General features: G+C 39.6%; 1 protein-coding gene across 1 annotated transcript; it reads right to left on the minus strand.

Moving 5' to 3' along the window:
• Nucleotides 1–6,229: 6,229 nt before the first annotated feature.
• On the minus strand, nucleotides 6,230–54,808 carry PLPP4 (phospholipid phosphatase 4). The gene is made up of 8 exons (XM_039554067.1): nucleotides 54,666–54,808; nucleotides 37,740–37,848; nucleotides 33,374–33,464; nucleotides 30,016–30,079; nucleotides 28,642–28,766; nucleotides 13,386–13,556; nucleotides 9,010–9,198; nucleotides 6,230–7,679 (listed from the first exon to the last, which is right to left on the minus strand). Exons 1-8 carry the CDS (start codon nucleotides 54,719–54,721, stop codon nucleotides 7,669–7,671), a joined length of 816 nt encoding a protein of 271 aa, XP_039410001.1. The 5' UTR covers nucleotides 54,722–54,808; the 3' UTR covers nucleotides 6,230–7,668.
• Nucleotides 54,809–72,089: the final 17,281 nt, after the last annotated feature.

Consider the following 72,089-nt stretch of genomic DNA (forward strand, 5'->3'; position numbering starts at 1 on the left):
GAATACTTTTCTTAGAGCGCCCCATGTGAGGGAGGAAGGCATTTTCACTGGACTCATTTAAACAAATGATTGAACAAACCAAAAACCAGCTCCTGCCTGTTGGAGTTTAGTGCCAGAAGAATGAAAGGAAAGATGAGAGCTACTTTTGTCCCTCAAGCCCTTTCATGTCCTTTGGATGGTATCAGAAATTAATTAAAATCAGAAAAAATAATCCTCGTAGGTAGTAAGAGGTGATTCAAGCCATGTTCAACCCAGATGAATGTCCATTCCCCACCTGCATTTACTGTGTAGCAGCGAAGAGTGAAAGCCTGTATCAGACCTTGAGTATCAGTTTGAATAATTAAGATTTGGTGAAATGGAACAATTTGACTGACCCACTTTTGGACTTCACGCAGTTTCATCTCCCTTAAGGAACTACTTAGTGTTGATGATGACATTTTCAGGAGCTCTATCATGCCTGCCAGCTCACCTTCGCACAGACAAATTCACAGACAATAATGCACAGTATTAATGCCAGGGTCCCCCAGCTTGATTCAGCCTCCACTGATTTCAACAGCAATCAAAGGAAGTTCTTTTTCCTAATCACCATGTTAATTGTAGTACAAACTTTCCATTATCAGGTTTGTAGGCAGATATCTGTGTTTGTTCTAATCAGGGATTCACTTGCAGCTAGAGTTTACAACTTCTAGAGTAGTCCAAGTTCAGAGTTGTCTTTTGGCTGTAAAAAAGCCCAAAGCCCTTAAACATCATTTAAGGGCCTGGTGTTGAGTGAAACCTGGCTCAGACCTCACCTACATGAGCCAGTTCAGCCTTGTCTGGATAGAGCCTTAACTGCTCAGCTGTGTGCCCTGCGCTGCTGAGAGCAAAAAAGAAATCATTTAACTGAGACGGTGAGAGCCACTGCTTTGCAGGAGAATCTCAAATAATCACCCTGGGGGATCACTGCTTAATAACAGAGAGCAATCACTGCACACTACAGATACTGAGAGACCATTAAAAAAAGCCTCACACCTAAAAGCTCAGCTTCTAGACTTTTTTCCTGTGTCATAGCCCTAGCTCAAGAAAGTTGCTGGGGGCATTAGTGCAAGGGTTTAGAAATGACCCAAAACATAAACACACAATTTATCCTGAAGAAAAGCACGGCATTTTTCCTGAAAGCACATCCCTGGACCATAAAATATGAGTTGAGATGCTACACTGAGGGCAGGGATAGAAGAGAAAAGTGTCTGTGAATCTTTCTCTACTTCCCTGAACATTGTGTGATTAGCTGCCCCCTTTGAACCTAACCTTTATTTCTTTAACGACCCCAGAGAGTCAATTATACCTCTTGCCTCCCTTTGAAAATAAGTGAAAATTCACCAGGATGGGGAAGTGACAGAAGAGCTTTTAGCCTACATCAGCTGACAACAAGATGTATTTTTGTCCCACTCTCTCTCAGCAAAGCCATTGAAATTCATGTCACGGGATTGTTTTGGATCCTATTGCACCTGTTGGCTCTGGTGTTTAAACAAATTCTTCACAATGCTGATGTACCTGGGTGAATATCACCAAAGACAGTGCAGAGGAAAGCAAACTCACAGCCCCCAACACATGGATTTGCTTCCCCAGGTTTGGAGGGGGTTGCAGATCATGTAAAATTCTGAACAGAATTATTAATTATAGCACTGGCTCCGGCTATTTAGTGCATTATCACAACCTAACGAAGCACTCCTTCCATTATTTACCTTGTAAGCACCTTTCTTCATAGCTGCATTTACTGCTTTATAAATGCTTCTTATTGCACAGCCATTACCAGTGCCATTAAACTCATTTAACCATGCTCTCACAACTGTAGCTTTACAGAAAGATTGCAGAAGAAGTAGGGTAACTTTTCCTCTTTATTTTTGCAAGGACAACATTATGGCAGAACATGAATTTACTTGCAGAACAGTTCTCTATAACCCCTGAGAAATGACTGTAAGTATTAAATAGATACACATTCAAAAAACCAGATGGCTTCTTCAGTATAATCCCTCCATAAAGGTAAGGATGGGAGAGATTAATGGTATTGATTGGTTATAAGCCAGCACACCTTGAGTTAAAGGCTACCCTTCATTTAGTGGCAAATAGGAGAACACAAACACTGGTTTGAAGAGAAAAACAAAGCTGATAATGTTTCTTAGGTGATAATTCTGCTTCACCCTGCTGCAGAAGCCTTCCACAAAGGACCATAAAGAAACAAGGTCAATATTTCTGCTCCCCCCTTTATCCTTAGCACATAAGCTGCTCCACACTTTCTCTGCATTAAACCATGCAGTGCTTAAACTTCACAAATTCCCAGCTGGAATGCACTCGCAGCTGATTTATTTCCATTTACTTTGGGAAATCCCAAATACAGCAGAGGCTGTTCTCATTGCTTCATGGAAAATGTAAATCCACTTACTGATAATGAATTCCTGTAGCACTCTTCCTGCACCAGCCACCAGATCTCTGTGCCTCCCCTGCCAGCTCTTACTCAAAATATTGATGGAGGAGCTGGGTTTTTCTGTGACAATCCTTGTTCCCCATTAGCCTGAGCTGAATACTTAGCTCAGCTGTGCTCATCCCTTTTGGGGTCAGTAGCACAGGAGTTTTCTTTCAGTATTTAAGAAGAGAAGACTCCAGCTGATGCTGAAAATAAACTGGTCAAAAATTAAAATGAAACTATTTCCCATCAGGATAATTCACAGAAACAGAGGAGTTGCACTGAAATTCCAGGGGAGGTTATAGAGCCCAGGATGGAATTAGGAATGGAGCAAACTAGGAAGGAACAATTCACCTACTCAAGGATAACCCTGTTACTCTGGGCATTTCTTGACATGAGAAGGTTGGAAGCCTCAAAAGAGCAGGGGTGGAAATCATTCTCCCACAGGTTGGTGGAAGTCTTTAGGCACTGAGATGTAATGAGAGATTATATTTTTTCCATTAACATATTTGTAAAATTATGCATTTTGTTAACACATGAAATTAAAAATATTTCCCAACCCTTATGAGATGGAATTTCTGTTTCCCAGACAAGCCTCAGGAATATGATTTCTGTCTGCTTGCTTCGTGCAATGACTTGTTTGAAGAAGCCAGCTCCAGCCTTTTCCACGCTCACTGATATAGAGGATGTTTAAGGTGCATTATATTTGTCGAACAATGCTGCAGATATGAGTTCCATCACATTCACTCCCTAGACAAGTTTACACCTCTTAGATTAGAGTGACATTGTGACACTGCTGTAATGTTCTTTCCCCCTTCCTTTTTTTGCAGTGTTATATTGCTTTCAGCAAGAACCCACATCTGAAACTTTCATTGTGGCTTCAATCCGTTGGACTGGAAATGAAGATGAAATGGGTTTTTGTGTACACAAACACTCTGTAATGCTGATAAGGGGCGATGTGAACAGAATACAGACAAATACAACAGAATTGTGTATTCAGCCTGACTGGTAAAGGAGATATTTTCTCAACAGCCTTTTAAGCAGCAATAAATGATTTGTAAATATCACTCTCAACAGAGTGGGACCTCCTTTCTCCTAATAACCCAGACACACACAAAAATATTAATAAAAAGGAGATTTTTGGCAATAATCTGACTCTTGGGAGCCTTCAGAGTCACCTACCCTCTGTGTCCAGCAAGGAGCACTGGGCAAGCCAGTTGGGACTAATAAATCAAACTTTCCCTTGCTTAGATCTCTTCCAACAATTATGTGATGGGCTTGGATCTTAATTAGCAGATCTTCTCTCTTAATCTGAATGGTGTCAGGTCACTTTGAGAGTGATGCTACTTAGAGTGTTTTGAATTGTTGTTTCCAAAGCAGGTGTGTGACACTGCACTCACCAGACCCCCACAGCATCTCCCAAAGCAGGTGTGAGTTTCCTCAACCTATAACCTGAGAAATGGGAAAAACAGAAATCTGCTTTTGCTCCAGCTGTGAACCAGGGGGAGAATTCACTTGAATTTGAGAGTGGAAGTGCATTTGGAAACTTCCCTTTACTTACTACCCTTTCTCACTGCAGTGCTAGGAATTGTAAGAGCCTAAAAATTCTTAAAAATGCACTTTGGCTTAAGAGGGAGAAGTTCTGTGTATTAGACAATGGCAACGCGAGTCCTGTTGGAGCTTGTCTGGATTCAGTCAGGCAATTCTGCAATGACATCTGGTCCTTTTTAGAGCTGCATTCTGTGTTGTGGGTGAATGTTGCTTACACAGAAGTGCATTAATTAGACTTGCAAAGTCTAATTAAGATGAAACAGAGGGAGACAGACACCATCCAGGAGAAGGTGTGTGCATGTCACCATCAATTCTCTTCCTCATCACCAGGAGAGAGGCTGCTCTGGAGATGGAAAGAACCAGGGACCAAAGGAGCTCTGAGAACACAGTGGTGGGTGTGAGTGTAATTAAAAGACACAATTACATCTGTGAACAAGAGGCCAAATAATCACAAGCCGTAGAGAACCACTGGAATAAAAACCGGAGCCTCCTTGTGCCCAGCCCCATCTACTCCTAGAAATAAACTTGTTTCAGACCATGTTAAAATCTAGTAGCTTGACAGAATAATGCATGGCTGCCATAAAGCTGCCAGTGAAATTAAGAGCTTTTTTGGCAAACTAGCAAAGAGACTTAGTCCAAAGGTTTAAGGTTTATGGAGCTGCTTCAATGGTGTTTCATGCTTGACTTTGTGCAGTCCTCCTGAACTGGCTGAATGCATCCCTGCGTTGTTTTTATCAAGTCAAAGCACAGAGACTTTTCTATTTCACGCCCCATTCATACCTTGCTACACAGACTACATAATGTGGGTTATCCCAAATGCCTCTTGCTTTTCCCTTGGGAAAGTTTTTTTTTAGAAAATAATAATGGGCAGATCTTCAATTCTGTAACTTCAGCATACAACTGTTGCAGCTCAGATGCCTTATTATAGTTATCTGGGTTCAAACAAGGTCCAAAGTTGGCCTGAACAGTCTGAATGCTGATTTTTTTGGTTATTTCTGCAAGTTTAAGCAAAAATCCTGTAGCATCTGCAAAAAGAATCTCAGTTCAATTCAGCGCATCAGGACTTACCCGCTCAGTCTTGTCATTTTAATTTTATACATGTTGAGCAAATTTTAATTTAATGGCAAAATGATAATGATTTTCCTCTGTTCAGAGCAAGTTCCTGAGCAGGGAGTAATTTGCACACCTGTAGAACAGGAGTTCTCTAAATAATAAACTTAATTAAACTGGGTGCATCCTAGTGGAAACTTCTAATTTAGTTTCAGCCTCTTAGGACAGCAATGTAGGCATTATGTTTATCAGGTGAGTATGGAGTGTACTCTTAGATATCAGGTGAGACTCTATATCTTGTAAAGATGGGTAAGAGTTATAAGAAATATGTTTTCAGATAATGCTTGTGGGTGCTACTCCTGACTGTCCAACAACATGATCCTGCTTAGTAATTTTAAGAAAAATTAAAAATTTAAGACTGTGAGCAAAACCCGTGTGAAGACTTTATTCCACCTGTGAAATGTGTGATGTGCTCGGTGATCCAGAGCAGTTCTCCCAAAGTCATTAGAATTTTAGTACCATAAAACAAAAGTGCAGCTTTTTCAATAGCGTTGGGGCTTTTTCTGCCCCCAATCCATAGCAAAGTATTTTTTGCCATGGATAGAAAGAAGGAAAATGAAGTTCTCTTTTCACATTCAATAGAAATAATTTGTTCTATGCACAGGGAAAAAAAAATAGAGGGCCAAATTAGAAAAAGCAACAAAATCTGAATGAATCAGCATAAACTCTCTGTTCCTAACCCAATGCCTGAGATTTGCATTCACCATGGGGATGTTTTACTGGTTCCCAGTCTCATGGTTTCAGGATATCCCTGCATTGTTTGATTTGATATTGTTCTCCTGTTCTAGTCTAACCACTTTTGTTATTAAATACAGCACTTCCAGTGTTATTTGAGATATGGAATGGGACCAGGAAAGGGACCCAGTTTAGCTGGGTAACAATTACAAAATTTCAGCCTTTTAGACTTAGACTGTACCTTTTCCTGGAGGAAAGCCAAAGAGCATTATTTTGGTTAAAGGAGGGAGACTGTTCCATTTTAATGGCATCAGTAATGACTGTTTATCAGTAACACAGTTGCTTCAGGGCTTTTTAATTTTTTTGTGTGTGATGCTCTACGTGGTTTATTAATGAGAATAACTTGCTAAATTTCATCCTTCCCAAAAAAAAAATGATAACACGCAGATGTACAAACCCACATTCATGTGTTGTTTTATTGGTGCATTACAACATTACATTTCCTTCACATTGAGAAAGCATGAGATTAAAGTACATTGATCCACAAAAATGCCTTCCCTACACTGGCTTCGCACTGGTGATTTCGGCACCTACAGATCCCTCCACAAGTCTCATTCCATTAAGTCTTTCGTAATTTTACTTACATTTTAACCAAACCCTTTACATTGTCTGCTTTATGACTTTCCATTTAATTATTCCCATTAAAATGTGTTATTCCTTACTGCTTTTCCAAGCTCACCAGTTACTCTCATGGTTTCAGTTTTTATGCTGTATTACGCTTCATGTTCCAATCCTTTAACAGCCACTACTCTCTTGAGGGCTCTATGAGCTTTCCCCATCCCAAAGAAGACAGCTTGTTTGTATCAAAAGCCATTAAAATACTGGGAATGTGTACAGCACAGTTAGGAGGCCCCACTCAATTTTGAGAATAAGCCAGATCTATATAAAAACATGCAAAATGCTCTATGCATCAGTATTAAACTCCTAATTTTGATTGAAGTTTTGTTTTTTTTTTTAACATTTGCATATAACCTGGAAGACTAGGGTTCCTGCTGAAAGAAAGAGCTAATGGCTAAGCCTTATCCTGACTCTAGGGCTTTCAGTAATCCTCCCACATGAAGTAATAGAAAACTATATTTGTTACAGAATTCTGTAGGATGGTTTAAAAACTTTGTAGGAGGATTAAACCTCCATTAAACTCTGTGGATTTCTAGAATAAGATCTCAATCACACCAGAGGACTGTTCTGTCAAATCCAGTGCAAATGCCAAATAATTTTGCTTTGCTGATGCTGGTATTGGGAATTACTGTATATTCACCAGGAAAACCACAGCTAAGTTCAACTGCCTCTGTTGCAGAGCTCAGTATTCTGTAACTGCCAGTGAAACATCTTCTCTGACACAGCTAAACTGGTACCAGCTTTACAAGGCCTGATTTCTACAGAACCTCTGGGGCTCACGCCTGTTACATTCTGTTCCTTGATCTCATTTCCTATTTATAGACATTTTCAAATACCATATAAGTTTATACACAGCAAAGTTGCATCGTCTCGTACACACTTATTAGGTTTATTTTTAATGGGATCCTAATTTACTTGCTTTTTATAAAAATTCAAGTGTTGCCAATCAGGAAGCAGCTCTTCTCAAAAAAAATCTACAAAGCTTAGCTTTGAGGAAAGTAAATGACAAGCCTTACATAAAGACATTGAGCTGTTTGAATCACAAAATGTCTACAAGGCCAATGCATATTCCAACAGGAACACAGAAATTATAATCATGGCAGCAGTCTCCTCCAGTCTGAAGCACCGTAATTGTGGTCGTTGATCAACGTTATCTTGATTGCTCCAAGAAATGTTCAACTGCCAGGGTGTGGAATATTTTGCCTGAATTTTCACAGGAAACCTAAGGAGAAAAAACCTGGAATCTGACATTCTGCCATCCAAATGTACATCATTTCACAGGAATGGGATGTATACTGCATAGTGCATACATAACAAACAGAATTCTACTGATAATAGATTAACTAAGGTCACACCTATTAATCTTCTCCATACCAACAGTGGTTTGATTCAGGTGAGTTCCAATTCAGGTACCAAGCCAATCTTGGCAAACACCATGGCCAGGAGCATGGTGAGCTGAAAATGTGGGATGGGATTAGTGGAAAACTGTCTCCAGCCTTCCTCTGGATAGGTTACAGTGCTGGAAACCACCACAAGCATTCGTAGTTGTGCCCAAAGTCACAAATGAGAACATTTGCATTTCTTTAGATCACCAATGCTGCAGTGAGTCACTACACAAGAATGAACACGGCACACCGAGATCCACAGAAAACTTTGTGTTTCTTTATCCTCCCAGTTTTAGGGGTTTTAAACATTTGTTTGAAAGACTTCAGCTTGCTAAATGCAATGGCTGTTCTTTTCTTTCGATTTGTCTTGATGGTAAATGCTGCAAGAGCTCTCAAAAATTGCTGATGATGTAATATCAAGTTTCTAATCCATCCTGTGAACATAACATGTTGTTCTAAGTTGATAATTTTAACAGCATGGAATTTCTTGAATGTGAGAATCATCCTGTGGAACTACTAATGCATGAGGCTTGGCTCTTACAAGCACTTCACCATCCACGCCTTTCACCTCCTTAGTCATTCGTAGCTCAGAATGATCTTGGCAAAACTTGACAATTAATGCAAAGTTCCACCAGACTGTGGAGATTTTTGTTAATGTCAGAATGCAGCAAGATAAATATAAGGATGACGCCCTAAATTATCAAGTTACAGATGTTGAACACCTGATGAAAAGTGCTCTGTGTACTCACTACCCATCAAAATCAATGAGTGCTGAAGATGACCAGAACTTTGCAGAAGATACTCAGTACTTCAGAAAATCTGTTTCCAGATCTATTATATCCTCAACCACATCTCAAAATTACTCTCTTAACCATTCTCCACATGGGATTGGTTTTAATAATGTTCTTTCCCCTTCCCTCAAGTAGTTCTACCTGTTTGCAGTAGACTGAAAACAGATAATTCAGCAAGTCAATACGAACTGAAAATTTAACTTTAGAAGTATGATGGTATAATGGCATTAAAAATAAAATATTTAACTTCCCTTTATAAAAAGGAAAGAAACAAAAGAAAAAATGTACAGTAAGGACCACCATTAAGAGACCAGTTTGGAGGAAATGTCAGAAGAATAAAAGTTCATTCTGCACATTTCTCAAAGTCATACGGGACCTTCAGTTATTCCCTCCAGAGGCAGCCCAGTAGCATTGTCTGCTGTAGGTCTCTCTTCTTTCTTCACTGAGTTCTGATCCAGCAGGCTGACGTAAGATTTGTGACAGGCTGTATTGCCCAAAGGAGGGTAGTGCTGTCTGTAGCAAATATAAGCAAAAATGAGGCCAATGATCCCTCCCACGAAAGCATCTGGAGGAAAAAAGCAACAAAACCAGAAGCATGTTAGCAGGGAAAGGGCGGCCAGTAGTGACAACTGCAAATGAAAGACATTTGGTTGACGTGAAAGTGTTTCACACAGGAAGCGTGAATTTTGAATTTTCCTAAAGAATGTGGAGCCAAATACCACAATCACAGGGGGTACACAAAATCAGTCCTTTGTTGGGGACATCTCCAGCATTCTGAACACCCAAAATTTAGATGGTTGGCTATGTTTTGGGAGATGAACACTGGGAATAGAATGGCCTCCACGGGGTATCAAACACTCCTGATGTTCCAGATCACAGCTGACCATGGGTAGGCAACCCTTGGAACTTCTCCCACTTACAAGAGCAGACTGCCAAGAACAATTTCAAGCTGGATGAATTCTTACCAAAACCACCTGAAAGGTCGAAGACAAAGCATGTCTGTTAACTAATTAACACCTTTTGAGTATCTTTCTTTGATGTCTTTTACTATCCCATACTCCTACCAGAAAATAAAGTAAGATAAAATAAGGCTATTGATGAGATAGTTGCACTCTCACATGGGTGATTTTAAGTTTTCTATAGAACACTGAGGGGATTCCTTCTATTTCTAGTTCTGCCTCCTCCTAAAATACTCACCTGATCTTGTATTTCATTTACAATCAACAAGAGAAAAATTTCACTGAAAATGCACACTCTTTAAAAGCCTCAGATTTAGATGAAGAATAATGAAGTGAGGATAAAGGCACTGGTTAAAGTATGACCTGACAACACATTTTATTTTAACGAGGCTTACTCAGCACCATATCACCCGTGTATACCAGTGTTTCCATTCTTTCAATTACTGAGAAACCACAGTGTAATAAAAATGGTGAATCATTGAGTTTACTGGCAAAGAAGGGTAAATCAATACAAATTAATTTTGTCCAAAGTCCTTAAATACGGATTAAATGCCTTACTTGGCCAGTTTGATATATATTAGAAGAAAGGGGCTGTGGTTCAATTTTCAATGGGTAATAGATGGTTTGTAATCATCAGAGGAGTGAGAGTCCTTTCATCAGGAATGGCTAGGGCAAGAAAACCTGAAAAAATTAATACTGAGGTTATAAATTTAAGAAATGTGATTATAAGCCACAGTTGAGGAACAGGACTAGATGAAATTACCTAGGAGATGTCTTCTAATCCTATGTTCTCTTCCTCCACATGAAAGAACATAATGAGTCTATCACAAATTAATGTAACAGAGGCTCAAACAAGAATCTAAAAGGTGATTGTGTGCAGACAGTATTTGCAAGCAGACAGAAGCTTATTCTACCCACACTGGAAGCTGACTGATTTCATCAGCCTGTGCCTATCAGACTATAATGGTATTAAAGGTACTGAGGACAAGAATTTCACTGTACAGCATCAATCAACTTGTAAAAACTTAGTTATTGTGACAAGATTAATTTTCTATAATCCTGTGCTGGGTGCAATTCTCAGATTACCCTACTTTAACTGTGGTTGACTGAATATTGTTCCAGCTGCTTTTTTATTTTGCTTAACAATCAGGTCAAGCCTATAATTACTATTTTTAATTATGGAGAAACACCAGATTTTTGCCAGACTTTTATAAGTTCCCTGGTATTTTAAGATTTGCTGAGAACTTGCCCAGATAATTTTTTTCAAAACCTTTACACAAATTATGCAACTCTGGGCCTCAGCTTGGGCACCACAGTAGCAGAAATTCCCTACATGATTTATGCCAAAGATTTCTAACTTACTGACCTTAACTGGGGGTAATAAGCAAAAACTCAGGTAGCTATTTTAACTCCTGTTATTGAAAAAAGCAATTCTGTCTTATGTTTGATATCATGGTAGAAATAACTTTCCTCTTTTTTTTTTTTATTTTTTTCCTTTGTCCATAAAGGAAAAAGAATGTTCTTTCAGCCTCAGTACTTAACTTTACTTTTTTCCATACAAAGTTTTCCCTTATTCCATGAGTAAATTAACATTTTCAGAATTATAGGACTACACAGGGACATAGGAACTTAAAAGCAGTTTATATATTTAGGATTCACAGTGAAATATCCTAATATTCACCAATACCAATACTAAGGCCTTGAATATTACTCTCTGCAGCCAAATTGAAGGGAGCTCATAAAGTTCTCACAATATTAATGTTCTGAGCACACTCGATGGATTTTTAATATAGGGGTACTCCACTCCATCTTTCACCAGCACTGTGCTGAGTCTTGGACTCAAAACTGATGGTCCTTTTTCATTTCCCACAGCATAGTTAAAACTCCATCACAAAGCCACCATAAATAATTTACCACAATTAGCTGACTCTGCTGAGCATGAAAGCCAAGGCCTGAGGTTCTGTGCTGTGTACAGAGTGAACAAGTCTCTCCCTTGGGAGCACAGTTCTTTCAGGGGAAAGCAGAGGTCACCTGCAGGATAACGTCTGCCAGCACTGTTCTTGGGAAGAGATAAATTTGCAGCTCCATCTCCTTAAAATTCAAAGGCAGAATAGGAGCAGCTGTGATGAACCGAGTCACAACCCCTTGGGTGCAGTTTTCCTCCACCAAGTATAAAACACCCCATCATAACCTGCCTCATAACACACGTTTCAGTCCATAAATAATTCCTACTCCTGGCAGGAGATAGTACACACTGTAAACACGTGTTCCAAACTTGAGAGTAAACCGCTACTCTCCACATTTTTTTCAGACTCCTCCTTTTCTCTTCAACAGAGAGCTCAAGCCAGCCAAGTGTCAAGTGTTTTCTCTCCCTCCTGCCAGCCTGGTGAGGCAGCACCTTGTGCTCAGCAGTTTCATGCTGGAGGTTCTCTCTCCAACTCCAGTGCCACTGAGAAAAGGAGAGTAATGAGTCCTGAAACAAGACAAGGCTCTGCTGGAAACCAGGAGACTCCTTAGAGAACATGTCAAGGCTAATGGCTGGTGATTAAGCAGCTGCAGGAGAACAGCAGGAGCACAAGAGAGAAAGAGAAAGCGTAGCTGAGCCAGGCTCTGGTGTGCTGGCTGCTGGGTGAGAGGGGGATGCAGCCACGCAGCACTTGATTGAAACTACGTAAAGGAACCAACAGAATGCTGTGACTTTGTACTGGGACTCGGGGCCAGGTTTTGGTAGCAGAGGGAGCTGCAGGGGTGGCTTCTGTGAGAATCTCCAGAAGCTTCTCCATGTCCAACAGAGCCAACCCCAGCCAGCTTCAGGATGGACCTGTCGCTGGCCAAGGCTGAGCCCAGCAGGGATGTGGGAGCACATCTTGGATAACAGATTTAAAAAATGGGAAAAAAAATCTGGACAACTGCAATGGCAGCTGGAGAGAGGAGTGAGAGTATGTGAGAGAAACAGTCCTGCTGATGACATGCACGTCAGTGAGGAAGGAGGGGAGGAGGTGCTCCAGGCACTGTGACAACAACTGCTGAGTTATCTTTCCCTCAACTCGTCTCGACTCATGAACCTTTCACTGCATTTTCTCTCACCCATCCAGCTGAGGAGGGGAGTGACAGACCTGGTGTCCAGCCAGGGTCAACCCAGCACAGTGCTGGAAAACAGGAAACAGCAGGTAACCAGAATGAACCAGGTAATTGAAAGGAGCAGAGAGGACCTTGAGGAGAGCTCAATTTGCAAAGGCAGCAGTGCTGTACCAGCAATGCCACAGAAAGCCAAGATGACCTACATAACAGCATCAGAAATTCTGTGCATGGTATTTCTTATAGGAATGTAGGCTGGTTTACTTAGCAGAAGACAAGAGTAAAGCAAGGAAGCTACAAAGGTGGTCAAGAGGGTCAAGAAATGGTAAAAGAAATGATTGATGGCAGGGTTTTCTGAACTGTAACTCAGCAATATGAGTGTGTAATTAATAAATAGCACAGCCTTCTACAGCAGTTACGTCTCACACCTGAATTTTAAAGCACTCTGAGACAACAGTGACAGATGCAGCTGATTTGATGGGTGTTGCACTCCAAAAGTGCCTGCTGTGAGGCAGGAGGATGCTGCGGCAGAGACCTGAAGCTCTGAAGGTCAGTGCTAGCTATTTCAACCTTGCATCAATCCAGGAGCAAGGAAAATCTATAGCACACCATTGTGTTGTAACTCACATGATGTAACAAAAAAAAAAATCAAAGAAATACATGTCTAAATAAGAAAAAAAAAAAAGTAGGGAAGAAGGGTACCTCCATGTCTCACCTTGCCAGTGATGTTTGTAGTCACACATCCGAGACAGGGCGATCATCATGGCACAGTAGAGTGGCAGAATTGCTGCACAGAGCCTCCAGCTCTTCCCACGGCCGTTCTCCGTGAAGCAATGCAGCTTCCCAGCCAGGTAGAAGGTGGTGAAGCCCAGGCCTGAAAATGCAACTGATAAAGCAAAACACATCACTACAGTAAATTGTCATTAGCACTGGTTTGGTTGGTTGGGTGGGGTTTTTTTTAATTAAAGCAGTCACGATCTTACAAACTTTAAGAAATCAGATTTTTGGGGAGGTGAATGGGAAAAGACATTCTCTCCCACAAGATCCATGACATATATATATATTCTCCATAGCAGGGGTGTTACCTATGGAGAAATGCAAGCAACCAGGCAAGGGAGAAGCAAACTGATTTTTTTCTAATATATGTACTCAGTTTGCACATAATTTGACATGTCTAAAAACACTGTGTTGCCTCTAGACATTCACCTATCCCATGAAAATTTAATTGGTTTTTCCTTCAGCAATTTACCTTTTTCCTCTAGGGGAGACATCAGACACTCAAACACTAAATTAAGCATTTAAGCAAATTTTTAACTTGAGTCACAAAAGCTTTTTTGTGCTGCAACATTCAACATATCTTTCCTATTCTAAAAAGTTAAGGTTCAAAGCAGAAAAGGATTCAGACAGTTTGCACTGTAATTGAATTACATTTAAATGAGATTTTTAGGTTCCATAACCCAGTTTCAATAGCACATGCATAACTGGCAGTGGTGACAGAGCTCAGGCACCAAGTTTATGCACTGAACTTCTTTCCTGTTGTAGCTCTTTATGTTCCAGAGAGACACTGGACAAGGGCAGGACTTGTTTGCATCATTTCATCTTCCAGCTGTGTAAATGGAGTGATCAAAATGAAATCTGTCTTGGATACATAATATCAAGCATGATCCTGAAGCGAAAACTTTCAAATACTTTTACTCCAAAAATACTTTTGTCTTCATATTTCTATTTTTCATTGCAGGTTATTATTTTTCAGGTGAACTGAAGTCTGAAGACAGTATTCCCAGGCAGAAGAATCAATTGCTTCGTGGTTTCATTTTCAGGCAATCTACAATGCCCAGCAATTTAGAGGGCTTAAAGGAATATTGCCTAAACTCTAAAGTAGGTGTTCAGTTCACACAGAGGGATATTCAGGATTACTACCATTTACCAGGCAATTTTACCAGCAATTGTCAGTGTGGTGCACAGCAGCAGCAGCAGATTTAGCTAAAAGGCCTTTGGAGAGAATCTGGTGATATTTTAAAAATTTGTGGGGTTCTTTTTGGGGTCTGCCACATTTCCAGAAGGAGGTGCTCATGGAAGAACATGGAAGTTCAGCAGGATCTGTGTTTGTACCAAACACCAAGGCAGATCTTGCCTTAGGTGGTTGATGTGTTCCTCTAAACTAAAAGGCAGGAAGAAGAGACTTACAAACACTCCTCTAGGGGAACCCACACCTAATATAAGAGGGAAAAGTAATATATAATACTCTAGCTTGTGGCTGTGGAACTAATATTGTGCAGAGAAGCCTTACACTGCAGAACTTCAGATTGTCTTCCCTCACCCTGCAGTGTGCATGTCCAGAAAGACCTGCTTGACACAACAGTCCCAGTGCACGCAGAGTCAGCAGCAAAAACCATGGAATTAACAGCAAAATGCTCTGGCATGTGGGATATCCATTATAAAAGTAACTGCAGAATTCAAAACAACTCAATTGCTGTGCACTTCGTGTGGGCAACTTTGCTTGATGACTCTATTTTGAAGATGTCAGTCAAGAAAATTAAGAAAAACAATTCACTCTTCAAGAGTCCTGGGCCTAAAGGTGATATTTGCACTGAAGAATTGGTCCATCAGTAGAATATATTTGAGCACTTTTTCCTGCACCAGCTGGAGCCAATACATCACTGCATCACGAAGGAAATGCACATATACACATGCCCTAAAGGGTTACAGCCTGCCTACTGCCCTAGTAAAAACTATTAAGAAGACAGATCCAAAAGATTCAGCAAAACAGTACAAAAACACTTGTAAGCTGCCTTCTTCCAGAAAATAAATCAAATTCTCTTTATATTAAGTAGGGAAAAGCAATGTAAAATACCAACCAGACCTTATGGAGACATTGATGTAAATGAAAAGAAGAAAATCACTCTGAGTTAGTTTAAAACAGTGTTAACACAAGAACCATGTCAATACAAATTCCAGACACAAATATTTAATTGATTTTAAATGTTGTAAGAGGAGAAAGGAATGAGGAAATGAGATATTTTTAACAATTGGTGTGGCTAACTCAAATCAGAGTCCTGATGCCACAAGTTGCTGAACTCAGGAAAGTCTCCTGAGACAAGCCCCAGGTTCTGTCATTGTTAAAATGCTTTAAAATGCATTATCATTATTGGAATAAATAAAACTACATTAGACTCAATTGTTCAGTTTGGCTCTATGCCATTCTTTTAAAAAACAGTGAGTTCACAGGCGAAATAAGGAGGATGACAGCATCTGGTGACACCACAGATCCCATCCTGACACCTGATTCCCTCCAGACAGGGGATTTAGGTGAGTTGAAAAACCTGTTTGTACAGACCAAACCAATTACCAAGTTGAAATGCATATGGTGAGAAACTGTAAACAAGAATCTGATCTAAAGCACCCCAAATAAATTATTCATTTAAAAATGTAATTGCTTTTGTGAGTGTTTTCTGAAATTTAAACTACCCCAGGAGGATCTTCAGCTTCTCAAGTTTTAATGGATGCTTTGCTAAGCACACAACAAATGCCTTTTTTACATTAAGCAGTTTTTGAACTGAAGAAAAACCCCTCAACTTACTTAGGTGACATCAAATTACAAAACTGCAAAACCACCATTGGAATGGCCCTTGTCAGGCTCAGAGAAAATGGTCCATCTCTTTGTCTGCAATGCTTTATTCTTGCAGTGATTACTGTATATTTCCCAAATGCAAACACAGACTATTCATCTCTGGAATTGCTCTGCAGCCTACTGAGGAATTCCAGCAGCTAGGGCTACTGCTGAATGTTTTCAGTTTCACACTGTTCAAAGACTGTAATATTTATCTTTTTTGAAGGAAAAAGTATGATACCAAACGAGTGCATAAATTTTAATGCTGAAATTCAATTCAAAGAGCATTTTCTAGAAGTACAATTCCCAAAGAATGTTATGAGCTTCTTATCACAAAATATTTTTACTTTTTTTTTTTTTTTTTACAAGTGGGACAGTCAATCACCTTCCCTTTGGTTTAGCTTTATTAATTTATTTTCACAGAGATAGACAGTTCAGCAGAGGCAACATGAAAAGCACATCACAAAATACAAATATATGCAGGGACTTGGGAAATAAAAAAGAGATGTTGGAGACAGAGACATGTTAGAACAAAAACAGACTTATATTATCTGAAAAGCAAGAGTGTTAGTCATTAGATTGTTTTTGCACCGCTGTCACAGTGAATTCTTATGAACCTTTTGGGGTTTTTCTGGTGACATGTTTTTTTATGTACCTTTCCAGATACCTCATCTCACCTGAAATACCTAAAGTGGCCTCAGGATGCATCTCATTGCCACCAAAAAATGAGAACTAAGTTTTGATTTGTTCAGTTCATGCTGTCTTTTACAAAAAGTCCTAAAATTGAACCTTTTCCATGGCCTGCTTTTCCACTTCTGTGGATAGAAACCTTGAACAAATCTCCCTTCTCTGAGAACATAGGAGAGGGAAAATTAAACCAGCTCAGATCCTGCAATTACTTTTAAGAATTTCTCTTTTTAAACACAGTATCAAGGCACAAGCTTTAGATCACTGCCTCTCCAGCTCTAATACAAATTACAGCCATGTGGGCATTTATGAGATATCTAACAACAAATAATCACTACCAAGAGCAATTTTTTCTTTTCCAGTTCAACACTGGAAGATACGAAGTCCCACCCACTGGGATCAGGGTAACTTCCTGCTCCCTGCTTTGCCATGCCTGTGCCATCATCCTGGATAAGGATTGCATCCTGTGCAACCACTTGTCATTCCATTCACCTTGGCAAGTATTTGCATCACCCATTCAGGGATGTGCACGTAAATTAAAACTTGTTTGAAGGAAATTGGCCCAGGCACACAGATTAGCATATAAAATACAGTTAGAAGACAGGCTGAAGAGTATCTTTATGGATGGAATATTTTCTACAGTGGAGGATCAGAATGCTTCTGTCAAGCTCATGGTCAGCAGTGTCAAGGAGTTTACTGGATTATACCAGTTTTAGTACTGCAAATACATAATCCCCCTAAACACTTCAAAAAGAAGCTAGGGAAACCCCAGGACTATGCCCAGCCTGAGCAGAAATAGATCTCTGCTTCTCTTCTCATGGTGTGAGACGCAGCAGGAATAGGAAAATGTGATTTATTCCTGCAACACTGCAAAGTGCAAAGCAACGAAACCTGAGATATCCACCAAGAGGAATTTATCACTGGGGTTTTATGTAGAGAAGTAGAGTTTGAACAAGGGGAAGGCAGATGACTTCAAGCCTTTTCAAGCCCACTTTCAAAGTGAACCAGGACGCCAAGGAGAAAGAGGCTGCACAGCAACATTCACTGTCACTGAATTCAGTGGGCTCCAAACTTGCCAAAAACTCTCTTGAGAGAGACTTTTAAATAACTCCCTTGAGAAAATCAGGGACTGGACAGTTGGACATCTTCATTTCCAATTCCGTCTAGAACGAAGAGTTGCTCTCCATTCTGGAGTATGCAGTAGGTTTCGGATTAATCTCTTTAATCATGCAAAGAAAAAGGAGAAAATATAATTTTTTAAAGTGTTAAATAACTGAATTGTTCAGCATGGAGAAGAGAAGGCTCCTGGTCTAGTGGGAGGTGTCCCTGCCCATGGCAGAGGGTGAAACTGGATGATCTTTAAGGTCCCTTCCAACCCAACCCCCCCATTGATCCTACATCCTACAGTGTAAAACAAATGCATAGAAAATGTTGGCCAGGTGGGATAAATCCCAGTGAGGAACCACTGTTTTACACTGCCAGGATTCATGTATTAAAATCCTTTTGGTTTTGGTTTTTTTTGTTTTTCAATTCAGGAAAACAGGAAAGCCTTTTGGAGGCCTGCTTGAGACATACACATAGTCTGAACCTCAAACAGGCTTGAAAGAGTTGATTTATTATTAAGGCTGGAAAACTAAACTTTAAGGAGTTCATTTCACAAGCCCCTCATGAATTCCAACAGCCCTTGTTGTTGAGTATTCACAGCTAATTATGTCAGAGAAGAGGTAGAAGCATTAAACATCACAAACATAACCATTCCTGAGTATACTTGAAATTTGAATTAAGAAGCCAATAAACCACACAGGACTTTTTTTTTTTCCCTTGCGCATCTAAGAAATCCATTTCATATTTCCCTGGATTCTTTTATAAAAGGATGAAATATTTTAGTGGGACAGTGCCATACAGCTGTTAATTAAGAGATTTATCTTGAAAATAGGGGAGTAGCAGCAATTACTGCCAAAAACCTGTGGCTTGTAGCTCATTTGTTACTTAAAATGTTCATTTTCAAGTGAAGGAAATATGATTATCCTCCATGAAATTGCTAGCTAAAAATAATTAACAGTTCAAATTTAGATACCCAACTATAATTACAAGTACTGAGGTAATATTTTATAAAAATTATCACGGGATAGCAAACATTTCTATTGAAATTCAATTTTTTCACTCTGAAGCACATAAATCACTTTAATTTTTCAAACAAATGGATGTCTTTTAACATGTAAAAATATTTTCATTCTTACAACTGACTAATTTTAATTATTTAGCAGAAAAGGGGAGGAGGAGCTACTTGTCCTTTCACTCTAATGGCATAATATTTCCCAGTCAACTTTTTACTTTGTAGTGGCACAGCAAGAAACACCACAAATGCTATGTTCACTTAATTAGTGCTTCATCAAGCAAGTCTGGTGCGAGTATAAATTATATAATCAGCTTTAATATCATCAGAGAAGGCAACTCCTCAGGGATAATACAGCAGTAATGCTTTATACAGTGACAATCACTGAGTGGAGCAGTCAATTGTCAAGAGACAGAGACAATGGAATATTAAGAACCAGCCAGTCACCAGCAAAGGTGCTGGGATGTTCTGAGAGCTGTTCTTACCTGGCTAAGAAGACAATTCACCCCCAGTCTGCTGTCACAAAATTTGTAACTGGTTTAGAGAAGGAAAAAACCCCAAGAGGCTTCTCTCTTCTTCTCCCAAAACCAAGGAGGGGACTAGACAGAAACCTAACGTAGGAGTAATCTTGGCAACGTTTTCTGCCCAAATAAGCAGAGTCCAGCTGGGAGGAATGGGACACAGCCGAGCAAATGCAGACACTGCTCTGTGAACCAGTTATCAGGACCATAACTGTTAGAGGTAAATTCACATTTCCAAGGAACACCATAGAACAATACATAGAATCAAGGCCAGATCCATCAATATTCACATCCAGATTATTCTCCTGCTCATCATGTTTAACACCTACACATCACCTGCCCCGTTGCAAGATGCATTCTCTGCACACAATGATATTTTTCATTGGGATTCCAGCCTCCTTGCCGTACTAAACAATACCAGAAAGTGATATCATATCCTATTGTTTGATAGCATAAATATCTTTTAACCATTGACTATTGACTTTTTTCTTATTTACATCAACTAGCAGTTCCATTTTTCTAGACAAGATCTTCCTGTGCTCATCCACACAAACTTACTGAATTCAAGCAGGCAATGAAGGAAGACAGAGCAGGGAACTTGGGGAATGAAACAGAAAATAACAGAATACTTCACTTGGACGGGACCAACAATTGTCATCTAGTCCAACTGCCTGACCACAGCAGGGCTGAAGCTGAAGCAAATTATTAAGGGCAGTGTCCAAATGTCTCTTAAACAGTGACAGGCTTGGGAAACACTGCCCACCTCTCTGGGAAACCTCTTCTAGTGTGTGGCCACCCTCTTGGTAAAGCCATTCTTCTAATATTGAGTCTGAACCTCCCCTGGCACAGCTTTGAATCATTCCCACGTGTCCTATCACTGAAACCCAGGGTGAAGAGATCAGCAAAGACAGGCTAATAAAATGGAGAATAAAATAACTTATCATATGATAGAGAATTTCTGGCATGACAGAGCAAGTGATGCTTTAAATATTTTGTGATATTTAAATATTTTTAAATAAGATTTCATACTACTCAACAGTCATACTAAATCATATTTAGTCCCAAGTGTCTGCAGAAATGCTACGATAACATAAACATCTGGTCAATCATTCTGATTTCTATCTGCTGATTAATTCCCTCAGTAAAACCATCCAGACATTTCTTCCTTCCCCCCGCCTCCCCTGTGAGTGATTTTTTAAAAAATTCTTCCCATGCTATTTCATCCACAAATCCAACTTGCATTGATTATTTTGGGAGTTTCTGATCATGCTGGAAGGCATTCTCCAAAAGTTTCTGGTTACTTAAACAAAATGTAGGAACCAGATTGAGAGACTCCCATAAGCACTGTCTTGGTTCAGGTAGAAACAAAGGAAAACCGAAAGTCTCGAGAGAAAACCACCACACAAATCAGTGGATTTCAACAAAGCAGTATTAGTTTTAAAAATATTTTGCATAAATATTTGTCACGTGGGTTTTGTTTGAGAAAACACTGGTGTCATTCTTTGCTCAGTCTTCTGCAGAAGGAATGGGGAAAAAATTACTATTCACTTACCTCCAATAGCTCGTGCTTTCTACCTTGAACTGAAAGCATTAGCAAAATCCAAATAAGGCTTTCTGCAGGTGCTTTTTTTTTTTCTTTCTGGCATAAATAATATACTTGATTTCCTGCATTTATCTCCTAGCTTTTATCTCAAGAGCCTTTTAATATCCCCTTGCTTTCAAGAGACCTAAATTAATGTTTTCAGAAAATGTTATGACTGAGATTTCTGCCTTTTGATAAATCAGTCAGCCACCTCTAAAGGAAAGTGCCTGGCATTTTAAGTTCATCATTCAATTTCAAGGGTTTTATTGAGTTATTTTTCTTTTGCTTATAGCAGAATTGTAGCTGGTACTCCTGATTCTAATGAAATAATTCTGGATTGACTCCAAGTTATTTTCATTAGAAGAACATGATCTTGTGTGTGTCAGGTCTATCCCTTTTGCTGCTCAAAGGGGTTTTGAGTCTGCAAGTAGGATTTGGAGACTGATCACAACTAACTCTTTTTGGGTGGAAAAGACCTACCCAACTTATAAAGGTGAGTGCTCTGTGGAGTTTTAAAGTCCTCATGGAAACAGAATGGTTGGGTTTACTTCCAAGTAGCTCTAATATAGGTAGAACACCCTCACACATATTCTGATTTATTCTTACCATGGGCTGGAAGACCACACCATGTGCTGCAATGGCAGCTCAAGGAATCTCAATATTTGCCAGTACAGTAGTGAGATTTCTTCCTTAAAGATGGTCAGAAAGTGATGTTCCAGCCTCCTCTGAGTTAACAGCCTTCTGTTTTCAAACCAGACTTGTGCTTTCTGACCCATTTCACTCCAGAGAAGAGCTGTCACTACAGTTCACTGATGGAAATTGATCTTTAGATCTCTGGTGTGACTCAAAGTCCTTTTAACTGAAAAGGTCAGGCAGAAGAGCAATGGTCTTTACTTTAGATACAGCTGAAATCTACAGCATCACAACAAAATCTTCTGCAGGCTGTGAAACCAAGCATTTACCCTAACCTTAGCTTATATATTTTGCCTAAAAAGCTAAAGTTAGGCAAGAGGAAAGGAAGAATTAGACTGAAAGGTAATTAAGCTCCTGCCCTGCACAGATAAAAGCAAACTGAACAGATATAATAACCAAGAAACAGCAGTAGCTGCTGGGAAAACTGGTTTATTGGAGCTAAGATCAGAGATTTCCTTACACTGCAGTTCACTTTAACTTCAGCTTTTTACATATTGTAAAAAGTAAATATTTTACATATTTACCATTTTGTCTGTGAGGTAAGTGTAAACTATAGCTCGAAAGGCAAGGAAAAGAATTTTCTTCTTCACTTCTAAAGGGCCATTATTTTCTCAAACATATCAAGACACCCTCATTCATCAAGGAGGTAATTAAAAAACATATGACAACATAAGTCACTGTTATTGTCCCCACAGCCTCTGACTGCGTTCTTCATTTCAGATTTCTTATTAAATTCTCTGATTTCTTCAGCAATATTCAACAGTAATCTCTGCAAGCCTCTCTCAGCCAATATAATAAAAAGAAGAAAACCAAAAACACCCACACAAGAAATGAAAGCTCTCACCAGCTCTATGTTAACATTCATTCTATAAAAATAAAATTGAGATGCTACCACAAAATCATTTCTCCAAAATTCTATTTTTTCCTTGCAAAGAGGAATCTCTAGACTCAATAAAGATTTTTATTAAAAAAAAAAATCAATGACACAATTTAGCCAAAAGTTAACTTTTCAAACTAATTTAAGTAACTAAATTGCAGCTACAAAAATGAAAATCACATGAGGGTTTTATTTATTTTGCTGTTGATACAGAAATTTTATACAGGATATGGTAATTTTTAATTGATTATGTTCCCATAAACCCATCCAATCCAATGTGAAATTGTAAGTTCAATAATCTTTGCAGCCACTATATTAAAGTGATTAATTTTTAGGGAGTTTGGCTCCCAGTCATTTGATGGGATCTTTCTCTCAGGGACCAGTAGCCAGCAGGAATCTCCTGAATTCCAACAGGGGGAAATACAAATTCCTGTACTGGGGAAGTACATCCCAATTCTGCCAGTGAAAGGTGAAGAGACAATTGGCACCAATTAAAGCACAGGAAATTCCATTTAAACATAAGAAATAATATTTTCACTCTGACCATGGTCAGGCATTGAACCAGGTTATCCTGTGAGATAGGCTGTGGAACCTTCATATTAAATCAAAACTCAACTGGAAATCATCCTCTGGAACCTCCTCTCCCTGACCCTGCTTTGAGTAGTGGCAGGAACTGCACAATTTCCAGAAGAACATTTATCCTAGAAGTTGGTGGATCAACCTATAAGCTGATACAAACCAGACTAGCAAGTGATTATTCATTTTTTCCCAGCAGACACATCAGGTTGAAGATGTTGGTGTGGCTATTCATGGCCAACATGGGCTCAATCTCCCCCTGACCACCAACACTCAGCACGCTCCAAGGAGCTTAAATTAACCTCTCACCAAGCCACTATTTTTCCTTCAGTACCAAGGTACCAAAACCAGTTTCATGCAACTTCCTCTAATCAAATTCCTTAGCTGAAAAACCCAGCTTCAATAGTTCTGGCCAATTCAGAAATAACACATTTAAAAATAGTCCCTAAATAAAGTTGAAGCCAAAACTGGCAACTGCAATCTGCTTGCAAATGTTTTGAGCAGAATAAGAGCCTAAAGGGAGTTATATCGTGAAGAATTAATCACTTCCCTTAAGAAAGGAAACAAGGTCAAGAATCTGGCATTAAATTCACACAGGATTTTTGGTGTTTCTAAATAAATTGTGTTGTGTTACTATTATTTACCCGTACTTGCTTGTACAAGGACTCCATTACTACAATCACAGCAGCATATGGGATATCTCCCTGTCTAGGATTTTTTTTCTTTTAAGCTAAACAGCCCATTCTGCTGAACAATATTTGAAGCAAGCCTGTATTGCTGATTTGCTATTTACTGTTCTGATAACATATGAACATAAACACTTAAGATGTAGCCATGTCGTGGTTTTGGCAATGCCAAGACTCATTCATTAAACTATATTAACACAAGCACAGTCTACTTTTGCAGCATGCTTTTTTGCTTGCTGTTGGTGGCCTGTCCTCATTAATACAGGTGATATCTGGGTCAAAGATCCAGTTAAAACACGATGGACCAGGTATTTATTCCTTTGATTTAGAGCTCTGTATCCTAAACTTGGTATCACCAACTTGGAAAGATGATCTGGATTTATATTTTAAGCCAGAATTCATTTCAGACAGGAACTGGGAGAAGACTTGGACAAAACCCAACTCATAAAATTTGGTAGAACCAGTTGATATTTGTGCCATTGCCAGGACATAAAGTGAGAAGAGAATTTGCCCCTTTAGTTCCCAGCTCCTTACAGCCACCTGACTGGTGATGTGGCAACGTCACAGGTAGTTTACTGCTCATATTCTTCTGCTCTCCTCTGAGAACTCTTTAGAGGTCCCAGGGCATTGCAACATTTTTAAGCTGCAGCTCACAAACCCTACGTGCTTTCAGAAATGTGAGCTCTCACATGGAAAACATGCTCAGTATTCCTGTCACCTTAATTAAACATGTTCTTGACATATGGTCCTCTGCTTACAAGTGGAATCAGTCTTCCTTGTGCATGAAAAAACCCTGGTGGCTTCTAGGCTGAACATGCTCCCTGAAAAAATTTAGATATATTCTCCAAACAAAGATATTTACCCAATCATAGCAATTATAACCAATTATAGCTAATTGCAATTTAAGACTAACACAGGATCTAGAAAGCTGACATGCTCCCTCAGGACCCCAGGATAATAATACAAATTCTAAATTCTGTCACCAAAATAAACTCAGACCTCCCAGTCCACACAAATACCAATCAAATGCTCCCTTCTTGTAGCCTGTATAAAGAGTGGCACGTTGTGAAATCTTCCTTGGGCTGGCAAATGCATAAAGCTACTCAAAGTAACAAAGAACTGTTAATTAAAAGAACCCTACTGATTTCTTTTCCATTTTTAATTACTGAATATCTGGCTTACCTGGGACTGCTTCACTGGATATAAACCTGGGATTACAAGCATTTATTTCCCATGCACATGATTTTTAGATAAATAACACTCCAGGACTCGTAAGTTCATACTTTGTTTGTGGAGAGATCTTGCCAGCCTGACAGAAATGTCAAAGCAACATCAGACATGAGATAAAAAGGAAGAAATCAATTACAAAAAGCTTTCTATCCATCCCATTAGAATAATGTATGCCTGCAAATTCAGTGATCTTTTCAGGTCCCAGTTGTGCACGTGGCTCATCCAATCAACTGTTCTGTGTTGGTTCACCTTAATTTTCCTCTTGCATTCACTTAAATGCTCTTTATCCATACACCACATTTTTCATCAGCTGGTGTGCTGGGTAATCATTAGCAATAAAAGGTTTCTACTGATTTCTGCACAATTTGTTCTCTTTGTTTCATTGAATACACTCAATCATTCTATCTGTATGTCCATCCATTTGGTTGCTCATTTTTGATCTGTTGCTTGCTGCTGCTGTTTGCATGTTGTTGCAAGGAGCAAAAAGTACATCTGGAGAGGAGGGGAGGCCAGGAGGTCTCTCCAAGGCAGGCTGCCCAAAGGCTGTCTGCAAGAAAACTCTTCAGAACGCACACAGGAAGGACAGAGGCAGGAAAAAATGCTGCATTTATGATCTTCATAAACATCACTCTTTTGATGAAGTATGAGCATAGGAAGCTGCATGGTATCGTCACAGGTGGTAGCTTTAAAGTAGTAAAATTGCCAATGGATTATAAAACCATGGAAATGCTAATTATGGAAAAAACAAATCTGTATTTTGGAGTTATTCTGGGTGTCAGAATAGCAACATTTGTGTGACTCAGGAACACCTCTGAGCTCCTGGACACAGACAGGAGTCTTGGATCCCTACATACAAATGTCCATTCCCTCACACAAGATACTCTGGCAGTACACCGGAAAAGAAGCAAAATGGGCTCCAAAAAATCCAGAAGATCCAGAGATTTCTTTGATCCAGTGGAACATGCAAGCCACTCTGTGGCTTTACAAAACAGTCTGTACTTCACACATTTTCCTTCTTTGTATGACATTCACTCCTTGGCCCAGGGAGGTGAAGCCAAGAAAATCATCAGTGCTCCAATAAAGGAGCACTCTCCCTCAGGGCACAAGCTGGCTCTGAGAGTGGTAACAGGTGGTTCACAACATTTTTATGGAGGAAGCAAGGTCAGGCCAGGCCATCTGGGAGTGCCAGTGTTGTCACTCTTGATACACATCCCTGCATTACGCCCTTGTAGCTCCCCATTTAGAGCACCACACACTTCCTTGTTAAAGGCCTTGTCTTGCTTGGATGAGGTTTTAGATTCTGGTGTAACAAAGCTTGTGATTGACAGCCTAGCCTAGAAATGCCTTAAGAAAAACTGCTTTGAAGATGAAAATGGCTCTTGACTGAAGTGTCTAACCCTTCTTTATGAGCTGCCTGGCAGCTTTTATTTGTGATTTATTTTCCTTATGGGTTCAAGTGAAGTAGGAAATACCAAACTGTAGTGGGCTACTTGTAACCATCATACCAGGAGAGGTACTAGTTTATGTCAACTCTCATCCTCCCCCCCTATATTTCTGTAGTCATGAAAATAGAAAAAAAAAAATCCCACAAACACTAACAGAAACCAAAAAACCTTTTTTGGTGCTGTTCCATGAATTTCACAACACACAGAGAAGGGGTGGCAGAAATTTGAAGAGTGGAACTCCTTCACTTTACCTCATAACAATCTTGTGCTGAAGGAAGGGAGAAAGGTGCCAAGAAAAAATTTTGGACTGAGATTATGGAGGGAAAGTTTGCAAATACCTACACATTAAGAAGACAGGAAGGACAGTTTTTAAAACTGAGCTAAGAAAATGGAGAATTATAGCACAATTTGCAAACATGAATTACTATATCCCAAACATCCTCATAGGTGTAGGAAAGCAGTATAATGGTGCACTTCCCATACCACTTTTTTGTTTTTCACTCTTTATTCTGCTGGGAATGAACTGAAGAAACTAAATTCATGATCACAACTATAAACTATTCTTGATAAAACTGACAATTCTGGTCATCGAAATAATTTTTCTGCAGAGAAGGAGTAAGGGTTAGCATTGTATGATTGTCAAATTAAATGCTTTCCTTCTCCATTAGGAGACTAAAATATGAATGGATTTTTAAGGCTTGTCAGAGACTTAGATATTATAACATCAGGCTTCAAACAGCTAAGCAGTTCAAGCAGCTGCAGAATTGCCTCACTCCAACATACACTTACCAATTGATAAAAATTACTGAATACATAATATCTTTTCATTCTAATCAGATTTTAATAAAAGGCTTTGGGGTGGGAAATAGTTGACTCAGCCACATGCTAATCTTATGTCAGTGAGAGAGAAAGTTGCCCTCATAATTTTGATCTAAGTACTCTGGGACATCATTCTGCTCCAATAAATTTGGTGTGAGCTGCAGCACCATAACTCAGTGCTTATGCAGCCAGGGCCAGGTAAAAGGAAAGCCCCAGGACTCCTTCTGTGGCTGTCCCACTGGCTTAGAACTAAAGCTTTTAACTTATCCACAAACATCTACTACTCTCTTATTCATTTCTGGGCCTCAAACAAGAAAGAAAGAGCAAAACTAGCTCACAGTTTCATTCCTCTCATCACCAGACTCGTCTGCAATATATACTTCTGCACAATTAGGAAATTTGAAGTTACTACTTTCAAAAAAATTCCATAGACACGACTTAGTGGTTCTCATTCAGCAGTTCTTAGAACAGCTGAAGGCAGCAAATATTATTGGCCAAAAAACCCCCCAAAAAAGCTCACAGTAATCAAGTTATTTTACAGATGAAAAGATATTTTATTAGACATGACATAAAACACACTAGAAGTCATCTCCTCAAAACAGAGAAAGGAACCTTTACAAACACCTAAGTTAGTAAAACTAATTGAATCAGATAGATGAATTCTCAAAAAGCCACCTAAACATCTGTCAGGATACAGCACAAACTGGGAGTATCTGATCAAACCATGAGACCTAGATTGAGGACCACCTCAAAGCCAAAAGAAGAGTGATTTTACTGTCTTACTTTATATTCCAGTGGAATATAACAAAATAAATACTTACTATATAGACAAGGGTCTGCACTGGGGAACAGATGCCCCTCAGAATCACAGTGTTCTGTAACCTTGAATATGCTTCACTCTACTGACAGTCCTGCTAGGACTCTCCATGAACTCAGGTGGTTCCCAAGATAAGGAAGGGTCACAGGCTCATGACTTTATTTCCAGAAGGAAATTTCTGACTTTCTGAATGTCAGAAATTCAGACTCCTCCAGTAAAAATCAGGTTCACAATCCAGCAGAAAAAGATCAACCCCAAACCACAGAAAGGACAGCTTTTTACAAAAGAGGCATTGTGTTTAAATGAACTTACAGGAAGAGTGGATGCTTGGAAAGCTTTTCCTGCCTTCAGAGACCAGGTCTGGATCACCTGTGCAGTGCATTTCAGAGTTCATTACTCCATCTGGAAAGCAGCGGTAAAAGAAATCGGGACGCGGTCTACAAAAAACACCATGGATATTAAAAACACAGAAGCTGTAGTAACAGATAAACCTCAGAGTGATTATTACATTTACTGCTTATTACACACATGCAGGTTGCTTTTTCCTAGAGTGATCCACCTTGCACAGAGCAAAGTGTAATGACCCCCACATTTCACAGGCCTTGCTAAAACGCCCAGCTCAGAACATCCTCAAAACAAGCACCAAAATCTAAAGCCAGCCTTGATGCTGTCTCAATGAATTGAGAAAACTTTTGAGTTTCTTCCGACCCTACTGTGAGCTGGGCCTGTAGGTTTGACTGGTGTCATACTGATCCTGAGCTAATAAACCACATGGAGAAGAAAAGTGAGTGATCACAGATTCAGAGACAAGCTGACAACAAAATACTTGTTTTGAGCTTATTCCTGCCTAAGGAAGAGGGTGTATTCTTAATTATTTTAAAAGCACCCTTCAAATAAAAGTGCCAAGTGCCATTACTGTCAGGGCATCAGCACTGCAGCAGAGAGGGTTCATCAGAAACCAAACACAAATACTGCTTCCTCAGTGCTGCAAAACTTCCCAGCAACAAAAGCAGTGCTGGACTCTGTCAAATAGTGGGTGAATTCAAGTCAAATGTGTACTTTTCAGCTGAAATTATTCCAAATTTTGATAAAGAGGCAAGAAGTACCTAAAACCATATTTTTCAGGGAGTTTTGTTTGCTAGATTTTTCTAAGCCCTTCATTCAAAATTATGCTTCCCTAAAGAAATGGTCTACCTAGGAATCCATTTACTTCTTAGCTCCCAGGTTTGGTGTGCCACAGATGTTGATGTCACCTGGAAATAGAATATGCTTCTCACAAAACACAGGCACTGGGTTATACAGAGACTCAACTGATTCCTATTTAATCAGATAAGGGGCACTGGCATCTAAACTCCCACATGCTGCGACTCTTCCCTTCAGTGTTGCCAATTTAATGGACTGATTTCAGCTCCCACCACTCCTTTCAAACCCCTCGCTTGTCTGGATCTGCCAGCAAGTCAAACAAATAGCCAAACACAGGGGCATGGATTCCTGCCACAGTGGGATGTCACATAATGAAGTTGTACAACACCTGCACCAGGCAAAGGACGGCTCCACAGGGGCCCCCTCTGACTCCACGTGCTCTGGAACTGCAGCTCTCTATTTACTGAGACGTGTTGTAGTTGCCAGTTTGTCTCCGCTTCTCTCAACAGCTAAACCCATCATTTATAACATGACACTACTTACCTTCCCACTATTAATTTAATAGTGTTTGTGCAGACACCATTCAGAGCTAGAGCCAAGGAAACAGCTACAAAACAGAATGAACAAACAGAACAATAATAACCTAAATACCAAGGAATAAATTGCAGCCTTACAGCATTTGATTTACAGATTTAAACCTTTACTGGACTGAAAATTGAATGATCTTTTTTTCAGCCTACGTTTTTTCTTCTTAGCCAGACTAAGGGCAGACCTCAGAGCATCATAATAATCATGACTTTGTTCTTATTTCCCTACACAAAGCCAGTGTTCCTACCATTCCATTTTCACAGGCATAAGTCAAGAAAAGAGAAAAAATTAGAGAATGAAGTACCGTGGGTTTGCAATTTTTTAGTTTTGTGATTCACCAGATTAAACTCTCATGCTCTTTGGGTCAAGCAAAATTCCTGTACAGACCAACATGTAAGATATATAGATATAGATATGTGTATATATACATATATATACATATAAAATGTATGTGTATATATACATATATAATTGATACATGATGCAATTAAACAGTTCACTTCCAGACTAAAGAACTGGCTTTTGGCTAAAACTAGACTTGGATGACTTCATTTATTTCTCTTTCAAAAGGATTTGGATGTTTTGATTAAATATTTCAGTGTTTTCCCCTTACATTTCCTCCTATGATTAAAAAATTTTTCAAATAAAATTGGAGAATAAGCAGGCACTGTCATATTAGGTAAGACTTAATCATCTTTTTTATTTGTGCTTGCATGCCAAGTCCCTAGACTTTCCAAACAACCTCATCTCAAGCCTATGAAGATCTCTGCCTTGATTTCACTGGCAGTTTGATCCTGCACATACACACATTTTAGATTAAAACTGATTTAATTTTGCAGTCCACACCATAGCTCCCTGTTGCAAAATGGGAGCCAATGAATTTTATTTCCCATCAGAAAAAAAATTATCAGGCAAATGTCTGATTTCCAGCAGAACATTTACAGTAATATAACTTTGATTATGACAGCCACATGAGCTATTTCCTCCTTGGGCTGGTGCCCCAGATGCTGCACTTCAGCAGCACTCATCCTGTCTCCATAAAACCTTTGCCTGAGGATATAACAGATCATAAAAATGTGTTATAGGGTCTATTTTTTAAAGTTTAAAAAAAAAAAAGTGGGACCTTCATGAAAGCAAAAATAAGGGTTTTCTCAGAATATAACAATAGCTGCCAGCAAAAATAAAAGAACAAGTCAAACCTAGAGGCACCCATACTGTTAAAAAGTCTTCCTTTTTCAACACCTGTGTTCACAGTGGCCACCCAATCCCGTGCTCTGTTTTTCCCCTGTATTGTTTTGTCTCAGTTTTTTATGGAAATTACATGGGGAAATTTTCCACAAAGTCAAATGCAGATGACCAGCAATGCCACAGCACTACACTCTCCTTTTTAAAAAACATACCTGCTTTTGAAGACAGGCAGTAATATTTAGTCTTTTTGCTGAGCTTTTTCTTGATTGTTCATTGTACACCTGACTGAGCTGTGCCTTCACTGTTGCATCTTCCTTACAGTGGCAATCCAAGCATCAAATGACAGTGTCAATGTAGGATGGTAAAAAAAAAATTTATTTCCTCTGCAGTTTTTTCCTTTAAGAGAGATTCATATTGCCCAGCTAAAGTCATGTAATCCAGTCAGTGAGAGATTTAGGCACTTCCAGGGGAAGGCTTAAGGGCACCTAAATTAACTTGTCCTTACTCCAGGTGCACTGAATCCCCTTCTTTGTATTAAACACTATATGAGGGGCAAAGAATTTTCACATCCTTTCCCCCTTTTCTCTCTTCTATGTATCATGCTTAAAGAAATCCACCTTTCAGGGTACTCCCTGAACATTCTTTATGAACATTCTGTGGCAGATCTCAGCAAATCAACAAAGGCCCACCACACCTGATGAGCATTCACATCACCAGGTACTGAATCTTATTAGTGTACAGGGCACTTGAACAACAATAAGCCTCAAGAAGTTCCACACTTATGGCACAAAGTGAACAGAACATCAAGGCTGGTGTTTCCTCAGTCTGGGTAGCAAGAGGAAGATTGGAGAAACTGGCAAGTTTTCTCCTGGACCTTGTAGAGGGAATCACAACAGAAGGCAAAACAGCAGGAAAAAAACAAAGAATGTCTTTTCTGATGGAGAAACTGACCCTAAGCTCCTTTCCTTCGTACACAACAGAAAGTGAGGCTCAGAACTGACTGTATGCATTTTATGAATGAAGAGTTTTTCGCACTGAATGGACTTGTCAGTAAAATATCACTCTAAGACATTCCAGAACTTACAACAAATGACTGGCAGCAGTCAAAACAAACTGAGGATCATTTCACACTTGTGTTAGAGCAACTGGAGAAAGAATAATCTATGGGAAGGCAGCCTTGTCTAAAAAAATGTTTCCAATTACCCAGTGCCATTTACATCCAATGCTAAGGCAAGGCTGAGTATTGCTTTGATTTTACTGTGTAAGGGACAATAAATTAAAGTGTGAATTAGCCAGTAAAGCAGAATTTCAGAATTATGCATATTTCAAACATAAGGCCAACAAAAACATTTGCAGTTCTTAGTGCTTCAAGGTGTGCCTTGCCAGTGAAAGTGCTTTAATCAATGTTGGTCCCTGGCAATATCTATGTTAAAAGGATCTGGGCGTGTATCACTGTAAGATTTCAAGAGATAAGCACAGCCAAAATCAGCTGGAACAGCTTAAGATTTACCCTTCCCATTGTCCTCTGCTTCTCTGCTCAAATTTACTGCCTACAACTGTAATTAGACCTCACCCACAGCACAGCCACTACTGTTCACAGTCCAGGTTTAAGTGCACATCTAATTCCATTGGCAGTTTAAGATGAAACAGCAGCTTCTAATTAGAAAAACTGAGCCAAGAGCACGGATTTTGCAATGGGTAGCAGTAAACTCCAGGAGAAGATCAGAGAAAACAATGAGGAGTCATTTCCTGCACTAAGCAGCTGAGTCCCACAGGACTTTCCAGTCCAAGCCTTGATTTAGAATAGCTGCAAATATAAATAAGACATAAGTAAAAGATTGGGTGTGACAGAAAAATATACATGTGAACAGTCTCTCAGATGGACTTGTCTTTGCTGATCAAATTCCACCCTTGTGGGCTGAATTGTGGAATTAAGGCACAGAATTTGTACACCTAGAAGCGCATATAAACCCAAAGGCTTGTGTGAGATGCCCTGAAACTGCACTGAAAACTGCTATAATGGACTGTAACGGAGACAGGTTTTCTTCAAGGCTTGGACTACACTTGGAACCAATCTCTGAGAGCTATCACACATTTTTCCACCTCGAAGTATGACATACATTACCTAAGAAAGCCTCCTTAATTTCGGTCTTGTCTGTTCGACGGATTATTTTCACCACAAAAATGACTGCTAGTGGCGTGAGGAACGAAATTGCCTGTGTGAGAGAGAGCAAATATCATGTGTGAGAGCATCAACTCCTTCTCAGTCCAACTGATTAATAATTAGCTGCAGCCATTTCCATTTAAACCAAAAGGCTGAATGATCTTGATCAAACTCCTGACCTTAAGCAAAGTGGGATGATTTGTCTTTTGCAACTCCAGGGTGACGAGCACATTAATATTCCAATATAGCCCTCGGTTATAATTGATTTGTAATTGCCCAGAGCTGCATTTAAAATGTCAGCTTCTCCAATGAAAAAGTAACAGTCCATAAGGTCCACAAAATTCACACACTGATCCATATGGAATTTGTACATTTTTTCCACAGTGTGTGTTGCTGCAGAAGGCACCACACTCAGGCTGAGTGCTCAGTAAGACCCTACTCAACAGAAGAGACTGCAGCACCAACTTCCTGGCATTTTAAAATGCTCTTTATCTTATTTTTTGTTTTCTTTTCAACTGTCATGCTTGAATGCATTGGGAAGATTGTGTCTTTATGATACTTTCATTTACCAGTGTTTGGATGTGGACCAAGCTGCTTTGTTTTGATCAAGCCCAGAAAAACAACAGCTGAGCATCTACAAGTTTAGTCACTGGTTAAACAGAACCTTATTCTGTAATTGTCAGTGCTGGAGGACAGGAATCCTCCTACAGGGAACCTGAAATGGCATCTCTGCCTCAGTGCACACTCAGTTTCCATGAACAGCACTTTTATTATCACAGAGCAATCTGGGCCATGATGATTCACCGGGAATGTCATCCAAAAGTCATCTTACTGCATGCAGCGCCCAGTCTGGCCTCTCAGGGCAGGTACTCATTGCTTTTCTCCAGAGACACACATCAGTTTGTCCCAAGCACAGCACCAGGGAGTTTCTCATTAAGAGCTTGCCATGGAAACTCTGATTCTGTTCTCAACCGGTCCTTCCCTCATCTCTTCTGTCTCAGACCTTCAGTTGCAGAGGTAAAAGGCAATTTACAGGCAAGGTAGTACATTTATGCCTCTTGCTGGTTCCAGTCTAAGTTAACCAATTCCTTTCTAGAACCTACAAACCTCTTCACAACCACATTTGGTCAAAAAATATCAGAGCCTTTCAAAAACATTTATTCTCTTAAACAAAAGTGAAAATTACTGGTTGAGGTTTGGAGGGTTTTTTAAACAAGGCAAAAATTAAGCTGTAAATAGCACAAGGGGTGCCAGGTCTTAAGTAAGATTATGCTTTCTTTACTGAAGCTGAACTATGCATTAGTTCTTAAATAGCCCCACTGAAACAAAAACCAGACCAGACAGATATATTATGACAAAGGACACATGACTCAATCTTCTTTTTATACCACAGATTAATCCCAGCCCTCACTTTATGATTTTAGAATATTTGAGTAGAAAACAGTATGAGAGTGCACTATGTTTGTTATTTTCCCTGTGCATCTTGTACCAGATTGCCCTCGCCTGCATCTGCAAAATATTATCTAACTCAGTGAAACCTGCAGATTAAAACACAGTCTGGAGTCTGTTCCCCTTTTCTACATTTAGGAAGGCAGGGATCAAATTTTGTGCAAAAAGATGTGTTGTTTCCACTTCAAATCTCCCTCTAAATCGGTGTGAGATTCAAGTTTGGGTGCCAATGCCACGTTACTGCTCCAGAAATGTTCACTTGTCTCTATCCTCATCAACAGTTTCATTTCTGCTTTCAGAGAAAAGTGTGAAATAAAAAAAAAACCAAGTCCTAAAATCACAAGATTCATTCTTAAAAACAAGGATTGCCACCAGGAAAAAAAAAAGAGATGAAGAAAAAGATCTGCATTCCAGTACTGAAGAACATGTGGGAATATAGCCAAGGCTGACAGGCTGATAGTGGTGGTTTAATGGAGGCAGAAATCTTTTGAACAAGCAGGAGCAGCAGAAATTATCAACAAAGAATAGCATTCAAGTGGCAGCTTTTTCCAAACCACTTCCCCATCCATCTTCAGAAATCTGGTAAAACTGCAGATTTCATCATACTTCACAAGCATGTGAATTTTTGAGGGAGATGAAGAACTATTCATGTTTGTGGTATATTGCTGCTCCTTACACAAAAGCATTACCTGGAAGGTGCTTTTTATTCTGCAGCAAAATGCACACACAAAGAAATTTTGGCTTGTGACAGACTCCTTTTTATTTATTTTGAAAAGGTTCCTCTATGGCTCATATCTATACCAGATTTGGTGACATTCTAATGAGCAATACTCTCCTCAGATGCATCTCAGCAACATTTCCTTTTCCAGCAGTGAAATATTCCAGCATTGCCAGGCTTTTGTGAAACATGGACAAAATCTCTGTCATTTATTATTCATCCTGGCAAACCAGAGATGTGCTGAAGTTATAGGGACTCCCACACACTTCCATGCATCCAAGGGAAAGCTGGCAGTTACCTGCACTTTCCAAGACAAGGAATATTCATTGATAGAGAGATAGAACCAGGCTCAGGTCTTGCCAGTATTTGCTACCCATGCAGGAGTCAGCTTTGTCTAATTTGGATGTTCATTCACAACATTTCCCTTGAATTCAAGTCTCTCATAGCAAATAAAATAATCCAGCAATTGATAAAGTCTCAGAGATTTCTTTCTGGTAAGCCATAGTCACGTGTTTCAATATCAGAGTACATCAGTGGCAACAAATTCTGTCCATAATGAAAGCTTGTGATCACTGCTAGAGTTGGATTTTTCTTCCTTTAAATTTAAAAAATAAGAAAATAGTATAGAAATTACCTATGTTTCTTAATTTAAGAAGCTGTTCACTGTTTAAAGTCTGAGCCAGAAAGTGAACACAGGCCATACAAATGTTACTGACACAGAATTGCCTGAAAGTTCCACCCACCACAAACTTTGCCAAAATCTGGGGCTCTGGGAACAGGGGAATATTATCGTTATATCCCAGAATTGTGCTTCCCAGTGCCTTCTGCCTAGAGAACAAGAGCATGGACTAATGATTATCCCAACTGGTTTGAAAAATAGTTTCACCACTGCAGCAAAACCCTGTACAATGATTCAGCCTTGGTTCTTGAACTCTTCAGTTATAAACAGATCAGAGAAACCATGTAGCAAAGTAATGCTGAGCATAAGGAAAAATCACACAACTAAACTCAGTCTTTCCCAGCACAACAATTTAATGTTTGGCTTGGGGGTTATTTTGTTTGTTGCTTGATTTTTGGGTTTTGGGTGTTTTTTTACACAGCTGTCTTCCATTTCAGGAAAAACATACATTTTCACCCATCCAGGATGAAAAAGTCCATAATAGGGCTGCTTCTTAATGCAATATAAACAAAACGTTTATTGTTTATGAGGGCAAATTTAAAAACCAGGCCTTCAGCCTCTGTCTTAGAAGGCTGGGATATATGGTTGCCTCATATGCAGGAGGCACCTTTAAGTTGTTCCTTAATTAAAATTTTTTCATAACTGAAGGGTTAAGCCTTCATAAAAAAGCTGAATAGAAATTATATCACAGATTTTCATCATCATCATTTTCATATCACTGAATTCAAGTTAGAAAAGCAAAACCCTGGCCTCACTGAAGACTCAGGAAAAGATGACTTTGAGGCAGCTGTGGAAAAGACTGAACTTCTACTTTTACAGCCTGAACTATACCCATAATTTCTCAGCACTTCTGAGGTGGTCTGTCTTGTTGCACTCTTATATACAGAGATTATTATGATTGGTAATCATTGCTAGTGAGGGTTATCAAAGCTACAAAGTTTGATAACCAAATTCAGCCATCTATTCTGCACATCCTGAGCAGGGAAGAGCCAGAAGAGCAGTGACAGCAGGGCAGCTCTGTGATATATTCAGTGTTGGCAGAAGCTAAAACAAAGGTTTTGCCTTTGGGGAAAAAAAAAAGATTATTCAGAGTCAAGTATCTCAGTGCCTAACATGCCTAAAACAAATTGGATTTCAAAATTTAAGCACTTAACCTTATAAGAGCATGGCAAGGTTTTGTCAGGTCACCCAACCAGCTAATTGAAAAAGCTTCTCTACTCATTTCTCTCACATCCCTCTAAGCTAACACTGCTTTCATTCCTAAACTGAAAAATCAACATTCATAAATTCAGTCATCTGATAATGCTTCTTTTTAAAGACTTCCCGTAATTTGGTACATTTTGGACAACATTGGTTTGGACAATAATTGCCTTTAGGATTAAAGGAACATCCTCTACTTGTGAAATATTTCCTACTGCTTATCAAATGACAGTACACTCAGCTGACAGCCATCAGATGACCCAGAGGCCTTTAGTACTTACAAACATGAGACGTGTAGGGATGTTGTCTGATTGCACCAAAGGATTTTTGTACAGCCAGATCTCCTCTGGCTGGATCACCCGCTGGAAAGGATCCAAAAATTCTGTAAAACTGCAAACAACAATCAAAGATACAAATTTTTCACAATGATGACCAAAAACACCCAGAAGAGTTCTGCTGATTTAGAAAGTCCCCCAAATTCGACATAGCCTGCATGAATTATCATTATTACTAAATTGCTACATTGCCATCCTACCTCACTGCATTTTAGTAATACAAACTTTATAAATACACCCTTCAGAAAATGTGTTTTAAAAGTCTACACTTTTAAAGCTGTTCTACAACTTTATAAAAGTTCCATGAACACTACTGTGGAGAATAAATTGTCTTTTTTTTTTCTTCTTTTTGTGGGAAAAGTGTGCAAATAATACCATGAGGTTAAATAAATCATGTAGTCATTTATTATCCATTTACAATCATGTAATGCAGTCTTTTACCCGGTAGAAATTATATAACAAATATAAAATATAAAATGTTTTTCAAATGTCAAGATTTTGAAGCATAACAGTTGCATTTGCAGGATCACAAAGCAAAAGAAAGAGAAAGAAGCAGCCCAGAAAATTTCTTCTACTGACAGAAAAGAGGTAATTTTAGAGAATATCTCCAAAAGAAACTTTCTCCTAAAAAAGATGGGCTGTCAAGCTTAAGAAGAATCTGAGTCTACCAGAAATGCCTCATTCTACCAAAACAATTTAAATTTCATTATTATGTCAATTATCTATCTTAAAAAGCAAATCAAAAACAAACCCCCAAACAAACTAAAATCCCCCATGGTTCTGTAATTAGGTTATTTTGAAATTAAGAGTATCAAAATAAAATGTTGAGGTTACATTGTCTATAGAAAATAATTTGTGTGGGTATCTTTTGTCATGCACTGAAAGCAAAAGCAGGAATTGTGATCCTTGACTGTAGTAGGAAGTTTCAAAAGCTTTTCTTGACTACCTAAATTGTCTCACTTCATTTAAACCATACTCCTTTTTCCACAGAGTCCTTCAGTGCTCTTTAACTTTTCTTGGCTCTGAATTAATATCAGACAACCTGGGAAGTTTGGCCTTTGCTTTACATTGTTCATTTTAGCTCTGGTTTATTAGGACTTGAGGAATGGCTGCTGAGGAAAGACACAGGGACCAGTTTTCTGCAGATTGCTCTCACCTAATAAGCCCATGGAGCCAGAACTTGGAGATGTAGCAGCCCAAAGCTTTTTTTACTGTAAATTTTCCAAAGCCTAGGGCTTTAAACATCTCCAAACCCAGGTTTTATGCCAGTAGCAGGCATGTCAAGTGACTTTGTAAAGAGAAAAAGCCCAAAGCAATTTGTAGAGCAGAGTAAAATTAAACCATACTCACATATGCAACCCTCCCCAGGGAAGACAAGCCCTCAAACCGAGCTAGGTCAGCTATTTCCTAAACAACAGCAAACTTCTTATCCTACTCATGGCACAGGGGTTGGAACCAGCTGCTCTTGAAAGGCCTCTTCCAACCCAAACCAGTCTCTGACCCCCTTTAGCTGAGCACACTCAGACTCCCCCTCTAGACAGAACATTCAAAAGAGCCCAACTGACCTCTTATTCCTCTCCTTTCCTAAAGGAAAATAACAAAATTAAGGACCAGAAAAGGTCAAACACAGTCTTGTCACTTGTAACAATATTTATGTTTCCTATACTGGCCTACATGGACAACAAGATTATTCTGGAAGCTTAAGGAGTCTGGTTTTGCAAGGGGAATATTTACTGTTATGCTCAGCTTCTCCAAACCCAGAGTCTGAGCCTGCTCTCCCAAGAAGGTGAACTTCAGAAGTGTCAAAACAATTTGTTTCAGTGTTTTCAAAATGAAAACTTAAAGCTTTTTTGAGTTTAAAAGACAATGGCTTGTGCATGACATGAAAATAAGAAACAATTCTAAAGAAGAACAGTTCCAGGTAATGTATCACCCATATGAAAAATTCATTTTACAGTTTTCAACTAGAAAAATAAAGGTCAACTCCTAGACAATACAAGCAGGTTTGGTTCCAAGCTTCAACTAAAAGAAAGTCCTAAAGTGTATTATTTGAAGCATTTCTGGTAACTGCAGAGAGCAAGCAACACACAAACATTTGTGCTTCAAGGTGACCATGATATATCTGTGCACCAGTGCACTTTTGGAAAGTTTGTCACATTGGATCAGAAATTTAATTAAATTGATGTTAAGACATTTGACATTATGAACAAATGCCAGCAGATTTAAAGGTTTGGGGCTCTTCTTGATCTTTTGTTTCATGTCCCCTCGTGATGTAAGAAAGCTAAAATTGTAGTTAAGTTTGAGAAATTAAAATAAAAAAATCAAACTCATTTCTCACAGGAAAAAAGCTATGACACCGCAGATACACACTGTCATAAGATTTAATTCCTTTAAGAACATAATAACACATGCTAAAGAGATGAAAATATAATAAATAACAAATAGTATCTGATTTCAGATGAGGACTGATTTTTTGATTAATACATACTCACCTGTACTCGTATTAAGAAAGAGTAATTTCAGCAAATCTATCAATGACTGTAATCATTATTATTTTATGCAACAGCAGCAGTTTTGTATCCACTATATATTAAATCTGATTATGTATTCATTTATTTCTTGGACTAGTGCTCTGATATCTTCCAAAAACAGTGTTCAAATTAAGTGCAACATAATGCAAAAAAAAAAAAAAAAAAAAAGTTTTCTGAAACTGGGCAAAATAATTTCAAAATCACTGTTGAAGGAGAAAAAACATAGCTGCAGAAGGCAGCAGATGTCTCTGTGAACAATACAGAAATAGAAAGTAAACAGTTAGAGGATAGTGACTGTAAAAAAAGAAATCACTTTCTTTTTTTTTGTCTTCTGAAAGAGCTCAACTGCTAATTAAATTTTTATGCCAAGACTCATAAGAGAACAATTCTCTCCTTTTTTGAAGCATCACCAATGGGTGACTGGATATGAGATTTCACTAGCTGGAAGGCAATTCCCTTTGTAGTGTATTAATCATGAGGACATACTGGTTTCTAAGCCGCCTAACACCTGGTGATTTACGTTCCTTTGTCCCAACCAAAAGTACAGCTTATCGTTATTCATAAGTCAGCACAAGCTTGTTTAAAGGACTGGATGTTATTAGAAATGAATGCAGTCCTTGGATAAAGAAAACTGGTTTTGATCATTTTGTGTTATGGCCCAAAATACAACCTCAGTCCCCTGGCAGCAGGTGGGCAAAAAAGCTTCCTTTGTTTTAGTACAGAAAAATTTAGTCGTAGCTTTTTGGCCTTACATTTCCTTCATTTTTCCATATTCACCCAATGTTTTTAACTGCTTAGCAAGCAAGATTTCGAACACTTCAGCCTAATGATGTGAATTTAAGGCATAAAAGGTCTTCCATTAAATTCGAGAGCCTCTAACTGTGACTTTCAAGCAGCCCAAGGGAAACAGGAGCCCAAATTTCATTAAAAACATCGGTGAGCAACAGGTGCCCCAGTCCCTGGGGTTGCTTTGGCCATGCCAACACTGCTGCTTACAGCCCCACACTGAGGAAAAAAGCTGCTCTTTTCTGAGGACACGAGCACTGCGAGGTACATTAACTTCATTTCCATTTCACAGCATGCAGCCCTTTAGCATCATTTTGTGCCAGCACCACATCACAGCCAGAGCCAGGTAACAGTGCACTAAAAGCAGCTTTGTGATGATATGGACTGAAAACTTGCAGTTATCCTTTTATGAAACCATTCACTGGTAGTGAACGAATCAAACAGAGCACAAATATCCTCACAGAGGTTTTGCCCTGAGCTTCCACCATGGTTTCCGTCTCCCATAAGTCACAGCAGGATATTGTTTAGCACCTCACCTTATGGTTTCCACCACTACCTGGCCCTCAGCTGCATGAATCACACTGCAAGGTTTAAATTTGCTGCCTGCTCCTGAGCATCAACTAAAGGGTGGGTGGTTGGCAGGAGAGAGGGGAAATTGGGGGTTTTTGCCCTTTACTTTTTCTCTTGCAGACAAAGCTTTCCCCAAATACCAAGTGACAGTAACTGAGAGGACAGAGCAGTACACATGGTTTGACAAAGCAGTAGGAGAGAATGATCATGAACTTGTGATTGTTCAAACCCAGACTTTCATCCCAGATACCTAACGAATGACCCTCCTCTTTTCTAAGCTTCATCTGTTGATAAGCAGATTTTATCCTCAAATAGGTCTCTCTGCAAGTCCCCATTGGGGCAAACAACAAAAAGATAGCAGATATTAATGAACTTCTCTTATAAATCACCTCTGAGGGTCTGTGAAGAAAAAAATTGGCTCTGACCACCATTCCCTGCCTGTAGAACTCTGTGTGAGCAGACCTTGCTGCCTCTCCCAAAAACACATATTAACTGTGGTTGGGCTGCTGGAACTCCATTTTGGATGTTTTTACATGGATATTTCCCCTAGTATTCCCCAAACCGGGTATCAAATCTAGCAGTAAAAGCCCTTCTAGTGTACCTGCCATGTTAAATTGTGCCATCAGTTGTTCTGCAAGGTTGTGAGCGGTGTCAGTGGCGCTGAAGTTGGTAATAGTTGGCCTAATTACAGAATTGGCCTAATTGCGCAATTTGCAACTCAATGAGAGATTCCCGCACCAGAGATTCACTGCCCCAACATTTTGGATGAAGAGCCATAAAGGAGAAAGAGTCATAAAGGAGAACACATCATTGGGCCCAACAGCTGTGGAGATAAGAAAATTGTATTCTAAAAGACAGGATTTGCTTTAGGAGCTTCCCACAGGTGATCCAGGCTAAAAGAGAAGGAGCCCGGAGTTTGCATCATCTGGGTCCATTGCATTGACCACTTTTGTTCACATCACCTTGGCTCGCATTTGAATTCAAGACTTCAACCTCGCCTTTCTGAAACACACTAATAGTGGGGAAAGCATTCATGTCTTGTTATTTGATAAACCTGGAGAGAATAACTTATTCTCAGGCCGTGAGAAAACCTAGCCGTGTTTACTGCCTACAGATAATATTATGGAAAAATCCCTCTAACTTCTTGGTGGTTATTTTACAAACTCCTGCAAAACCAGACAAAATCTGAAAAGCTTGAAATGGTCTGTGTCTGGCATGTAAAATTAACAAAACTGAAGCAGAGGGGATAGTGATGAAGGGAGATAAGAAGCAATGCCTGTGGTTTATCACCATTATTCTGCTCTCCACAGAGTTGGAGCAGTTCAGACTCTGAAATGTTGCTGTCTGCGTGTATCAGCATGATGAGACAGCTTTGTGTCAGCTCAGAGGTTAGCACGAGCAAAGAGATCTGAGCCATTTAATATCTAAAGTAATTTGGGAAATCCACAGCTCCTCAGCCATCCAGAAGGGTTTCAAAAAATATGGCCAAGACTCAATTATGAATGACAAGAAAGGAAGAAGCTGGCATGAATTAAAAGTATAACTTCAATGATATAAACTCTGATAGAAAAAGAAACATCCCCTGTAGTTAAGGCCCAACACTGGGTGTCAAGAGATTTGATGCTTCCTGACATGGTTTTACAAAGCAAGGTAGGGCAAACCATTGCAGTATCAGCATCAAAGTAACTCCTAATGCTGCAGCTTGTTTATGAACTGGACTGGTACCTACACGTGCCAAGCATGCACTGCTGACAAACACCCAGGTAGGAAAGCAACAGCTTCAACTCCTCTGAAGAAATCGAAACGAAAGAGTTAATTTAAAATATATATCAGAATTTATATTGCAATAGGTACTGAATGCAAAAGAGTGCCCATCGGAATAGGAGCTAATGTTTTATTGGTTCTTCATAGGCTTTTTTTAATATCATTTTTTAACTGCACTAAAACCAGCTAAGTACTGTACACTCACACTGACACAGAAGCACCAGCATCCATAAATTTTCTCTCTACCTTTTTAACAGCTAAAAACTTTTTATTTCCCAGTCCAATGCCATGCAGTGTATGCACCTACTATTTCTGATTAACAATGTATAACCCCGATACAGAGCTTTATTGGGACTGATAAAGACAAAGGGCAAGGGCAATGTTTTCAGCGGTTTTTATTTAATGCCACTGGCAAATAGAGGGCTGGTTCTTGAGGGTAGGTTTGGCTTCGGATGAGTCAGTACAACTTGATGGAAAATATTTCTGAATACTTTAAATTAGCTAGCAATTGCAGTGTGACATTTAATTAGCACATATGCCTCCATTAGCCCTTCAGACATATGAGAAATCATTTTGATTAAGTAAAGACTGAAAATTAATTCTGATGCAGTTTTAAAATACACACATATTACCACAGCTGTCATATTTCCTTGAAGTACTACAAAAGGAGAGTTTCTGGTATTTTTCTTCAGCCTTATTAATAGGTTTCCCAGATTTGCCTCACATATCCACTGATTTTACAGCTATATCTCAGGGTATAATTTCTCCCAAAGATGAATGGCCACCCTCTGTACTCTCCTCCTTGCGGCCAACACTGCACCCAGCAAGGAGGCAACAGCTGTGGAGCCTGGGATCAGTTAAAAGCACAGATCTCGAGCTAGAAACAATACACATTCACAACAGGAGTCCTGCGGCTTATGAAATCACATATAAATGGGATATATACTTAGAATACCTAATATGAAACAGCAAACCAACAATCTTTTCACAGTCCTGAAAAATATAGAACAGCCTGGGGTGGAGTTTTAGAATCTAATGTGAGTTTTCTTCGCACTTAAATTACATTGTCACTGTTTTCTCAGTCCCTAGCATTTGAATTCTCTCTAAGTAAACTATTTCCTTCCTGTGACACAGAGGAAAGGGGAAGGATTATCTGAGCATGCATGAACAGCGCAAGAACAAGGAGTTAGCACAGCCAGGCAGTTGTTCTTGAACATCTGAAATATTCCAAAAACTTCCAGTCCATGCATTCTCCTTGTTAGGGGCTGAGCCTTTGAAAGCAAGTAGAACTAAATATCACTGAGCATCATTATAGCCACTGTGATTCTAGAAAACTCCCATTCCATGGGAATAAAATGGGTTTCCAGACCTTAAATTACTTAATTATCTCTAATACAATCTTTTCACCATCATGTCTTCCTCACAGAAGTGGAATATTTGGAAATGAGCAAAGTGAAAGGAAGAAAGAGGGAACAGCTGGTCACGCTGCATTGCAGCTTTGATAAGAAGAGCAGGAGACAAGAGTGACTATACTGAACCATAGAAAAAATCCCACTGCAAAATTAGTCCAAGTCATATACTTTGGCTTGTTTTTAATTTTTGCAACTTTGCTTGACCTAATATTGAAAGCGATCTTTGCAACTTTGCTTTCTGGTCAGCAGAATATAAAATAAACCATTCTGAAACAAAAACAACTTTGTTTTGGCATTTAGCTGCCCCTGGGGTGAAAGAGCCATTCGGTCCTTGTGATCCCTGCTCACATGGAACAGTGCTGCCCTTGGAAAACAAGGCAAGGAAGTCAGAGCTGCTGCTTATTGTGTCAAGGTGCAAGTCTTCAGGCCTTCCAGAAAAGTAACAGAAATAATCAGCAGTAGTTTTACAGAAATAACCAATACCAGCCAAGTGAAAACCTATTAGCTTCTGGTTTCATTGCATTATCTCTCATTTTATTTACTAAAAAAATTTATTTATGGTATTAATTGTTGCTTCTATCCTCTGTTTTTATTAAATATACCTTATGATACCAGATATTTCACAAAAGCCATTTTAATGTGTGTTTGGGGAGGAGAAAGTAGAGGGAAATGAAATCATGAGTTCTGCTGCCATTAGAAGTGTCAAAGCTGGCAGCTGTACATTATCCTAAAGTGAAAAACTTAATTCATATTAAAGACCTAAATTAACTAAGCACATGCCTGAATAATGAACCCAAACACACTACAGACAGTAAAAATTTTCCTCTTGATGTTTTTAATGCTTATTTTGATTACATCTCAAACTGCTTTCAGTCAAACAACCCTCAAAAGTTCCCTGCACAACTACACTGCTTCACAGCAATTTGATGGAGCTGAGTCTAGTAAAGTTCCTTTTTTTTTCACATCTGCATGTCACACAGTATTGATTATGTTTGGATCTGAAATGAAAGTTGGGGTAAACTCACAACCATGCCAAGTTTCTCTCTTAGTGACAAAGGTCCCCTTCTCAGTTATCTCTGTCCCTCCTTCATTCCTCCTCCTAACGATACTCCCAATAAAATCCAAGTGTATTAAAATCACTCAGTCCAAAAACAGTTCTGTGAGAACTACATGTTCCAGAGTCTTAGTAATGATTTAAAAAATAATAATAATAAGAGAAGAAGATATAGTAATGGGGAATAGGAGCATCACTTTTTGCCTTTTGTAGCACTCACTGAGGTCCAATAGCAATCGTTACCTTCCTGCAAAGCACCTTGGACACAGATGAGCACAATTATTAATGGCCTCTCTGTGGGCTGTGAGAGTACAGACAGGCCATTAGATCTGTTCTCCCATTAGTGAGAATTGGCAGCTAATGAAAATATAACGCTTTATATCGGGTGACACTCCCCTCTGTTGTTCTCCATTTGCAAGGCTCCACAACACTTGGCAGGGAGCCACAAACTCTTCAGAGCTGAAACATTTCTGAGCTAGCATTTTCACCTCCATTATACAGGCTAAAGGAGTAGTAAAACTTCTCACCCAGTCCAGGCTAAAACGTCAGATTGCAGAGTAAAACATTTCACCTAATCTAGGTTTTCAGTTTTCCCACAGTCTGGTTAAAGCAGAATATTTAGCACACAAACTTTGGCAGGGCACTGCCCTGAAGAAGGGACCATCAGCTTCTGTTCAGTGATTGCTGAAGTACTCTCCACATAATTTCAAATTGGTACCACTGTTCCCTTTCCTGCACATCAAGATGAGTCAAAAAACTCTTGCAAGAAATTTCACTTCAAACTTTTACCCACACACTGGGACACTCTCAGGAATATCAGTCCACTGAGTTGATTTGTGCCAGCTTACAGGAGCACCCAGTCTGCCTCCTCACAGCAAAGCAAAATTTGATGTAAAATACTCCTAAAACACTTGACTGCAACTTGCATTTCAAAACTTCCATTAGTGGAGGCTCTACCTGTCCTCGGGCAGTCTATCACAGTGTTCTAAGTCCTTTCAATTAGAATATATTTCCCACACTCAACCTAAGTTTCCCTTGCTACAAATTTAAAAATCTTTCCTGTCTAATTCCTGGAGGATGTGAAGAGCAGCTTGTTGTCTTCATACATCTCAAAGGAGCTGCTGACCTGTGAAGATCATTGCCACATCTCCCCAGATTTCCAGATTAAACAGCTCAATTATTTCTACCTTTTCCAGGAAAAAAGAAAACAAAAGATGTTTTCTACACCTCTCTTACAATCTTCCTCACTCCTCCTCTCAACTCTCTGGAATGCGCCTGAATAATTTATCTCAATCAGCCACTTGCTATGAAAACACCAGTTGTAAACGCTGTTACCCACCCTACAGTAAAACAATTTCCACTGACTGCATTCATAGGCAATTTTAATTAAAAATTTGTATTAATTAAATTGGTGTTTAATAAAAAGTGGTATTTTAACAAGCAAAATATTTAACCATATAGATAGTAAAACTAGAAGTGTTTTGTAATACAGAGAAACAAACAAATACAATACACAGTGACGGTAGCAATCTGATTTAAAATGAAGAAACATTTCCACTCTCATTTTCTACAGAATCATATCAATCAATCAATCAATCACAGTTTCTTGCATAGCAATGACCTCTGGTCCAAAGGTGACAAATCTAACATTTAAAAGCAAAGGAAAAATGTGAATGGAAGGTACTTTAAAACCCATATAGTCACGAAAATCGTAGTTCAAGTACTACAGCTGACGACAACTTTCTGTCTTCCATGCAGAAAACGCAATTGGATCTACTGTAAAGCAGCTGTTCTGATCCAGAAATGAGTGAAGCTTTCCCCAACCATCCCAGCCTAAGTCCCTGTTGCTCATTAGTGGATCACAACCAATACTTTAATTAGGGATGTGAGTGCTGCCTTTAGCTTTCTGTCCTTGTCCGGCAATCCTTGCCAATACAGATGCAGCACTCAGGCATCCCCTGTTCGGTACCAGCACAGTCCTTACTACACAAAAAAGTTACAAGACACACTAAACATTACCCTTAATTCATTTTTAGCATCAATAATTCTGCCAGCTATTTCCAAGTACCGACTTTTCAAAGTCACTGACAGATTGGGAGACCATAAAGATCTTGATTTACTGTGCCAGATATGAGTACATTCTCAGCAGTAAGGCTGTAATTTTTATTAAATTCTTTCCCATAAGAATCACAGTTAGTTGTGCCTGATCTTGACTGTGCTTAGATCAAAGTATAAGAATCAATTTATTAAAGAAAAATTTTTCCCCCAGGAACCCTATCAGTCTTAGTAGCATTCTCACTATGAAACATCCTCAATCAGGCTAGATGCAAATAAACACAAAGTGCCAAAGTCTGTGAGTAAATGGGATTCAACAAGATTCAACACGACACACAAAGTCACCATTTACTCCTCAAAAAATCTGGAGCAGATGCTTTGGCATTTACAATAACGTCCTCTCTTAGCATGTGTTCAGCTGTGAGTTTAGCCATGGAGATCAACTGTAAATCCTATCTTATTAGCAGGACAATTAGAACTCCTGCCATTAAATCCCCTTCCCTCTTCCCATCCTTTCAGCTCCTCTTTCCCCCAGACTCAGGGAAGACAAATGAAATAACTCAGTTCCACAAACTGTATTGATACAACTGTCTGTAGAAACAGTCTGTCTCACGCGCGGACCAGAGTCTGCCCAAAAAGACAGGTAGGCACAGCTTCTCCTGGATGACTGTTATCAAAGTCAGTAAAATCCAACCCTATTTCAATAAATATAATATAAAAACAACAGAATCTCAAGCTTCAACTAAGTGAAACACCAAGTAGCTGAACACCAGCATGACACTGAGTGGATGCTGCTTCATCACTCCTCTCCCTTCTCAGCTGGATGGGGGAGAGAAAATACATTGAAAGGACCCTGGGTCAAGATAAGAACAGGGAGGGATCACCTAACAGTTACTGTCATGGGCAAAACAGACTTGACTGAGGGAAACTAGTCCAATCACACTAGAAAAATGAGAAAATCTAACCCTTAAAACAGCTTTCCCCCACCTCTCCCTTCTCCCCAGGCTTAACTTTGATTTTTTCTCCCTCCTCCCCTCAAGTGGTACAGGAGGATGGGGCCCCCTCGCTGCCAAACCCTGGCCATAAAACCCAGTACAGTACCAAGTGTCCCTGTGAGCTCCCTGGTCATTCATACCCATGAGGACAGGCACACGGTCATCTTGTTGTGTGCTTCATGTGACGCCAGGTAGAATTGGTATTTAGGTATTTATTTTGTTTTCACAGTAACCTGTCAAGGACACAGTGCCAAGCAAAGTTAAAATTCAGGTAACTTTGTGGTGTATCAGGGAGTGACAGGAGCTCCATGTCATTCTAGCTCTCCCATTACTTCAAAGGTGTGACCCACTCTGCTGAGCACTGGAACAAGTCTGTTGCTCAATATGCAACCTTTGATACGTGTTCTCAGATCCTAAGCACCAGAGAGGCTCTTTTCTACAGCAGGTCTTTCCCTTAACTCTTCCTTAACCCTACTCAGAGAATTAGACTTCAACCTGCACCACAAAACTAAACCTTTCCCTCACTTTAATAATGTGTAAATTATGGCTTACAATAATGCACCTATTATTAAACAGGTCAGCAAACACGTTGATGTTCTCATTTCTTTTTATCACTACTATTTGTGAAACACTGAAAAAGCTCCAAGAATGTTCAGTGAACCCATTGGCTACCTCACGACAAAGAATTTACCAATTAACTGAAGGAAGGGTGAGAAAAAGAAGGATTGCCCTTGTTTTCTTGATGAGAAATTGGGGTACACAGAAATGAAGTCCAAGATTCTTAGGATCAGAAGCCAAAAATCAGGTTCCAAACAGCCAGAATTATGGGATATCCAAATCAAGAACAGAGGACACAAAGCCACTAGGAAGTGGCCAAATACCTACTTTGAAAATTCAGCTAGAGAGCCAAGGCTTAAAAGGTGCTTTGAATTCTTGGTCCAACTGATTTGTGTAAATTCACAGCATTTGAGCCAGAGTGAGAAAATAAATCTTAATGTCTCAGTCTGGTGATTTCTTCTCAATACCATCTTGCCCTTGTTACCTACACAGCTCTGACTGCTCACAATTCTCAGCTCAGCCTGTCCTCCAAAAATCCTGTCCATATGAGAGAGAAAAGGCAAACACAGTCTGGGGGAAGAGCAAAACAAAAGTGCAGCATTGTAGAATTTCCTCGGGTAATTGATTTTCTCCCTGTGTTAACAAGACAATACACAGTATCATTTACAAAGGCAACGCATGCAGGATATCCAGCAGACAACATCCCCTGACAAAGAAAGCTACTTGAAAGAGCTTTCCACATCAAATTATTTCATGCATATTCATAACTCGATTAAAATATTAATAATGTAAACTTGTAAGGAACACAACAGGCACAGAAACAGCTTTTATTTACTTACACCAGAAACTGAACATGGCACACACACAAGAGATGTCAGCATTAGTCAATGCTGCAAACTCACACGTGTGCAATATATATCTGTATATTAGCCTGCAGATAAACATTTATTCCTCAGGGAGGCTGCTAATGAGGCTGTGCTCTGGGGAAGATATCCAATTACTCCAAACGACATTTATATTTTAATCACATCACGTGCACTGAAGAGCTCGAGGTTTGATGAAGCAATCCTTGAAAGACGTTGTCTTTTCATTCAATTAGCTCTCTATAAACATCAGTGATATACTTTTGACAAGTCATTGAGCTAAATATACTATAACACACACAAATCCTCTCTTCCTGCCAAGAGGCAGTGGCGTGGTCTTCCAAAACTTCTGAAACAGGTGCAAAAAGTTTTCCCTTAAAAGACACCTGAAACAGAACTAAGAAATAAAGAAATCTCTCAGGCTCATTCTGAGCTACCCCTCAGTGAATTCTTTTTAGGACAGATGAAAAACTTTGTTTAAAGGCATCAGTCCTCTGTAAAACTATCAGACTTGCTCACAAATCCCCTTATAATTGGCTTATCTGAATAAAAACAAGTCAGTCAAAACAATTTGCTTTCTTCAAATGCCACTGTACAGACGGAGATGAAAGTCTGGCCACTTTTAACACGTTTTAGCAATAATCAGGCATTTTAAGATGCTCCAAGTCAGAGAAATGAGTACAAAAATGAAGAAAAAGAGATACAAAACCCTAATTTAATCATTCTTCAATTTAGCATTGGATTTTTTCTGCAAACAGAGTACATCCTCATGGCTGTTATATTAAACAATAGACCGTTTCCTCTTCTGAGAGTTACATGAAAAACCTCATTTTAAAACTCAGTTCTGTACTCACAAATATTTCTTAATAAGTAAAAACCTAAACAAAAATATGAAGTGAGAATTGATTAAAGGCAAGATTTGATTGGACAATATTTGAAACTACATAATGTAATAGTCAAAGCATGAGAATTTTCTTCACCTTGGAAGTAACAAAGAGCCCGTGTTCAATCAGATCAGTTCAGCCCAATCAAAAGGTGCAAAACTACGTATTTTGAAAACTATAAATTAATTTGTTAATTTAAGGAACTGGGAAAAACTGTGAGGCAGAACAGAAATATCACTATCCTTGCAGTTTGTAACTTGCAACTTGAGAGCTGTTTTGCTGAAGGTACTCAAAGAATACCCATTTAACTTTGCAGTAAAGTGTGCATTAAGTATATTTTTTACTGCAAACACTTGTTCTTGGGTTTTGACTCTGTTGTTTGGGGTTTGGGGTTTTTTTAACTCCTGCTTCTCAATTTCAGGTAGACACAGTCCTTCTAATAAATCTCTTCTAACTAATCCCTCCTTCAATACTACTAAATCCTGAGGGTTAAAACGCTCTTTAGCACAGGTCTCTGTAAATGGAAAGAAGCTTGAGTTGCTAAATTTCAATACCTAATCTGGTCTTTAATTGCTAAGTGAGCTCTCAGCAATTGCCAAGAACACAACACTTAGAACTGAGTCAGTTGTTATCATTATCCTCCCTAAATGGCTGTTGAATTCAACCAAATCAATACTCAACCATAAAAAATGTGCACTGCTTCTAAGGGTGCCCATTTGCAGGATAGAACAGATCTTATATAACAAGTATAGGTTTCTGCCTTTGATGGAATGACTGACATTGATAATTATGGCAACTGGAGGAAAAAAAAACATTGCCAGTCTTAAACATAGAAAACATGGTTGTTCTTGCTGTAAAATAGATTCAGATTGGCAATACATTCAATTTCAGCAATCATCAACAGCAGTTTTCACACCTCCATTTTTATGAAATGACATTTATTACCAAGCAAAGCTCCAACGTGGAATATGCACCTTTTTCTTTTGCATTCCATGGTACAAAATGTGCCAGATTATTGCTGTGAGTGATATGAACTGTTAGGATGAAGCTCAAAGACATCTGGGAGGCACAGATGGTTCAGGACTCTCAAATAGCTGTGGAACCATTACCTTCAAGGTCAGGCTTCTGACACTACAAGAGTTGGTAATGACCCAAAGCCATCAAGACCTTTACAGAAAGAACCCCTTCTCTTCTGTCCAGTTCCTCTTGTCCTGACACTCACAACAGAGATGAGCTCAGACCCAACCTTAACTCATTTCTGTTAATGGCATTCCTTTCCAAGGGAGCTGGAACCTGTTCAGCCTTTTCATTCCTAGAAATCGCTTCTAATTCTAGAAATTAGAGCTCAAGTTGCTGCTGCCCGGATTCCTCTCCCAGGGCTTCCAAATAAACCAGTGAAAGTTCATTCCTGAAAAGATATTCCACTGAACTCAATGCTCCATAAAAATCCTTGCACTGGCTGTCTAAAAAACCACAGGAAACAGAGTGTTTAAACCTCTGAAACATAGACGTTTCAAAATGTGATTGCCAATTTAGGAAACTGAGAGAACTATTGAATACTGTTGCAATAACAAAAGATTACTTTGGTGCTAAGATTATCTGAATATAAAAGCTCTTCTTTTGGTCTACCTAGGGACTGTATTCTTGCAACCATTACAAGCAAATAAAATGCAGTTCTTCATTAAACTAAACACCAACCTGAATTTGGAACACTACCGTGCCCAGTACTTTCAGATGTCAATGAATGCTCTGAATGACCTACTGAAATATCAGAATTATTCCCCAGAGTCCCAATGGGGCAGGAGCTGAGCTACATGAAAATATGAGAAGTTCTTCCATAGGCGTTTGCCGTTATGGTGACTCCACCAAGAGCTTTACTGTTAGCTACCCCTCCTCAGTGGATTTTGGAACCATGCAAAGAGCAGAGAAAATTATGGAATCTTTTAGAGAGGAAATAAAGGCAGAAGAGATGCACAACCAAGAAATGACTGATTCTGATGGGTCATGATTTACACATCATAGTAATAAACTACATGAAGAGATCTCTTACAGGGGTGGTGTAGGTGATGAATTACACACACAATCATAAGGAAGGGAAAGGTTCTGATGTAGCATCAGCTTCTGAGGTCTTTGCTCACCCTGTAGCTCCATGTATTCCAGAAAGGAGTTCTGTTGACAGGAACAGGTCTACTTTCAAAGCGAGATGCAACTGAACTGACAGATTTCAAAGGTACCTCACAGGGGTTTTTTTGCAAATCAGAAGATTTGCATCAATATTCAAGAGAAATGAGCGCTGAGGAAAGAATCAAACACTAGAAAATTGTACAAGTTATTAATTAACCATGAGAGGTACAGAAAGGACTCATCAAAGCATTCAGTTTCAGCAGCTCTAAGTCACTATCACAGCTTAACAGATGTCCTATACTGCCTGCACCTGTGACCAACAGCATCCATCCTCAGGAAAACAAACGAGCAAAGAGCAAAATCTGATCCCATTTCTGTGATGCTCCTGAGAGATCACAAAGGCTGAGAACACTCATCTTTAAACATTAAGCAATGGAAATGCAAACTTATATAGAGTGGAACTTTTCATTGCTCAAATGTATTCAGACCACAAACTGCCTGAAAGAAAGAAATGAATACAGCACTGAGAAGAAAAGGCTGAAATACACAAAGCAAAAAAAATGCATAACTGCTTTCTCCTAAAAAAAGGCAAAGAGAAAGAACGTTCCTGCAGCGATAGCTGCACATCTTTCAACAACCAGATTTTCATTGCTTTCCTCCCTGCCCAACAGCGTGCGGAGAAGCTTCCCAAACCCGCTCTCACACGTTCCACCTCACTTTGAGCCGGCGGTCCTCGCTCAGCTCCAGCACCCGCGCTGCAGCTCCCCGGCCCGGGGCTCCCGCTGCTGCCAGAACCAGTTGTTGAGGCGCATTCACAGCCCCGGCAGGTGAGACTTCACCCCATAAACTACAGCCGGCCCAACGAAACCACCAGCACCTGTGAGGTTGCATTGTTTTGGCTGGTCGCTTTTTGCACACTTCTCTCACAAACAGCAGCTTCTCCGAGAAAAAATTCCCCTCAGCTCTTCGACAAAACCCCGGGGATGGGAGAGCCCCTGCAACGACTCAACGCGGGGAAATATTCTACCCCTGAGCATCCCGAAGAGGGGACCGGCGGCAGCTACCGCTCGCTCGGGCATCCCGAGGGGGCTGCCCCGGCGGGGTCCCCTGACCGCCGGAGCCCACGGGGCGAGCTCAGCATCTCCATCCCGCACCTCCATCCCGCACCTTTCCCCCGCACTCCCCGGCCCGGTGCGAGAGGCACTCGGCTGCCAGCGGAGCAAAGTTGCCGCGGTGCCGCTGGTGCCTTTGGCTGCCGCTGCCCGGCGCTACTCACACGAAGACCCCGAAGAGCAGCACCCGTATGCCGATCTCGATCGCCAGCTCCCGCATGGTGGGTCCCGGCGCTCCCGCAGCCCCGCGGCGCCGCCTCTCATGCCCGAGGGCAGCGGGGCCGCCTCACGCCGCCCGCCCGCAGCCCGCCCCGCAGCGCCGGGGCCCCGAGCAGAGCCCGGCCGGGCGCAGCCCCGGCCCCGCCATCCCTCGGCCGCCGCGGCTGCCGCGCTGTGCGGGGTGCGGCGCTGGCGCGGCGGAGCCGAGCGCCGGGGGAGGGTCCCGGTGACTAACGCGGTGTCCCCGCTCGGGGGAGGGTCCCGGTGACTAACGCGGTGTCCCCCGCGGGGGCCGGGGATCCTGGGGATTTCCCCTCCCCGCCTCCCCGCCCGCCCCCGCGGCGCTGCCGAGCGGAGCCGCAGCCGGAGCCGGAGCCGCGGCTGTCCCGCCCGCCCCTCGGGGCCGCCCTACGCCGCCGGCCGGGTCCCGCCGGCACCGGGATCCTGTCCCCGCCTAACGCGGGGAAGGGGCGCGATGAGAGCGCTTTTTCTGCCCCGTTTAACGCAGCGCTCCCCATCCTTCCCTGGAGGGCCATGAACCCATCGGTGCGAGAGGCTGACATCCCAGGGCACCGCCGCCACACGCTGGATTTCAGCTCCGACTCTGGGCTGGCGTTCCGGTGTTCATCTCTGGCTCGTAATGATGCCCCGCGCTTCAAAAAGATGGAGGAAAAAAAAAAAAAAATTAATGTGGCCGGCGGGAGGGAGCATCACCGCACAGAGATAGATAGCATCGGGTCTTCGTACAGGCTTAGACTGCCGGCCCGTTGTGCAAAGGGCAATCACGTACCAGACCACCCCGCTGGCGCTGAGCTTGGCCCGTTTGCTTTATCTTTGCATAAAGGATTAACAGCGTTTGAACACCTTCTAAGGGATGTATTTATATAATGGGCTTTTCACCTGCTTGCACGTCTGTGCCATTTCAAACCGTGCTCCTCATTGTTAATGCAGAGAACCCAGTGTGTCACTACATTGTCCCTTGGTCACATTCTGCCCAAGATGTGATATTATAGTGTAAACATGTCATTAATTCAGTGTCTGATCATTCCCAGAGGTGGATTTAGCTAAACATGCAGAGGTTGTAGTTATAATGGGACCCCAAATTGCTGCGATGGAAGAAAGGCAGGAAAACAACCAGTGACTTGGTTTACTCCTTTGATTCCTCCAATCCATTCACCATGCCTCTCAATGGCGTTCTCTGAGCTACCCTAGACTACCTTTGCACAGAGTTCATTTAACTTCTGCGTGGAGAGACTCCTGAACATCTTTAGCGTAAGAGAGTTTCAGCCTTAAGTCATGAATTGCAGCAAACTAATTTACATTAAATGTATTTAATTATCTGCTTTCTTGGGGCCTTTGAAGGGGCATGTCCTTCAGGAAAGTGTTCATAGCTATTAATACTGCACACAGCTACAAAACAGCCATCAGGATTGCAGCAGGAATCCAATCCACTTTACTACATGATTATTGTTGGACAATTAATGCCAGAGAGGCTTTGTTAAACCTATCTGCCTAATAGATGCACTGCGCATTAAAGGGAAGCCTTGAACTCTAAATTAACTACTAAGTAATAAAACTTTTATTGACCATGTTTGTGGAAGAACAGAGGCATAAGATTCTGTACTAAACTCATCTAGAGAGAAGTACATCAGTGCTAGATTTGTTGCAAGGGGCATGACTGAAGCCCGGAAAACCCAGGTGTGTGACTGGCATTGGAGAGAACACTTAAAATGTTACTTGAAATAGACCCTTCTCCCTTGTACACCTCATTTCATTAATTTTCAGACAAAGCTCCGCCAACTATTGATAGTTTGGATTTTAAAAAGGGTGATTTACTCTAAATTGTGAAATCTCCATATTAAACTGGTGGTGGTGGTAAAGGACGTGTCACCTTCCTTTGAGGACACTCGGTTGGTCTTTGGTTGTCAAATACTTGTACTTCCTCTGGTTTGTGCCCCCCATGACTGAATGTGTACCTACACTCTTGATAGGTGTGCACAGGAATAATCTTTGGTTTTATTACTAGAAATAGCCTAATAATTTGTGTGAATCAAGCCAGACATGACACAAGGAGTACTAGCTACAAATGAAACAAAATTTGTCCTGCTGCAGCAATCTGCTTGCAGTGTTCTGGTTCTCCAACATGTATCAGCTGATGGTGATTTATGAAGCATAAATACTTCAGATTGATGGTTTTTTAAAGCTAGACCCAGCTTGCAGCTGGCTGCTGAACAAAACTTGCTTTGACTTTTGAACTGAATATGAGCTGTAGTGGTAAATAGCAAGAAAGAGATTTTAGGCTACATTGTGGGATTACGCTCCAGCCCAGCAGGAGGTACAGCACAATCACTGCACTACAGCACATTCTTAGAGCAAACCGCAGTGACCCTGGGAACATCCCAATTTTTTATTCATCCCAGCCCTACATCAGGCACAGCAGGTACCCTCAGTGCTATTTATGTTTTTCAGAGTGACTGCAGAGAAGAGAGAACTGATCCCACCCCGATGGAGGAAGCTATCAATCCTTTTAGGTGGCTAACTCCAGTCCTCAGTATTTTTCTCTCACAAAGATTGGTTTCTCTTTGAGCCACCTGCAGCCAGCTTTCAGTCCACAAAGAAATGTTCACAGCCAGAAAGAGCAGCACAGCTGATATGGCTTTTCTGGAGGTTACAGCCCTTTGCCAGGATGTGTGCAGGCTTCTTGCTTGCCTTGGAGCAAAATCTTGCAGCTCATGGTAAGCTGAGCTTAAAAGAAACTGATTTTTCTATCCAAGCAGGTAAACTTCATCCTGCCAAAACGCTGTGGAAAACAGCAAGCTTGCAGCAAAAGAAACATGACAAAAAATCCAAGTGGTAGTAATAGCTGAAACTGCAAAAGCTGGCTTTTCCCGACTTTTTCCTAAGGGATGTAACTCTTCTGGGACCTTAAGGACAAAAAAACCTCGCTAGAAATGTGTGCTGTCTGTCCAGTCCTTAGGTCTCGTAGCTGTGGAAGCTCTTAAGGCCATGGAGTTTCATGGGCTGATGAGAGCTTTTGTTCCATATTAAAGATCCTTGAAAAGGTTTCATTAAAGTATTTTTTTGGCCTTATATGGCTATGCATAGTGGTTCATCAAAGAAAAAACAGATCCAGACCAAAACATTTATTAGATAACTCCACCATCTTTATCAACATATTTCTTATGGGTTTGTATCAGAGAAAAGTATTATCTTTAAATATTCATAAGTCAAGCATTCCCAGGTGAAGAAAAATAACCTGAGAAGAATCACTGGTAGTGTTTCAGGAGTTCAAGACAAACTTCTCCATCCCAGGGAATGCATCCTCAGTTGCAGAATTCATAAGTTTCAGTAAGGGAAGTGATAGCAGAATTAATTTTGAAGGAAGAGTATTGTTTCATTATTTCAGACTTCAAATGAATACTTTCAAACAACCTCTGTTTTTCATATCACTGCAAAAATGTAGAAGATTGAAAATAATATTTAAGTCCCTAAGCCAGTAGGAACCTTTATAATGGTTCAGGATATTAAAATCTGAAATATATCTCCTAAAATGAAACATGGGAAAATCATCCTGAAAAATTCCAATCATTGTGCTTGCTCAAGAAGTTCCACTTAAAACTAAATTAAACTAAAATAGCTTATTATTATAATTAATAGGAAACAGTGGATGTTTACTATTAGGATGTTACATGTATTCATTCTTTAATCATTCAAAGCAGTAATTATGTTTGTTCTGTTTATAACTTCTGGGGGAAAAGCACACTTTTTATATTCTTTATCATTAGTGTCTAATCAATGAATATAAGTGTAAATACTTTGGTACCATTTTTACAGAATCACACAAATTAGATGATAATGTCAGAAATTAAAATAAATTTCAGACAGAAAATCCATTTAGATCCCCAGAGTGTACCTGTTGATTGAGAACATATCAATATAGAATATCTCTATTTTAAATTTTGTCCCTTTTTTCTTTTTTTATCAGTTCTTTTACCCAAAAGAAGAGCAAATGGTGATGACAGTACCAGTGTCCCTGTGCCACTCCACTAAAGCACTGAAAGAGAAGAGGCATGTCCCAGTCCTGCTAGGGAGGGAGGCTGAAGCCCAAGGTCAGGAGAACTTGAGCACTTCATCCTGTGCAGGCAGCTCCTTTTGTGGGCCTGGACACCAAATGAAAACCAGAGGGCTCTCTATAGATTTGGGCACCTGCCCAAATCTGTCTCATTGATTCTGAGCTGATGCTATTCACTATGTGAAACTCTGCCATTAAGTAGAATCAGTGCCACCACTTCACATAAGTCAGAGAACAAAAGTCACAGCTTTTTGTATTTTTCTTCACTGAACTTCCTCCAAAATGTTGTAATTCCATAGCCCTCCTCTGTCTGCCATTCACTATTTTAGGTGACTTAACCTAAGCCAAAATTATGATGAGAAAAAGAAATTTGTAACATCTTTAAGTGCATGATTTATTTCTGAGCCAATCTGCATGTATATGTATGAGTACCTCATGGGAACCTTAAATCTGCATAAGTCATTTCTTAATTACTAGAGCCCAATCCAGAAACAATGAGCCAATATTTTTGTGTAATTTCTGTGGTAAAAGGCATATCTACACAATGCTTTAGCTGCTTGCCCACAGAAAGATTATGTGACAGGTTTGCAGTACAGATATACACAAATACTTCAGAATCACCTTACTTAGCAGTGAAAAATGGCCACTACTTTGTGTTATTACTAATAAATTTAGGACTCCTGAGGATCTAAAGATTCTGAAGAAAGCCAAACCTAAAATGTTTAAATATTGTACAGAGAAATTTGCCTGAAATACCTGAAACAAGCATGTTGTCTGTGGACCAAACACCCCTTTGCTTACCCTGTATAACTTTACTGAGGCTGTTTACTGATTAAATGCCTCACTGTTGAAACCATGAAATCACTGATTGTTATTGATACTTTATATATTAGGGGTGTAAGTGAGAGCAGAGGACTTTGGTTTATATTTCTTCACAGGCTGTACTATGTAACCCAAATGTAGGGCCACCTGTAAGTGATACAGGCTTTTGTTGGACAAAGGAGGCAGAGCATTAATTCCTTGTAAATCCGTGTGAGGAATTTGCAACAAGCTCTGAAACCAGGCAAGAGTCTCAACACAGCACATAAAAGTGAAATAATTTTGTCTGTTTTAAGAAGGATTCAAGGGATGTTGACTAAAGCTTTCTTACCTTTCGTAGTTCTGATACAAAATTGAGAACAGCTTGGCAGAAAACTTTCATTTTGGAGTGATTTACACTCAGATTTGTCACAGGACATAAAACTGATGTGGGTTCAGATCCACTGAGATCAGGTATTAAGACATACCTGGATGAACAATATGTCCAGTTTTCCATTGCCTGAGTCTGTAGATAACCAGATGCTGTAGCAAAAACTGCTGGCCAAAGAAACATTAAAATCCAGCCTAACATGACACCAGGGTAGCTTTTTATTCTTCAGCAATTACAGTCCACTAAACAACCTAGTTATTCTTTCAAATACATAAATGAATTTATATTTTAACTTCTTCTTTTACTGTCTTCTGTCAGTATTTTTTCCTTTTACCTTTTATCACTTCTTTTCCTGCCTGTTTGACTATTTAAATCTAGGTCACAAAGGGGGAAATCCCTTTTTTCCTTTGCTTCCCTGCATACACATTCCCTGTGCATGGTCTGATCTGTGCTGCACACCCAGATGCAGTGCACAGCTCTTGGCTGCAGATTCAGCCCTAGAGGAACTCCAAAGTCGTGGAGGGTTTTGTTAAAGAAAGCAGATTCAAGACTGAGATCATTTTACTTATTCTGTATGTGTCTACACAGATACATATTGCAATGGGAATTTCCCGTTATAATTGGATTTGTCTACTATTCCATATGTATTGCTGCTGGTCTCTTTCCTAAGTAGTTACTGGTACTCTGATGGACAAAAGAAACTTCAGGGAATAAAACTTCAAAGGAGTTACAAATCTCAGTCAGCATGATGCAACCATGCACATCTTAATTGCCCTGGATATCATATTTAAAACACTTATAAAAGCAAATCATTATTGCTTCTGTTTAGTTACTGTGCAGGTGCCTACAATTGGCTCCTGATTGTGCCTAATTAACCAGTTCTAAACATTAATGCATCAGCGAGTTTCAGCAGTTGCCATTTAATGAAGTTGTGTCAAATGTTTCATCTGGGAATTCTTTTGGGGGTGAATGTATGAGCTTGGGGCCATCTGGTGGAGCAGACCTACAGTGCACTGAACGTGCTGCTGCCCATCCCGGGGCACGGACACACCTGGCCATTCCCAGACATCCCATCCCTACAGGACAGCCAACCCTGTGGACTCTCCTCTATCTGCTGTCCGTGGAATTTCTCTACTGAACCCTGACTCGTTTCCTTTATAACTCTTCTACACCAAGAATTGACAGGGACATATTTTCAGCCAGCAAACCACTGTCCATAGTAATCAGCAACTTGGGGAAATTTGATTAGTCTAAACAATTAAATTAACGTCTACATGAAGCTGATATAAATTATTTATGAACCAATTGACATTTGCAGCACTGGTGCTTTTAGTGCTCAATATACTGTGTATATTGTTACGGGGTTACAGCTGTAAAAGTATTCATGTTCCCATAATAAACTTGTGATAAATTCAAGTCTTTAACCTTTACAATATTTAGTGCTCATGTGCAGTATTTAACCGGAGACTGTGACTTAAGGCAGACATCTGCTATTTTTAATCTTGAGTAACATTCCATGCCAAGAATGGCCTTATTGACTTCAACCTAAATTGTTGTGTAATTACTATTTTCTCTTTTTCTTTTTTAGTAGAAACTTGCCAACCGTTGCTGCAGCCATTTCAAATTGCTTTTGACCTGAAAGGGAGCATAATGATGCAGGATAATTAAATAGAAGAGGTAAATGGAAGAACAAGCTCTACCCGAGCAGAGCAAAACAAAATAAAATGGCCAATTGTCCTGGACAGGAGTGAGCTGCAAAACAAACACTCCAGAGTTTGAACAGGGCCTTATGGTTTAGTACTGGGTAAAAATAAAGGACTGTTTGTTCATGTTTCACTTGGATTCTTGGAAACCACTAGCCATTTCTCCTGGATTCTGTGTAATAAAAAGCCGGAATTTTAAAGCTGCTCACAGCAGGAATTTGTTCTAACCCAAATTTATTGGAAATAGCCCCAGGAAGGATAAAGTAGGGTGAGACAATGTACTAATACAATTTCAGCCTGCATTCCCCTTTAAGCATGCCATTTGTTGCTCTGTCTTAGGAATCACACACTGTCAGTTCCGGGGGCTGTGCTCACTGCAGTGGTACCTGAGGGCTTCAAGAACAGTGTGCCAGGCGTTTCCCAGCAGGAATCATGTCTTGCTGCTGTTCTGGGGGCTTCCTCAGCTGCTGATCATGTCAGTGATCTGTAGGAGGAGAAAAATAAGATTTTCTGCTTGATGGGAATGAGACCAGTTTCTAAGTCGTAGCTGTGAGCGACTGCAAAAGTGATTTCCTAACCCAGGAAACACCACCAGGGACCTAATTCCCCTTTAAATTCTGTAATGCTGTGAGATTGGGTGCACTGTGGCAAATGGAGCAATTTACTTTTTCCTCACATCAATTGCATGCTGAAGTGCCTGGTCAATAACTGCAGAAGTGGAAGCACCCTTAATTCCATGGCTAATTGGTCTACATTGGTGATGTTTTGTCAGACCCATAGCACAGGTCAGAGGAGTGCTGAAACATCCTGATTCAGTACCAGTTTCCATGAATGCCATTGAAGGCAAATAAAAATTATACATGAATATTCATGCTGTTTGGAACTGAAGTGGCAAAACTTTGTTTCGCAACCTGAGCCCTGGAATTCATTCTTCGCAGCTCTTATTAAGTCATAATTTATGTGCTTATTTAAATACCAAAGTCATTTCTGTCTGGCCCATCTAGCATGATGTAGGCTACTGTCAAATGAAGATACTTGGTTTAATTTGTATCATTTTCAATATATAATAGAGGATATATTTTACAGTGCTCAAGAAGAGGAAGGACAGAGAGAGCATTGAGTATTAACTTCTGGAAGCCTGGAAAATGCATTCACAATTTCATTATTTGCTGAAAGATAGGCTTGGTGCTTATTTTTGCACTGCGAGAGCCTCATTTTTTTTGCCTTCTATATTATCTATAGTTAAAAAATCAGCAGCTCTGCAACTTGAGTAGGCTAAGGAGCTGATTGGGACTGTATATGTGTGTGTGCTACTGCCAATTTTGCACATCTTACTTCAGTTCCTCGAAGTAAAGACCACTAATTAATTAAAGGATGGTTGAATCCCAGCTTACACCATCAAGCAGTCAGTGTTCCAAGCCAGTTTGGTCATTAATGCTGCCTAGCAGGGGAAGTGTACAGCATTCCTGTAATAATCCTACAAATTTGGACATGGGCAGCTCCCTGAGCTGGCAAATCTAAATACACTTCTCTAGGTGAGCCAGAGGCTGCCGACCACATCTAAGTGGAGAATGATAACAGCTGTTGATAATGATGAAGTCAAATCACAGGCAGCTGATTTGGATTAGCTTAGTGTCATCAGCGTGGATGCTGGTCACTGGTTATGTCACCAATATTCAGGCATCATTTTATGAGGCAACTCTGTCTCCTCTCAGAAGTAAAAATAAGGAATTCTGTTACTGGGCAACTTTCCCTCAGAAAGCCAAAGGCAAAAATTAAATATTTATTTGACTTTTTAAACATATTATGCAATTTTATGCATTGAGTTGTAAATAGAGATAATTGAACAAACTCGAGCAAAATCTGTTCATGCATATTTTACTTTTTAAAACTGCAGACAGATTTTAATCAACTGGTTTTAAATAATAAGCTTTTCTGCTGTTTGAGGGTAGAAAGAAAGCTGTTTAAAATCACACCACACCAATACTGCTGTGTGTAAATATTGAACTGCAGAACTACTTTTGGCAAAATGATGCCTTTCTGCTGGGCAAGCACCCACAAAAGGATCCTGTTGTGGATTCAGCCACAAATTACATGGTTTTGAAAAGGATATCGACTCAAATTAAATGAAATTAGTACAATTCCTTATTGACCAAAATTAGTTCTGTACATTTATCATAATCAATGTGGAGTCATAAGGGTAATAATGATAAGTTAATTATTGTTGGGGTTTAGGGAAGAACCTAATATTTCTCTGTTTAGTTTCTGCAGACAGAAAAGGGCAGCTCTGTTGGCAATTCAGCCCTCAAATAAAACGGGCTTTCTGTTGAAGTTTCCAAGGCTTTGAGTGGCTTTGGTATGTTCTGTGCTCTAATTTGTTCTAGAGGGAATATTTAACTCAACCCCAGTGGCAGTGGGCTACAAGAAAGCAGTAGGTTCTTACCAGGGTTAAGTGAGAGGCTCTTTAACTGGGTTGGCACTGAAATTGCAAAGATATACATGAGCTAAAATGCTTTAAAATCTTCAGGAAGGCATTTAATTAAGCACACTGAAAAATCCCTGTGTAAGGAATAAAGTTCTTTTTTTTTTTTCCTTTAGGTTGACGTCACTGATTATTCTGAGATTTTTTTTTTTCCATTTCCTACTGAATTTTTTATTTAAACGAATACTACAAATAAAAGAGAATTCTACTTTTTGAGAAAGACATGAGAAAACCCAATGTCTTCAAGTGTCTATTTATACATTTTTTTCTTGAATAATTCATCCTTCTTCAGTCCCCAGTGTAGTAAATTATAATTTTTGAATGTGGTGAGTAATCAGTTTTGCTAGATTTGTGTTGCATATAACAAAAAAGGCAAAAAAAAAAAAAAAGAATACATGAACACACCTGATGACTTTGTAAGTATTAAAATTATTAAAACAATTTCCTTTTCTCAGGATCCTCAATCATCTCATTTTGTCTTCCAGTCTTGTAATTTTTGACTCTTAAAATTCATATTCTCTTGTCTTCTGCTAGTGAAAAATAATGACTATTTTCTAAATAGTGGACATGAGATATCCATTATTTCTACATACCAAAATGGAAGGCATACTTTAGTAAAATAATGAAAAAAGTACTTGTTTTTGTTTTTTTTTTTTTCCCCAGGTAGTTCCAAATCTGTGGATCCCCATTTTGCCCAACAGTCATGAAATGTGGACATGATTTTTGGGTTCTGGCATTCCATCCAACTTTCCTACACTCAGGTGGAATAAATTAAATAAATGCATTCTGTGAGCCAAATATAAAGTTCATTTATGCTTAGTTTTCATCCTCTGTGATTTTTTTTAATTCTCTTTTTTTCATGTTTCTCCTGATTCTCCCTCTTTCTTCTTCTTCATTCTTCTTCTTCTTCCTCAATCTATTTTTCTTTTTTTCTTCCTTCAAAGAGTTAACATCTCCCAGCCCCATTTTCTTGCTCTGGATAATCAAAACATATTTACTGGACTGCAGTTTAGGTTTTGATGAAGAAAGGGGATAAAATTCCAGCTGATGTTTTCAATTCTGGTATTAAGAGTTAATAGCAGTGATCTTCTTCATGCTCCAGCATTGGAATTGAAAAAATTTTGATTTATAGTGGTACAAAAATATCAAGGCATTCTCCCATCAATATAATCCCAAAATGACCTCAATTTCTCATTACTTCCAAAGGGACTATGACTTGCCCTGCATTGTAATTTTCTGCCACTGTAAAGAGCAGTTGAAAGGCTCTAATTCCTGCTGGAGGCAGGGAAAAAGAAGTTCTTTAGATTTAGAGTTGCCAACAGAGGGTTTAGCAGCGGAGTGGAGAAGGCCACTCAAGTAAGGGAGTAATCTTGTGACTTGTTTCAATGCTGCTTTAATTCATGGATTTGGGCTGAAGATTCCCGTCCCTGCTTTCGGGACTAGGTCCTTTAGATCCTGGCCCAGAAAACTTGCTTGGGTTTATCATTTCCTTGCTTTTGAAGGGAGCTTCTGGATATATGATGAAGATAATATTTTGTGGTATATTTGTTGTGATGTGAGGGTATAGGTATTTATTTTTAATGAAAAGCTGCAGTTTTTAACTGCAGTTTGACAAGCTGTTCATGGGCACACCACTGAATCACCAGTGGACTCTGAAGTACTGGAATGCTTCCATTAGTGCAGTTTTATGACATAACAACTGTAAATTTTAATTATTGTGATAGTTTAATTAGTGACTTCTTGAGGGGCACTAAGATCTAAGTTTAAAAGGTTTAAATGTAAATGTACATATCTAAAGCATAACCTCAGCTTACTTTGGAGGGTAAAAATATAGTGATGGAACTTTAAATATAGTGGTGGAAAGATTTAGCAAACACTGTAGAACAAATACATCATTTTATAGGTATAGAAGGTGCATTTTTTTCATCTGCAAGTACTCACAGGTCATGAGCACTGGATATTTGCTCAGAATTTTCCTTTCAGTGAATGAGGACACAATAGTTTTCTGCAATTGTATGAGCTTCACAGACCTGGCAGAAACAGCAATCTGTAACTTTGATTTACCAGGGTTAATCTGAAGGGGAAGTTCTGTGCTGGAGGACTTAAGCCTTCAAAAAAGCGAGAGTGTGCTACCTGCTGTAGTAATGGTGATCCAAACCATGGAATCATAGAATCACTTAGGCTGGAAAAGATCATTGAGGCCAACAACTGACCCAGCACTGCCAAGCCCAACATTAAACCCTGTCTCAGACTCAGGATGGAAAGGAGTCCCCAGCACAAGTCCCTGCAAGGCAGAACTCCTTATTTCTTGACTGTGGCACAAATCTGCATCTCCTTTTGAATTTTCCTTGCCTGTCAAGCTATCCAAAGAATCAGAGAAATATTAAACTCTTGTCAAGAGAATGGAAAAGTAAAGCTGAAGCTTCAAGAGTTTTCCTTCTTGACAATAAACCTATTACAGCAACTTCTTTTGTATCTGGAGACAGCAAACTGGGCTCAGAAAATGTATGAGCAGCCAGTCTGGTTGTTTAAAGTATCTGATTCACTCTCTGAAGTGTAAAGTACCTTGAATAAAGAAATGCCAACAAAAAACATACAAAGGAATCAAAATCAGGTATTTCTTAAAAAATTGTAGCTCTGTATAGATGATATTGATGCATGCAGATAAAAAGGAGAGAGTGAAAGAGAAAGAAAGGCTTAAGTTCAGCTCCTGAGTTGTAACTGGATATTGCCATTATGCTTTACAACTTTGATTGTTCCATCCAGCTCTTTTATAAAGCCCTTCTGCAGCAGTCTGACACTTTTGATGTTCGAGACACTAGACATAGACAAAACCAGTCCTGTGCACAGTGGGCACCTGTGTTACACCAGCACCTTGCAGTATTTACATAAATATTTTAAAACTTAGAATGCTTTCTTTACTCAAAATAGGTGTTTTTCAAAAGAGCTACAAGATGAAAGGGACAAAAAAAAAAAAAAAATAAAGCTCTTTTTCCTTTGAAGAAAATATCGATTTTGAAGGCACACAAAGATATCACAGTCTAAATTGACATGAAGATAACAGTTCCTAACCAAAGCAGCACAGCCTAAGAACAGGAGCTCTTAGGAATCATCAAAAGAAATGCACATATATCAAAGAATTTGAATATTACAGAATGTATCATATACACTGCTTTGCATATATGTTTGTTATGAAAGTATTGGCTCAAACTATTGGATGAATCAAACCTTGTCATGCCATATGGGAAAGCCAGCAATTATTTCATTTACTGTTATTTCCTGCAACATATCAGTAGTGAAATAACTGCCAGAGCAAGCACCATAATATCTGCTATTTAAAAATTGCATTTTGTGTTGCCTCTGACAGGACAAAGGCACCAATGACATTCAGGGCTATTTCAAACCGTAACTGAAATCCTTTAGAATTAAAATTCTGCAATAAATCCAAAAGATCTGGGCTCTCTCCCCAATAACTTGTGTGTCTTCAAAGTAAATCAAGTACCTTAAGTGGGAGCCAAGAACCTCCCAAGGTGATTTTGAGTTCTGCGTGACCTTTCCCAGCCAGAAGTTTGAACTGTGAAACATGAACATAAATATCCCCATATTTTGGAAGTATTTACACATGCTAAGAAATTTTAGAGCTTATCTTACAAGTGTACATAATTTTTAATAAATTTATGTGTCTACTTAATAGATATGAAAAAATGTAAGGCAGAAGTTGTCATTCATATGTGGTCAATGTATAATTTCAGTAAATATAATTGCTTTGTTTTAAAATTCCTCTCTGTTTCAAAAAATAGTTGAACTAACAACTTGAAGTGTCTCTATCAAAACTGGAAAATGAAGGGTTTAGATTTAATTAATTACTTCACTGAAAGAATCTAATTTCTGGGAAATCTATTTTAATTTTCCCTGCATTGCCAAGCAGTAGAAAGGTTTTTTTCTTCAGGGAAAAAAAAAAAAAAAAAAAAAAAAAAAAAAAAAAGAAATTATTTTCCACAAAAATATAGACTTTGCCAAATCAGAGATTTCTCTATGAATTACCAGCTTCTTCCCAAGTTGGCAGATCTTGGCATACACACAGGGAGTAGAGGCAGCTCCTCTGCTCAGACAGCAAACCACCTCACATCTAACCAAGGGACATTACAGTGAAACATTCAGCTTTTCCTCCCTTTTTCAACATCCCCCAGCCCCTGCTCTGTATTTTGCCTTTGTGTGCCAACAGCAAAGCAGAAGAGAGGCTGCCCCTGCAAAACAAGCAGGATTTTGAGTCATGGCACAGTGATAAAAACTCTGAAGGCTGTCACAGGATGAGTAGAATAATGTCCCACAGGGAGATGGAGTTGCACAAGCCACATTTTATCCCTGCAAGACTGTGCAACAAAATGTAAGAATCACTTAAAAAATGAAAGTGGGGTGGGAACTGCATAGGGTGCTGAAATGGTTTTGTATTTCATAGCATTTCTTGAGGAGAAAAGAAAAAGGAGACAGCTCAGAAACTCACAAATTATTCATTTCAGGATCAGGCAAAATTGGAAAATCTTGGGGCTAAGGTGCTGTGCTTTTGGCTGTGATTATATCAGTGGAGCCTGTGAGAAGAGAAAAACAAGTTCTGTGGTAAATAAAGGGGATCCTTTAACATCTGTGTTTAGCATTCTGCTCTTCTGGAGAGCTTTTCATGAGCAATGCCTAGGTGAAGGTTTTGCAAACAGAGCAATATTCCAAACCCTTCTAGCATGTGTTACCTACGGGGATTTATAGGGAGCACAGCTTCCCAGGGGTGGGGTGTGAGTGTGAAATGGTGCTGAGCACGTGGTGTCTGTCTGTGTGTTTGGGGAGGTTGTTCTAGAATGTGTCTGGGCTGGTTCTCTGGACTGAATGCCTCTGAGGACACTCATTAGATGAGTTTTTAATTTAAAAGAAAAAGATCAATAAATGAGTATCCAGTTTATGGATGAGGTGAGTCTCCCTGTTAGTTTCACCTAAGTAAAACTCAGTTTCTGTGCTCTGAGACACGACATCAACCAAAATGTGATAAAAGGGAGTGATCTGGAGATTCTCTGATGGAGCTGGTGCTAACACAGTACTGAGGGCACAGCTTCAGGCATGGAGCAGTAAAAGATTCTGTATCCATTCAGGCTCTCAGGTTCCCAAAGCCCAGGGCAATTCATTGCTGCCCAGCAAATACTCACTGGAGCTGGCTTGGGCCATTTCACACCCTTTTGCTGTGACCTGGTGCTTTGCTGACTCCATCCACTCTTCCACAAAAAGCAGGGAGGTACCAGAGAGGGAGATGATGGACAGTCCAATAGAGCTTGTTCGTTCACAGTTTACTTCTCTAAAGCCCTTTTCCTGTAATTATCTGTTGACCAAATGAGAGTAAAAATGCTGAAATAGATGTCTGAGGCAGCTGGAGTGATGATTTGAAGACTGTCAAAAAGAAATGTTTTTCCTCATTTATATTTGGGCTTCCTGTGCTTTGTTCTTAGAAACAAACTGCACTTCTGAAAGGAGGACACCGTTAGTGAAGAAGAGCCAAAAAGCTGATCAGGAAATGGGATATTTCAGTGTTATATACAGGTTAATTCCTATTTTCCATCTAACCTTATGCAAACATCTCAGTTAGTGTCTGGCATTATGTCTGCACCAAAAACTGAGTAACAAAAGAGGAAGGAGTTCTGAAGGATTTATACAGATCTTGTTGATCATCCAGTTATAAAAAAAACCAAAAAACAACCCCAGGAATATTTGGTCTGTGATGGCCAGACACCTTTTTGAGAATGGCATAAACAGCAACCATCATTACCTCTTCTGCAAAAACGGAAAATCACACTCAAGTGCAGAGAGAGGTTAAAGTGACAGGTCAGAAGAGGCTCAGGAGACAAGAGGGAATCTTTCAGAGAGGTTTAGCTAAAGCCCTGGGATTGAGGGTCCAAATCCCTGAAAGAAGATGAGAGCAAATGCTGCTCTAATGAGCTCTAATGCCAATTATAAATGGCATCCTCTGCTTGGTCATGAAACTGCATGTGGCAGGTGCAAGCAACACGTGGGCTTTTTAAATCATCTGGATTTGTTCCACAGAGAAAAAAAAATACATCCCTATTACTTCTTTTTATGAGCTCCACCTCTGGTGCCTTCTGCTTAATGATCAGTGCAGTATAAAACATCAGTCACTGCTACAGAAAGGAGCACAAACAAGCCATGTTACTTGGCTGATTTATTCCCAGTGTGGCTGCAGGAGGGAATGTAGGAAATGCCTCTTCCTTGCCCTGTTAGAAGCTACAGATTACAGTAAGCACATTTTCAGTGTTTGCTCAGTGCCTCTCGGCTCAGGGCTGTTGGTGTTTTCAGAGAAAAGCCTCTTGCATGTATTCATAACTTCATTCCTTACTGAGACCCCCTCAGATCTGTGTCAGTGAATGGCTTTTTAAGAGGTTGATACTATCTAAAAACAGGCCTTTGGTTTTTCAAATAGGAATAAATTTTTCTAATTCACTGAAGAATGCTTTCATTTCACATTCATGGGACTCAGAGAAAGGAGAGGAGAAAAATTACGTAGGCGTTTTCTCCTCAGTGTTTCCAACCTTTAACATGCTTGAAAATGCACCAGTAAACAAAGCAACCTACCTAAAGTGCTTTAACAGTTGCTAAAACGTTTTTTGTCCCCTCCTGCACTAACCCACACACATTTTAGAGACCTTTGTGGAAAAGTCAGCTCTACATTTAACAGCAAATGATGTTCCTTTTATGCTCTTTTACAAGTTGGATTTCACAGGAAATTCTGTGGAGTCTCTTCCCCTAGAAGCTTCTGCTACTTTATAAATTATATTTGGCCAAACCTACTCCATTTCTGCATTGCACAAGTCCAGAGAAAAACTTTATTCAGTTTTTTTTGCACTTCCATACTGTAGCAGATTGGAGATCGTACAGCAGTTAATAAGCTAATAAATACAACATGAAAATCTGCCATGCACTCTATTCATCACTATTTACAAATCCTATTACAAATAGCTCTTAGAGAATAAAAATTAAATCAGTGGCTATGTCTTATATGGTGTTATAAATAGGAACAGTCCTAGTCCAGAAATTTTATGTTTATATTGGCAGGTCAGAGAAGAAATAGGGAAGAACTAATGTATTATGTCAGGTATAAAAAGAGGCTTTCTGAAATGCATTTTTCATTTAGTCCAGTTGACTTTCCTAGAAATTGGGATCTTAAACAAACCCTAGGTCTGAACATTTATTCAAGAATCTGAATTCAACACAGCATTCGTTTCAGCCAATTTGGCATTTCATATGTTGTATAATTTCAGATAGTCATTTACACTCCCTTTACAGTCAGTGTAGAAGAGCAGCAACTTCAGAGAGGAGCCCATGCTGTCTATTTAGATTTTATGATGGGATAAATCTCTTTATGAGGTGTCCATATGTGGAGATATAGTTGAGTGTAATGCTGTTCAGGACTACAAAAATAAAGGCAGAGGAACAGAAGTTAATGAAAATATTTTAAGACCTTATTTCCCCGTGAGGATTAAAATGCTTTCTAATTTTGTCTTTTTTACTTTTATTATTATTTCACTTTTGCTTTGTTTTAAGCTAGTCTGACAACATTCATTAGTCAGGCTTAAAAATAAATCCTCTGTGAAACATATTTAAAAATATGCATGGATTTTATTCAATCACCAACTTACATGTCTATTTTATGCCACCTAGGCTCATGAACTTGGCACTAAGAGTGACACTGCACTTAGAAGAGGTACTTAAAGCTAACTAACCACCTCTTGACAGAGGATGCAGTCAAGCCTAGAGAATTCTGCTTTGTCACAGATTTTAGCAGATCCCAAACATTTTAAGCACACAGAGCTTAGTTCACAAATCACTGGGAATAATTAAATGTTGCTGTAAAAGGAGATAGAATTCCAA

This window comes from Corvus cornix, chromosome 6, assembly GCF_000738735.6.
Source record: "Corvus cornix cornix isolate S_Up_H32 chromosome 6, ASM73873v5, whole genome shotgun sequence".
Lineage (NCBI taxonomy): Eukaryota > Metazoa > Chordata > Aves > Passeriformes > Corvidae > Corvus > Corvus cornix.

Bases quoted from the DNA above. Each gene is read 5' to 3' on its own strand.
- PLPP4 (XM_039554067.1), bottom strand. From the start codon at position 54,721: ATGCGGGAGCTGGCGATCGAGATCGGCATACGGGTGCTGCTCTTCGGG. The intron at 37,849-54,665 runs GTGAGTAGCGCC...TGTTGTTTGCAG, and splicing joins CTGCTCTTCGGGGTCTTCGT to TTTTACAGAATTTTTGGATC. The intron at 28,767-30,015 runs GTAAGTAGTGTC...TGTTTTTTGTAG, and splicing joins ATTAAATTAATAGTGGGAAG to ACCGCGTCCCGATTTCTTTT.